Source organism: Hermetia illucens, chromosome 5, assembly GCF_905115235.1.
Source record: "Hermetia illucens chromosome 5, iHerIll2.2.curated.20191125, whole genome shotgun sequence".
NCBI lineage: Eukaryota > Metazoa > Arthropoda > Insecta > Diptera > Stratiomyidae > Hermetia > Hermetia illucens.
The window spans coordinates 97,603,939-97,676,027 of record NC_051853.1 but is presented as its reverse complement, the minus strand read 5'-3'; the positions used below and the strand labels follow the sequence as shown (position 1 = coordinate 97,676,027).

Sequence of the window (72,089 nt, the reverse complement as noted above, 5' to 3'; positions counted from 1 at the left end):
TTTATTGATAGATGAAATGAAATGGGGATGTCGCGGATGGGAAAAAGGAAATTTTGAGAAGTATATTGGAGAAGTAGAAGGTACTAAAAATTTAAGAAAAGCAGGAATATTGCATATTAACGGATGCATTATCTTTTTGATTGTCACTGAAAACGGCAAAGGAAGGACTGCACCTGTCGCACAAACAGGGACACTGCAAGTCCTTGGACCGGTCGAGCGCTTGAATTCCAAGCGAAGCTCTGCCGGTTCAACTCAAACGTGGAATAAAAATCAGCTAAGTTCGATTTACGCGCGATGATTTCAAGTCGTTTTCCTCCCAGACTTATAATCTCTAAACTCTCGTTTGATCTTTCCTCATTTCCATCAATTCGGCTGACTCTGCATTCGGAACATTGTCGCGGAATCTGGCAAACCTTCAACGACGGATACAGACTACTATATCCAAATCCCAAAAGACAGCACGCAAATTCTGCCGTGGAACGAATGAACCTGCTAGTGACATTGGAGACAGGTACGTGACTTTGCCGGCCAACATCATCAACAAGGTAACTGGCTGCTTATTTTTACAGCAAGACCAAGTGAGTCCCTTGCATGCTATTGTTTGTAGGGCCAATTACGGCCTGGCTCCAGTTAATTTGACGGAGCTCACTGAGTGGGGCGAAGGCAGACTAGGCCCGGATCGGGAAGCACTTTGCTGAGGCGCAGGGATTCATGTGCGCGATACAGGACGGCGTTGTCACTACCCGTCCTTTTAGAAAGCTTATAATGAAAGAACGGATGAAGAACGACCAGTGTAGCATATAAGATTTGTCGTAAGAAATGTTGGACCATCTGGTATCTGGTCTGGCCATAATCTGATGGAGCCGATGCAATATTTGGACGGGCGTAATGGTGTATGTAAGGCAAATCATTAGAAGCTGGCTGGAACTATACGTTGGTCACGGAAATATGTCTGATTTACCGATATGAACCGTAGGCAGTACTCGATAGTTCTACTTATGGCATATATTGATGCGGCTTTCTTCGAGAATATCATTGTTATTTCTGTCCGCCATAATAGCAACATTGAATGGAAATACATTCAGAAGGAAGTGAACCACCAGCTCGGGAAATCAAAGAAATTCGACATCTCGAGAGGGTGATGATTGTAGTTCTCATAATACTAGGTATAGGTATTGTACCTGGGTTCCTAACGCCTTCCTTAGATCTCTTAGAATTCTCGACGATGGAGAACTTCAAAACTCTACAAATGTGTTCACTGTTGCAGGGGGTGGTCGACGGATACTCCTAATAACCCACGATCGGCCACCAGCCAAGAATGTGACAACTCCAGAAAGTAAACTGAATAACCCAAAATATTGTGTTTGTCGAATCTAGCCCCACCACCCACGCCTGTCAAAGCTCTAAGGGTATGTCTCCCCATACTTACTACTACGTGTAGTAGTGCATGTTCCGTTCAATGGCGTAATGGAATAGACACTTTTTCCCAGAATAATTAGCAACTTTTATTTTTAAAAAATCCTTTTAATTCAAAGTGCAAAACAAAATTAAAGTTCATCGCTTTTGGTGTGGATTTTGAAGATATAAATGAGGAGGTGCAAAGACTGTAAGCACTTAAAACATTTGTGAAAGACCCGATTTCATTTCTTCCTGAACATCTTGCGAACACTAAAGTACAGATCGCCGTTGATGAGCGGCTGTTTCTTCGTTGAATTCTTACTCCTGAATGTTGCAATGAGTCTGTAGTTTCCGGGCGTTAGTACGAACGGCACAAAAGAGAAGTCCATTGGATATCTCATGAGTGTAACGTTTCCCTAAAAGCGATACAATATCCTGAAAATTATGAAAGTGTCATAGATGATAAAAAGATTACGATTAGTGGACATTTGCTCAAAATATTTCCGTGACCCTCTACACTAGGTATGAATCGAGTCAAAACAGACCCACGTCCTTCTTTCGAAATCATTTGACAGAAATCCTCAGTAGCGTCGATAATCTTTCTAGCTCCGCTACCAATTCTGTGAAGCTGCAAGCGAAACTACGGAAAATTTTGTTCAGATTTTGGCTTTTAACAACTCATGGGAATTGGTTTCCAGAAAATATGAATAATGAAGCTCAATTCCCATACGTATTCTGCCAGAGTGGCTTAATTTAAAATTCCAAAAACTAAATCAATGGAAAATGAAACTAGAGATTTCCATGACATGGACTTACCATCAAATCATCCTGTTTTTTCTCGAAGTAGCAGGCAAAATCTATAAGGTTGACCTTTTTGCGGACAAGGGTCAACTTGCAAATGTTATGAAGACAAATGTTTTCATCAAGAGAACAGTTCAGTCTTGTCATCATCACCAGGTTCGAGTTCTGAGAAAAAGAAATATTTCCAAGGAGAGAAAGGAAACGAAATTATAACAATTCTAAATTAAAATCTTACGACGACATTTGTGTTAAGAAAAACCTCCAAAACTACAGAAACAATTATTACAGTGACCATACCCATCCTGAAAGTGTGAATAGAAATTTCGGAATGCAAAGTTTTATTCACTGAAATTGCGTGCGAACTGTAAAATTATGGTCAGCACGCGAATTGTGATTGGAAATTGCTTTAGTAGCGAAAACAATAGATAATAAGTTATAATTGCTTTATTTTCAGCGGATCAATTGTCTTTTTCCAAACTCTGTTTCATAAAGTTGAGATCGCTAACGGATGATTTTTGTCAACTCTTTTGTCAGATCTAGACATTAGTAAAGATGATGCCGAAAAGTCACGGTGCAAATCGACCAGCCCCTAAGTGCAGTTTCAATGACGGGAAGATGGGTAGAGATTTTACTGCTTTTGTCCTTAACGTCATTGATAAAAAAGCAAGAGTCTCAAACGACTGCTTCTGGCAATATCACAAGATGTCCACGAGGAAACCAACAACTGCATCACGTACAAACCTGAGTGCATAACAATCTAGAATGGACGGGACTGGTGCAGTAAATGTGACCTCGACACAAACTTCTTTAGCTTACCTCTATCTCGGGTCAGACAAGGTTGCCTCCAGTCGGCAGTCTTTAGGTTATAGACTTTTGTGGCCAAGCTTTGCTTGAATACTCAAGCTTTTGGCTCGGTTTGCGTTAGCACCTTCGTTTTAGGTACAGTAGTGTCCGCAACTTCGCAGTATCCGCATAATTTAGTTCGCTTTCTCTTGTATGCAGCATATTTTCTTTTTTTCGTACTCAACCCTAAAATAAATTCAAATATTTTTAAGATTAATATAGACATTTTCTAATATTTAAAAACTGATCATTAACTTTTTTTTCTGTACTTTTCACATAGACCTGATCATGTTGCATGTTATTAAGTACATTTCTAACGCTTATTTCCGGCTAAGACGAAATGTTGTGTATGCAAGTACTTCATTCAAGCCTGTAACGGTACACTACAGTATACTGTAAGAGGCAATGTGGTCAGCATTGCGCCCGCCCGAGATTATTACCCTGATTTGACTCAGGTACTCATTGACAGCTGAGTCGACTGGTATCCGACGTCAAATCATGATACAAATTTCACTGCCACCAGTGAGATTCGAACCGCAACCTTCCGTAAGACAGCCTTGTGCTCTCACCATCCAGCTATCCAGACACAAAAGCATACATATGTAAATATATTGAGTACCGCTGCTTTAGTTTCATTATCATATACATACAAAAATATATACATATGTCTCCCTAGAGTAATTGATATTTATATACAAATGATTAAAAACCAAAACGAAATGTTTCCTTGCGACCCTCCATTCTGCTATTGACGAATTGATGAAGTCATACGCGTTCTAGAATGCACGAAATTCACATAAAATGTGTGCCAAAGTTATGCTCTATGTTATCCCTTGTCTTTATGCCAAATTTGGTACTTCTAGCATGAACCCAAGGGTTTTTCCGGCTAAATGTCTAAAATATGCTAATATACTCTTATTAATTTTATTTGTGCAGATTTCGGAACGGAATTTATTTTGAGGCTTAGATTTTGTTTAGATACACTACTGTGATTTTCTTAGAATTTCCGGTTGGATAGGTTCTGACAACGAGACCTTTTATCCTTTTTGAGAGTCATATTTTGAGCCCTCACTCCCCTACGTTTCACACGATATCAAATACGGGGTAAGTTTCGAAAAGTAATTGAGCCCTTTGATTTGATGAAAAAGAATTTTGCGTCCTCCTTTCGCATATATGGGGAGCTCCCCCTTAGTCTCAACATACCAAGTGCGCCACTTGCTATATGGAAAGGGATTCAAAGATCACACGTTCCCACCAAATTTCGTGACAATCGGTCCAGTCGTTTCCAAAAAAGTCGAATGTGACAGACAGAGAGACATCGAATCGATTCTAATAAGATTTAGTTTCAAATAAAACTTTAAAAAGAAAAAGAGAACACCTGTGCTCGGCGTTAGTCTCTACCTTCAATGGATATTTATGTTTCTCCTCATTTTCATGTTATGATTTATTTTGAAGCAGCTTTAGTTTCTCCGATTTGGTTTTTCTTTTATTTTTTTTAATTCATTTCATTTTTTTTATCGTAAAAACTTCTATTTATTTATTTTACTTTTATTCTTTTTAAGGTTCTGTGTTTACACAAAACCTTATTAAAATCGGTTTACTGTCTGTCTGTCTGTCCGTCACACGCATTTTTCTCGGAGACGGTTATAGTGATTAACACCAAATTTGGTAGAAAGGTGGGAACTGTGAACGCTCACGCATACAGCGAGTTACATCCTGTTACGTTGAATTTAAGGGGGGTGCTCATACATGCAAAAGGAGGGTGTACATTTTTTTTTCATCAAATATAGTCATGTGAGGTATCAAGTTAAAGGTCTCGGTTAATACTTTTCGAAGCCGCTTTAGTTTTGACATTTGTTTGAAAGGTGGGGAGTGCGGGCGGTTGAAAGTGATTCTCTCTTTAAGAGGGCCATTCTCAGAAACTACCAAACCGAAAAATCTGAAAAAAATGAAGACGCTGCCACTATATGGCTCCGAAATACCTTCATACCGATATCTCTTCAAATAAAGTTAATAATAGTATATTACTATAATTTTTTGTAATTGGCTGGAAACCCCCCCCCCCCCCTTAAGTTTATCCTAGCACCACGCTTGCTGTGAAGTAGGCTATAATGTGGAGCATGATCTTACCAGGTTTGGTGGAAATCGCACTATTACTAACAAAGTTATAATACGCCAAAGTTTACTTCTTTGAAAATTGAAGACTATGAATGTCAATAGCACCCGAAAGTGGATACTCTCACATAATATATGGATATATTACGTGCTAGGTACTAAGAAATACACAAAATCTTTCGTACCTGAAGCGTCCAGCGTCCGGTTTCCCGACTTGTTTTTATTTTGTTTGAATTATAGCGAAATGAGCTCGATATAAAATCTCTGATTTGAGAACTCACTCTTCCTCTCCTCTGATTACGATACGTCGATATATCACTCCAGACGTCTACAAATACCTAGGAATTTTGCAAGGAACCCATGCTCTAGTCGGTAATCTGAAAAATGTTCTGTTGTGCGAGTTCCTGCGACGTGTGAAGCTGTTAAAGAAATCGCATCTTCTGGGGAAGAATAAAATAAGTTTGCTATCCCTTCAATGGCTTATGCAGTCGAAATATTGCAGTGAACGAAGACCGATCTGGAAAACGTTCAGTGCTGGATACGGACTGCTGAGAGCCAATCGATGAATGGTATGTTATGGCATAATGACATAATACTGTGTGTAAAGTGACCCATGGAAACCTTGCATGCAAGCATGGGCTTATCACGGAACCGGTCCGTTTTACCGATATGAGCCGCAAGCAGGACTCAATAGATCTGCTTACAACATGTATTTGAATCGGCAAGTTTTAATTTCTCTGTGAAATGGGGCTTAAGGATACACTCAAAGTCTGCCTTGTTTGTCGTGAGAAGCGGTTAGCAACCTGCAAATTTTGAAACTTTATTACTATCGAAACGTCAACAGCGCCTCGAATTGGAATTGACTTCACAGCTACGACCTTTGGCTATCGAAAACGGACTATAATTGATTTCTGGAATGTCCGCACGCTCCTCGGCAATGGTAGCAAGGGTCCTATGAATGCTTTCTTTCTCCAACTTGAGCGGGAATTCCAGCGATATGAGCTGGAGATTCTGGGCCTAAGCGAAGTAAGATGGTGGAACTCTGGAGAGTACTCCTCTCCCTCTTGCGACAATGTATTTATAATAATTTTGTATTCTGGAAACCTAAGTGGTAGCAGACGCGAATCCGGTGTCGAATTGCTTCTGACGGCTACCGCATGGCGCGGTCTCTTGACCTGGAAGCCCATTTCTGACAGACTTCTAACTGCAATATGCAAGAGGAGACTTCCTAAAGGTGACATTCTGATATTGTTGGGTGATCTGAATACCAAGGTGGGATCTGACAACAACGGTAATGGTGGGAGGTTCGTGGATTTCCGCAAATTCTACCACCTCGTAATTGGTGGCACATTGTTCGAGCATAGAGACGGCAGGCTCAGTTTGGTTTAAACTGACCGACGTTGTATGAGCAATCAGATCGACCACTGGATGTGCGCAACAAGAGAGTGGCTGACATCGGCCTTGAAAGGGATCTTCATCTGATAGTCGCTAACATCCGCTCGTGTGTTGCGTCCACCACTTCTCAACCCTATGAGAGAGCTGCGATCTCCTAAGTTCAGCATCGACCGCTTTTAGGACCCAGTTGTCGCTTGACAGTGGTAAAGTTATTTTGCTCATTGGAGGGCACATATACTGAGTAGACCGCCTGAACTCTGGCCGCCTTTTCTGCTCTTTTCTCGGGTGCTACACAGATCGTGGGCCACGTCCAGAAGGGCGTTATAAGATCTGGAAGGGGTTGAAGGCTCTACTGACCGCTTCGAGTGATGGCGGGCATGACGAGCTTGAACTCCGATACCGAGTGAAATCCCGACAAGTTCAGCTTAATATACGCCGTGATAAAAGAGAATTTGCTTTTGTGCTGGTCTTACTTAGACGGAGGGAAGCCGCTGGGTTTGACCGTCTCTCCGCAGAGTTATTTATTGCTGCACCTGCGGCTGCTTCAAATCTGGTGGTTCCACTCGTACGGAAATATTAGGAGTTTGAGATCTTTCCCATAGATTGGAAGAAGGGGATGATCGTCAAGTTTCAAAAACAAGTCGGGAAACCGGAAGCTGGGCGCTTCAGGTATGAAAGTTTGTTTGTTTGTTTCTTCTGTGAGTATATTTAAGTGTAGAACTATCCCATTTGTACGTAGCCCGTTATGTATATGCATTTAGCATGTCTGACTACCCTCTTTAGTGTGATATTGATATTCAGTTGCAGTAAATTTTCACGGTAAAGTCAACTTTGAGCTACTGTAACTTTGTTACTAATAGTATGATTTTGATTTGGGGATAATATGCTTTATATTATACTTTATATTACTACCAACTTTTCTAACTCTGGGATACACTTAACGGGGGTTTTACTCAATTTCCCCAAAAATATGGTAATATACTATTATTAACTTAATTTGAACGGATTTCGGTATGGAGAGTCTTTTGAGACCTGGGCACCATATAGCGGGAGCTTCATGATTTTTTTCAAATTTTTCGGTTGGGTAATTTCTGAGAATGGGTCCGTTAAAGAAATCATCACTTTCACCCCTTCCTACTCCCCGCCTTTCTAATAAATCTCAAAACTAAGACTGGCTTCAAAAAGTACTACTCGAGACCTTTCGTTTGATACCCCACATGACTATATTCGTTAAAAAAAATGTTTACACCCCCCCTTTTACATGTATGGGGACCCCCCCTAAATCTCAACGTAGAAGGATATTACTCATTGCATGTCTGGGCGTCCACAGTTCCCACCTTCTCACGAAATTTCGTGCTAATCGGTATAGCCGTTTCTGAAAAAAGTGACTGATTTTGTTTGCAAAAGAAAACCTAAAAAGGAACCAGGAATTTGAGGGTGACAATTGGGGTGGGGGGTATCTGTTTGCTCTCTGCCTTCGCAATGATAATAGTTAAAATAATCCTCATCTCAAAATCCTGATCGACAGAGAGTAGGCTGGCCTTCATTGGGGATCCTCCCTCCCTCCCACCCTGTTCCCTGCACCTGCTCTTCATCGATTTTGAGAAAGCTTTCGATAGTGTGACCAGGAAGTATATCTGGAGTGCTCTACGCAGGAGGGGCGTTCCGGAGAAATTATTAGCTATTCTCAGAGCGACATATGATTCCGCCAAATGTCACGTGCTCGATGGTAAAATCTCAGACGACTTTGAGGCCAAAACGGAGTCTGCCAGCGTTGTATCCTGACACTGGTATTATTCCTTCTTTTTATCGGTGACGTTCTTCATGCTGCCTTGTCCGGAGGACGTGGAGAAACTCAATGGATGATGACGTCTTTCCTCAAACACCTCGACTACGCTGATGATATCAGTTTGCTCTCTCACCGAGTAATAGAGCTTGGCCAAATGGCTCTGGATTTGGGGAGAGAGGTAGCTAGGTTTAGACTGAAGATAGTTATCTCAACACCAAGATCAAGTTGAGAATGTTCTGCGCTAGTGTTCTTTCTGTGTTGCTATATGGGAGTAGGACATGAAAAGTGAACTTCACTTCGATCGATTGCTGCGGCTATTTTGAATATAAAATTGTTCACCCTCGAGAAGAGGTTTCACTTCCCCACCCCGGGAGAAGTGCACATGGGCGCTATATGACTTTTGTTGACCTTCTCCCACATCAAAATTTCATGTCAATCGTTCTTGGCCGAAAGAATTCGAAGGTTGAAAGTATGAATGACGGGACTATTATTGATGTTGCTATCATCCATTAAAGCAGCATTGAACGGAAATACGAGGAGAAGAAGGTGACCTATGAGCCACTGGCTCGCGAAATCAGAGAAATTTGGCGTCTCGAGAGGGTGGTTATAGTGTCCATAATATTGTCAGCTATAGGCATTACACCCAAATCCCTCGCCCTGGATATCCTAGGATTTTCACACAGTCTGGTTCAAACCAAGCAAAAGTACATCATTCAGTATGCGTGCTCGATATTCCGGGGTTTGTTGACAGATTCTCTCACTAACCTACCACAGGCCCCTATCACAACCCCTTTACCTTTTATGTAGGTAGGATGGTTCGAGGCTAAATGCTTGGCAACTGGTGCTAGTTTTGGGTAATATCCGGCATCTACAAGACACTACAATCCAATTGGGATCAGGGCCTTGAATTGCATTAGAGCAAGACTTTAACGGTACACTACAGTATACAGTAGGAGGCAATGTGGCCGCCCGAGATTATTACCCTGACTTTTCCCAAGTTGTCATTCAAAACTAAGTTGGCATCCGACATCCAGCTACGATACAAATTTTTATGCCACCAATGAGATTTGAACCGCGACCTTCCGCTACTACATCGTAGCGCTGTAATCGCTGAGCCACATGGACCCACTGTGATACATATTTCTAGTAGTCTGATATTCGGTACAATTTCGGTTCATTGTTGATCCTGGCTTTTATAAGTTTAAGTGGTGAAGGACTTCAATTTTTTACATGACTGCTAGCTTTTGTTCTGCCTCCATTCCAGAAGCCGATGTAGATGCAAGTGATACATGTGCTCATTATGGAAACGGTTAACCAAATTTTCAGAATTTATTGCAAGGGATAAAATTCAGCAAATTCTCAAAGGATTCGATTTTATGAGAAAACCAGGTTTTGTTTTTATTGATTTTTATATCGAAAATGCAGGTAATGTCATTATTTTGAAGATAGCTTTGTTATTATTTACCGCACTAACTTCTACCATACCTCATTTTAAAGGCTTCCTCAACCACTTTAAAAGGGTTTCAGATCATTTTTTACCAAAAGTTGCCGATTCTGCGTTATTCGACCTTGAAAGTATTAATTTTTTTTTTGACGTTAAGAATTTACGTTTCACGAACCATAACTCTGCCTATATTGTACCTCCAAAAAAATAAAAAGATTCATTCTTTTTGTTATTTAGTATGCTTTGTTTCTGCTTTATTAAACAGAAATGATATTTCATTTCTACATTAAATGCATAGTTTTCGAGTTACAGGCAATCCACGTACTTACGGCATGTTAGGTTCTCGAAATAAGCGGCGTAAATTGAAACGACGTAAGTCGATGCGTGTTTTTTCATATGTTTACATGTAAAACTCAAGGGTTAGGATACACACGGACTCAAAATTTAAAAAAAAACTGCATTTATAACAAAGGATATACATCCTTGATTATCAAAAGTAACTTCTTAAAATAATTATATATGTACTTACGAAATTGCTAGTTATTTTTGATATTTGTGTGTTATTAATTTTAATAATAATGATAAAACTTTAATAATCAAAATATGTAATGAGAAATTGTAAATTAAACTTTTGGCTTAAAGAAACTATCAATTCTAGATTGCTTCGCATCTTTCTTCTTGCTATCATACAGGTCTTGGTAACACTGATAGGCTGCACAAATTTTGTTATTAACATTAAAACTTCTCTCAAAATTAAGATCATTTCTTCTAAAATTTCCATGGCATTCTCCAAATTTGCAAAGGCTACGAAAAGTTTTTTTCGTGTAAGTTCTTTTTCAGAGTTACTAATAGAAGAAGCTATTTCTTGTGACTCGATTGCTTCCTCTTGTACTTGTGCCTCCAATTGAATAAGATCCTTATCAGTCAGTTCTTGCGAATGTGAGCATAACAGATCATCAATATCATCAGTTGTAAGTGCAATGTCAGGCAAACGGTTAGCCAAATGAGCAATGTCAGTTGTGATCTCATCGATATTTGGTTGATCTGTAGATAAAGAACTTTCAGATGGCTTAAAAAGTGTGGGCATAACTTTTTCCAAACTCCTTTTAAATTGTTGGGTGTCACCTCATTCCATGAAGCAGCAACATTTTTTACGCATTATAACTCCTTGATCCATCGGCTGTAACAACGAAGTGGTTTTTGGAGGCAGGAACAAAACTTTGATTTGAGGATCGATATCGGCAATACGCACAGGATAGTCGGGTGCATTGTCCAAAATACGTAAAGCTTTATAAGCCAAATTATCGTTTAAAGAGTACTGTTTCACTTTAGGTATAAAATGCTTAGTAAACCATTCTTCAAAAAGTATTGATGTAACCCATGCCATATAACTGGAAGAGTACTCTTGGCGCAAGAGCTCGAGGATTTTTAGACCTATAAACCAAAAGGGGTTCCAATTTAAAATCGCCTTCAACATTCGAACCCAATAACAACGTAAAATGATCTTTAGCTGCTCTAAACCCAGGCATAGACTTTTCTTCCTGCGATATGAAAGTACGAGAAAGTATTTTTTTCCAAAATAAACCATTCCACGTTAAAAAATTTTTTAGGCGAATAATCTCCATTTTCGATATTTTCCTTTAATATTCTAGGAAAACTCTGGGCAGCTACATGATGGGCACTAGCAGCTTCTCCTTGCACTCGAATGTTATGTAACGAGTATCTCGTTTTAAAGCTAATGAACCGTCCGCAATTGGCAGAAAAAGTTTTTTTTTTCATTTGATTTATTTCCAAATAGTGTCTTACATCTAATACATTTTGCTTACGAGTAGCTTAGAATTAGCTTAGCTGGCTTAGAATTATTACAATACATTGGCTATACATTGTTTGGCCTACCCGACCTTCTCTGTAGTTAACTTTATCGTGTAAAAACAAACTGTAATTTACAACGTTCCTTGGCTTTGTATTTTATTAGAACATTACTTAACCTATTTGCAAAACTGCGTCCGCACTAATGGCGCGAGAAGGTTTTATTTTACTTACTTACATCTACCTCGTTACTACTTATTTCTACTTACATAAATACTTAATTCTATTATATACAATAGCACTTAATATTCACATAGTGCTTAGCCTCCTTGCACTCCTACCAGGCAAGGTGTGTCGAAGAGGGACAGAATTATTGGTTTTAGGTCAGTAAGTCGCTAGTGGGATTGTTTTGCCCTGCTCATGCAGTCTTCTAATTTTTGGGTTTGGATGCTGTTCAAGTTTATTGAAAAACTGGTCCGTAATGTTGAGAATATATTCTCTAATGGGGTCTATATTTGCTCGCCGGGAGACTACAGCGTTCCTGCCGCACTTCTTAGTCTTCCAATTGTAAGACAATCCAGTGCAATGTCTTAATACACGGCGTTCGAAAGCCATGCATTTATCGATGGCTTTCGAAGAGCAAGAGACCCACGAAGGGGCTCCGTAGCATATGATGAGCCTGATGAGAGTCTTATATAGGATCAGCTTAGTTTTGGTGCTTAGACCCACTTTTTTAGGAAGAAAAACGTAGATCTTGCGCAATGCACCATTTGCTTTGCTAATGGCGAGTTTAACATGATTATTAAATCTTCGGAATTCGTTAAAATTGATTCCTAGATATTTGATCGATTTCGATTCTCTTACTATTGTATTCCCGATTTCCAGTTTCAGGCGTTTAGTCTTTCTGTGGATGGATCTAGATCCCAAGTATCTAGATTTCCTCCTGAAGATGCTGACTTGTGTCTTGGTTGAATTAATTTTAATACCTCAGCTCTGGTAGTAGTAGCAGAGGTCAACCAAGTAATCCTCTATATCGCTAACTACCTTGTCTGGTCGAAAATTGGAGGAGTAGACGAGTGTGTCGTCGGCATACTGCATAAGTTCTGTATCGAAATGAAAATGTTGTATAAAGTAGGACCAGAAATGGATCCCTGCATCACTCCAGAAGTAACCGGCAGGAGATCGGAAATCTCATTTCCAACACTGACGTAAAAATGTCTATCCTCGACAAAACTGATGGCAAGTCTGATCGTTGGGATTGGGAATTCGTACTTGATCAGTTTATAGATTAGCCTGTTTATCCAGACGGAATCAAAGGCCGTTTCTAAATCCAGAGCGCAAGCTACCGTAGGTTTATTATTGACGTTAAGTCTGCTGGCCACAGTATCGTGGAGGTAGCTCAGGGCGTGCTATGTTCCGTGTTTAGCACGGAAACTGAACTGGTGGTCTGGAGTAATATTGTTAAGATTGCAGTGTTGGACTAGTCCAACGGTCCATGCTCTCTCAAAAAGTTTACCCAGGTTAGATAGAAGTGAAACGGGTCTGAAATTACCAGGTTCGCAGGAGGCACTTCCTTTCCGAATGGCTATAGTTTTGGCTATTTTCTAGGTGGATGGGAAATAGCCATTATTAATGAAGTTATTAAAAACCGCAAGCAGAAACTTAATGAAGGCTACTGGAAGATTTTTTAAGACGAAATTCGTAAATCCTTCTGTACCTGCTGACTTTTTACCGTTAAGGTTATGGGTAATAGCAGTGAGTTGTGATAAACTCAGAAATTTGCTCGAATCAGTAGGCTTGTGGAAGGGGCAGAAAAAGACGTGATCCTGCAGCAGTTCCTGGAAGTGATCTCTGACTGTTGAATCAACAGTCTTAGTGAGAGCTGTTCTGTTGCACGGAGGTGTTGCATTGAGCTGCCGCTCAAAAAATTCCCCAAGTGTTTTTGCTTTTGTAGCATCACTGCAGACTCGCACTTTGTTCTGGGCTAGAACAAAGTTGCGGGCTTTGTATTTCCCCGTTAGCCTGTTGATATTTTGGAACATATCAGCTCCAGGCTTAATGTCTCCAAGTTTGCGGGTTAATTCCTTGCTACGGAAGGTCGCCACCATACCATGGATTAGCGTACTGAGACAGTTAATCCGGGAGAGTAATGCTTTCACATGTATTTTATTCCCCTGCTCGTGAAATTTGCGCCTCCAAATCTGCCTAACTTTCAAGTGGAGCATTATCTCATGTGGAAGAGAATTGAATTCGAACTCATCGACTTTTATCAGCTTAGAGTTTCTGCGTGTAGCAGTGTCAATAGCGTCAGACGCCAAGTTAATAACTTCGTTGATTTCTTTTTCCGACAGATTGCGATTATTTGGGAGCTTTTTCAAGTTGAGTTTTGGTGCTAACTCAGCCCTGAATTTATCCCAGTTAGTGTGGGCGAAAGACCTAATTGTGGTCATTACTCTCCTTTCCAGAGAAAGAGGTGAGGGCAGTTTGCGATTGACCGCGAAATGGTTGGACATGCCTGGTAAGGTATCACATGATATTACCTGAAAGCTTTGCTTCATTTCCATAGACAGAAGGAAGTAGTCTAATATAGATTGACTACTGGGCCTTGACGGAGAATTCGGTAAGACCATCACGAGATTGGTAGGCGAGAAAGGGTCGTAGATCCATTTGAGCAAGGTTTTCCCATTGCAGTTAATGGCCGGTCATTGAGCTCTTGAGAGGGCTCGAAGGTCACTATAAAAAGTCCCGATAGAGACTTCATTGGGAGAATAGGATTCTCCTTATTTTGAGCTCCGCCAGAATTTCTGCAGCATCGGTTTGTAGATGTAGTCCTCGAATAATGAGGGACTGCGTCCTCAGGGATTGAGGAGTGCTCGTTGTGGCGTTTAAGCCTTGTTCTTTGATAAGAGCGAAGATTTTGCCGTGATCCTCGATGGATTCGGTGAAAATGAGGGTCTTATCCGCCCTCGTATTTTTGAAAGTTGCCTTTATCCATTTTGCCTTAAGGGACCTTAGCAGAACAGGGACATTTAATGAATTTCCGGTAATTACCGCTATCTTTTGTTTCTTTGGTTTCTGAGCGGGGGTTAGGGTAATATTTGCCTGGGGAGTGCTTTCACTAATTTTTACACTTTTGGCAGTAACCTTACTCCTTTTTGGTCTTCGCCCTCCGATGTTGCGGCAGTGATGTTGCTGGTTGCAGTCTTGTTGGCTCCAACGTTGTTGGATTTTATGTTGTTCGGCTCTATCAAGACAGCTTCGGCGAAAGCAGACGTACATCCCACGATGTCGTCCACTTCAATCGGCTGTCCGGCTTGCAGGCCCCGCCGACCCCATGGACGTTGACCTCGCGACAAGTGAATTCTCCTATGCCGCAAATCGAAACAATTGACGTATGCTTGAGAAATAGTGTCAAAACATTGTTCTTGAAACAACGTCAGTCGAGGACTGCCTGAATTTGCAAAAAACCTTTGAAATACATGCATTTCTTCGATGAAAAACAACATGTTTGAACATGGAGAACTCGAAAACAACTACTTGTACGAAAAATGTTCACTAAGAATTTTTTGTTTGGAATTGACCATTTAATCGATTTCTGTGGTTATTTCCAAAAAAAAATCGAGTCGCACATCGGCGCTATGTAACTTTTGTTTCCTATGCCACCCTCTACCCCGACCTCAAATTTCATGCCAAACGGTTTTGACTGAAACAATTCGGAGGCCACACCCAATTACGCCTTGAATGGCTATAATATTCCATGTTTCTTGCTGTTTAAATATGACAAGCCAAAGACGAGATTGCATCCAACTGATCTAATTGCTAATCCAAATGGCTGTGCCTCCACTATTCAGAAATAACAACCTCACATTCCGTCAAGCTTTGTCAAATATTTCCGTTGAACTTTATCCAACTGCGCTATATTGTTGATAGATGGCAGCTGCCGTAAATCCTAGACACAATCCAAACTGCCGTGTTTTATAGGAACTTTAGCTCTAGCGTGATCACTAGAATGGAAAAACATTTCATTGACTTTATGGGCTGGAATACAATCTGCATCAGATTAAAATCCGCAAATCATTCAAATTTGGGTGGTACGACAATGATATCAAAAGTTGTAATTTGTACCCATGGTGATGTCAATTAACCAGAAGAAGCAAAATCCAACTATTCAATCTTAATTATTATTAATTTTGGGGCGCCCTGTGTTACCTTTTTCCATTTATTGCCAGAGATCAAAGCCTACATTAATAATTTTCGAGTGTTGCCAAAGAAAAATTGAGCTATTGCTGTCCCTGAACTGCTGCTGTTGTTTACTGCCAAGTATTTTTAATTATGCATATTTCCAAGCTGTAAATACCATAATTTGTAGAAATAGGACAGTCACGGTAAATGAACTGAGAGAAATATTTGTTCCGAGGAAGACAAAACATTTTTTCTTTTCATCAGAGGACTCAGTCCGAATCCTTAGTCATTCCACTAGTGGATTCGGAAAATAGGCATTTAGATTTTCATAACATAAATCCGCTTAGTTAAAGTTCCATCGACACCTTGCTCTCTGGCATTACAAACTTTTTTAAAAGGCGTATAGTCAAAAGCCCTTTCACTGCTACAGTTTACTTTGCAACCTGTTGAAAGATTTTTTAAAATCGCAGAAGCCGTTAATTCTCTCCTTTCCAAATCTGCCACATGTTCTCATCAGTTACATTATGGTGGAGAGATATTTTAAACCCACTTCAAATCTCTGGAAATGAGCACATTCCAGAGCATTCCAGAGGAGCTGAGATATGACGGCGTAAAATGTTGGATGTTGCGTCGAGGTAAAATCTTAGAAGAATTGGAGGACCACGAGGAGTCCATCAAAGTTATATCTTGTCACTGATATTATTTCTTCTTGTTATCGGTGATGCTCTTCATGCTAACTTGTCCGCGCGACGTGGAGGACTTCAAGGGATTCCGAAAAATTAAACTAATTTTCCGTTTCTCTGTTAATTGCGAAATTTTCTCTTGCAGCTGGATTATAATTCAACACGGATAATTTTCAAATATTCAAGGTGTTAAGGAGCATAGTCGTATCTGTGTTTAATAACGGCATCGCGTCTTCTCTCAAAATTTCTAAACTCCCCCAAGGGTCCAAGGTTGTCCTTCGGTTTGTATGATGCAATAGCTCAAGATCTTCCTGTTGCATAGTATGGGCTTCTTCGACCATGTGCGCTACCACTGATGATCTTATGCACGACTTGTGTTTCAAAGCGGTAAGTAGTGTTCGAAACTATCAATTATAGTTTCACATACCAGCAGCATCATTTTATTTATAATACTTTGAGGTAATAGTCTCATCAGCCAAAATGCATCAAAAAGCCGCATCCTTGTTGCTTCCGCTATTTGTTCACATTTCATGTTTTTGATAATTTGCATTGGCACTTTGATTCTTCTTTTTTCCCCAGAAACCTTTTACCATTATAGCTTTCCTTTTTCACGATTTGCAGCATTTTTTGAGCTGTTCCAAGCACTTCTGTCAACACAACATCGCTTTTGCCTCTTTGGTTTATTAATTACATTTTCCTCAATCGCATTTAAAGCAGAGACATTTTCGCATACTTCCTCTTCCTCTGAATCAATCAGCACCAATTGCACCTGTACGGGGTCAGTCGTCTGGTTAAGCATAGTTAATTCAATTTGATTCGTATCTTTGCTTGTAGGAATCTGTTCAGATAAACATGCAATTTAGTGGTAGAAATGAATCCATTCCACGAATATCATCGAAATATTCTCTAAATTTACTGCACTCGGTAGCTCGCTTGCGCGCTTCCTTGGAGACAGGTTCACCATTCACCTAGTCGAATTTGTAGAAGACATGTTTATCTAGAAAGAGTAAGAGGATTAACTCAACGTTTTCAAAATCAATCCGAAAGCAGCATCTAAACCTTTGCCTGTAATTAAAGAAAAAACCTTTTTTTATCGAGAACACTCACGGAACCTGAATTCGCCGAAACATTGTAAAAGTCTAAATAAAATCAAGTTAGGGAGTTAGCTCCCATGCGTATAGATAATTGTGTCGATGGAGTCAATCGAATTTTGTGAGGCCGTTTAAACGGTACTTTGACAGTCATTTTTCAGGTATTTGTGGTGACGACACGTCTTTGAATTTTCTTTTAAAATCATATAGTGTGTATAGTGTATAGTGTCCGGACTGAGTGGTTAGAGCACAAGGTTGTCGTACGGAAGGTCGCGGTTCAAATCTCACTGATGGCAGAGGGATTTGTATCGTGATTTGACATCGGATACCAGTCGATTCAGCTGTGAATGAGTACCTGAGTCAAATGAGGGTAATAATCTCGGGCAAGCGCAATGCTGACCACATTGCCTCTTACAGTGTACTGTAGTATATCGTTACAGTCTTGAATGAAGTGCTTTAACACATTTCAAGGCCCTGATCAAATATGGATTGTTGCGCCAAAGATTTTCGAGTTATCACAAAATCGGCAGATGCCGGAATTTACCTAATACTAGCACTAAGTGCCAAGTGCTTAGGCTTGGACAATCCTACCTACGTAAAAACTAAAGGGCCGCTGGTGGTAGTGGCCGGTGGTAGGTTAATGGGAGAATCCGTCGAGAACTCCCCGCAACATCGAGCACGTATGCCGAATGGTGTACTTCTGCATGGTTTGAACCAGACTGTGCGAAAGTCCTAGGGCATGAAGGGAAGCCGTGAGGGATCTAGGTACAATATCTGTAGCTGACAATATTATGGGAACTACAACCACCCACTCGAGATGCCGAATTTCTTTGATTTCCTGAGTCAGTTGCTCATAGTTTACCTTCTTATCCACGTATTTCCGTTCGATGTCTAACGCCGAACCACACATTCTGCACTAGTCGTTCTCCACCCGTTCGGCTTGGCGATGATGTTGTGCCGCCATGATAACCACGTCCCTATCTCCGATGTCACGAGGCAGGTTCATCAACTCCACGGCAGAGTTTGCATGATGCATTCGGGATTTGGACATGGTTGTCCGTATCCGTCGCTGGACGTTTTCCAGATCGGTTTTCATCCACGGTAATATTCCGAATGCATAAGCCAGTGAAGACATAGCGAATACACAATAAGCACGTTTATTTCATTCTTCCACGAGAGATGCGATTTCAATACCAGCTTTAGACGTCGCAGGAATTCGGACAGCAAAGCATCCTTCAGGTCACCAACTCGAGCATGGGTTCCTTGCAGAATTCCTAGGTACTTGTAGAAGTCTTTCTATGTGGAAGTCACCAATGTTATGTTCAGCATCCGGCTCGTGATGACCTTTGCGGATGGCCAGGATTCGATACTTGTCATATCCAAACTCCATCCGAATGTCAAGGCTGAACATGTCTATTATTCGCAACAGACTTCTAAGATGGTTGTCAGTACCAGCATATAGCTTGATGTCATCTAAGTACATCAAGTGTGTCAGTTCGCCCTTAGCAGGTAGGCTATACTTTATTGCAAAACCATGCCCTCTAGCATCATTCAGTAGCCATGAAAGGGGGTTCAGTGCCATACAAAACCAAAGGGGACTCAACGAATCCGCTGGAAGATGTCCCTCCGTATACGGATGGGCTCTGAGGTATTAGCATCATCAGATGTACGTACTGATAAGGTGGTATGCCACCCTCCCATGACTGTCGCCAAAAACTTTATTAGTTTCGGATCAATGCGATACAGATGTAGGACATCGATTAGCCTGGTATACGGGACGCTATCGAAAGCCTTGCCATATAGCAACTAAAGAGGTTTCTTTGGCCTCTAGTTGTTTGTCCTATAACTACCGAGTCTATAATGAGTTGCTCTTTGCAACCACTTAACCCGACTCAACAGCCTTTCTGCTCCTCGGTCAAAATGTTTTTGGTCTCGAGGTGCACATTGACCCTTCCACTAATAATGGACGTTATGAATTTGTGGAGGGTTGGTAAGCAAATAATCGGTCTTGTGTCTGCGCGGTCCCGCACCGTGTCCTTCTTAGGGATAAGGTACGTAATCCCTGCAATGAGGAAGGGTGGGAATTTCCCCGGCCGACTCATGACTTGATTTATACTGTGTGCCAACTGACTGTGTACGCTGGTAAATTTCTTACACCAGAAATTCTGCACTCGATCCAGACCTGGGCCCCTCCAGTTGTTTATGGCTCGTCGAACTTAATCTTCGGTAACATCCGCAAAATTCAGCGGTGATCCCCTCAGCATGCTGGGCGGGTAATAGCAAAGGTCCAAACTATACTGTCTGGATGCTCTCTTCGGATTGAGAGATCTGATCTGGATACGTCCGCAATGGCTTTCGCCATACTGTCGTTACCGATTGCATATGACAGAAAGTTTCTGCTTGAGTGTGTCCAGAATTTTAACTACGGGTGCATCACTGGGGATGGCATAGTTTCTGTAAACCCTCAGCACTTTATTTCTCACCTGTCTGTTGGCATTGCTAGTGCTGATCTGAATCAGTCTAGCAATGTCCATCCTTAGTGAGTCCCGCCGACGTTCCAGACGAATTTTCTACGGTGGACTTCTTTGGCCAATCAAACTAATAACACGAAAGCGAATCTTCTGACCGTGCAATCTGATAGCCGCAATTGCACCACAATACACAAGTGATTGTAGTCGCAGCACACAGCCGAGATCCGATCTCACCATTGATTTGAGATAGAATTCCCGGAGTTGCTGGAGATACATAGAGCCTGGGAATACCTGGTCTATGCAAATGATCCGTATCCAAGAATTCTATACACGCTCTTTGGAATTCGTCCCGAACCTCAGTCAACGAGACCTTAAATTCCTTCTTCTTCTCGTAGATGGATTTGCATTTTATGCCTAATTGCCAGGTGTGGGTATCTGTAAGACTGCAAAGTTACTGCACTTTCCTCACCTACCCCCTGAGACGCTGCGGTGGCGTACAGCCATTCAGATTGAAGTTATCCATCCCTCCTCCTTTCACAGCCGGGCTTGGGACCGGCTACGGCGGAGTTATAATCATATAAAAAACATATTTCGCCTAAAAATGTAGTTAGCCGGTTGCAAATTAGACCGACGATATGTCTATCTTTTCTGTATTAAAAAAGACTTTCAACTCTTGTAGGTGCTGCTGCAGTCCATTTGCATTCTACGTTATGATATTCAGGACATTTGTCATATGATTTTCTTATTATATTTTTGTCTCCTTACGTTAAGAGAGAAAAATATACTATAAAATGTGAACATAACCGGACAAAAATTCTGCTTCCAATCCCAATAGTCCGGGGACTAGTTGCCGGCTTGAGGGATTCAACTTGAAAACAAGTCGGCACCACAAAGGTTAATAGATTCCATGCTGGCCTTGGAGGCACCCTGGGTTATTTCTGGACGAAAAAGAAACATAAAGAACAAAACAGATTTCGTAACGGCCGATATTCGCCCGTTCATGCCCAACTGCTGCCCGGTCAGATCAGTTATTCATGTACCTGACCTCTTACAACAAAAACTTTTTCGAAATTCTTTTGGACATCCTTTCCATAAGGCGTATGCATAATAATAATCTTCATATTAGAAATAGCCTTCGGAAATACTCCAATCTGCATTTAAGATCAAATAGCTCTAATCGCCACTTCAATATTTTTTTCTGGATTTTCGCCAATAAGTTGTCGCATTCTGAGCAAATGCATTTAGTACTAAACAAAAATATTTCTATTGACTTCAATTTATTGTCCACACTCCGCGCACCATTCGTCTCGACCTCTAAAGACATTTTCATGGTCAAATGTTTCTATAAATGCTCCCCGACAAAATGCAAGAAGCCAAGCAAAAAATTTGTCTAAAGCAAAACAAAATTCCAATCGTTTGGCATTTGAAAAGTGAAACTCCAAAATAATAAAAAAAAAACTGAAAGAATTAGATCCAAAATAAACACTTCGGATCTAAAACTGGCGACGGCCTGGGAGCAGCCACGCCACCATCCAGTCGGAATCCCCTGCTGTCGCGGATCTTTAAATAGTGCCTTTGGCTTTCTTGAAATAGTCCGCCGACGTCATAGGAACAAAAGTCCAATGTGGAAGTTGGCTCGAGCGGGGAGGGAGACATGCGCTAGCGGCCGGCATTATCTGTTGCCGGACGAGTTCATCAACAACCTATTATCTCCCGGTTGGTGTTGGTGCGACCAAAGTCCACAACTTCCAACCGGCCGTATCTTATTATGTACCAGATACATAGTGCTCCATCACAAGACAAGACAAGTGGCTTGTCATCATGGATCAGTGGTTTGTAACTGATATTTTGAGCCAGTTCTTGAAAACAGCAAGGGGAGTTCTGGCATGTTTGCAATATGTTATAGTTAACAAACCAGATAGGAAATTATGATCATCGACCTCCTTTTCCAGTCAAAAACAAAAAAGAATTCTTTTTAATTGGCTGTGGTTAAACATACTCCACTACTGGAACGAATAATTCTGAGTGCCTCCAAAGGCCATTTAGTCGATTCTTAGTTTGTCTTTTTTTCCTGTGATTAAACAGGTGCTTATATGTTATCAGTAAAAGTAAGTTTTGCAAACTAGAAAGAACTATTACTGGATAGTCTCAGAAAAGTCCGGAAGCGGCGCTTCCATTCAGAAAGTTTCTTTCTTTTCTTAATAATTCTTATTACAATGTTTTGAAATATGTCACCTACAAAATACAATATCTGTAGCTGCGATATTATGGGAATTGCCAGCACCCTCTCCAGATGACAAATTACTTTGATTTCCAGAGCTAGTGTCATAGTTTACCTAGTTAAGGTTTTGTTTGCAAAACCAAAGATAACAAAACCTTATTAAAATCGGTTCACCGTCTGTCTGTCTGCCAGTTTGTCACACACACTTTTCTCAGAAACGGCTATACCGATTGTACGTTGAGATTTAAGCTGGTCCCCACACATGCAATTAATTATTACTCTGTTAAGGGAAAGCCGCATCGCGTCTTTAAAAAACTATTATGCCTCTTTTACTAATTATAGTGTATCTATTGATCATATCTCAAGGAAGCCTATTACTGTCAGGAACTTTAGTATTGTCCCTACTTCCAGATTTTTCAACTTTGCATCTGGTATTAAGTGTTCTCCCAGATGTCTCGACCTACTTTGCACAAGTGCCGGACACTGTCCCAGGACGTGTATAGAGGTTCGTCACACTCCTCACAAAACCTGCAGGCAGTGTCCGTAGATATCCCTAGGTGATAGTTCAGCCGACAGTGACCAATGAGAATTCCCACTATGATTCGGAGGTTCTTTTTGGTGAGGTTTAAGCAATCCTTTGTGCGCATGGGTTCGTATTCCCCAATAAGCACCCTGGATTGCTTTGTCCCTGGTAGGCCCGCTCGGTATAGTTCCCTCAACCGTTCCTCTTCATTCCTTAGAGTCATAGCCATGAAACTGTTTCCGATTCCACAGAAGGGTTCTGGCCCGTTTAAAGGGGACCCTGTTCCCGTCTTGGCTAGTTCGTCCGCTGCCTCGTTGCCTTCCAACCCAGCATGGCCTGGAACCCAAAATATTCAGACCTCGTTGGACGAGCAGAATGTATTCAGTCTCTCAAGGCGTTCCCACATCAGTTTAGAGTTCACCTGGTTGGACCTAAGTGCCTTGATCGCTGCTTGGCTGTCAGTGAGAATAGCAATGTTCTGCCCCCTGTAGTTTCTTTGGAGATTAAAGGAGGCACATCTGTCTATGGCGTATATTTCCGCCTGAAATATGCTAGTGTATTTGCCCATTGGATTAAAGTACATTTTCCTTGGAACAATGACACCGGCACCCGCTCCCTCTGCTGTGAGGGATCGGTCAGTGTACCAAGTAATCAGTTGCTGGTTTAAGTCGTATGTCGCAGCCATGCTCTCCCAGTTTGCCTTGTTATTCCAACGTGTTTCAAACTGCTTATCAAAGTGAAATCTCGTTGTCATGTTATTCCTTGGTATCAGTGATTCGGGATACCGCTTAAAAAAATATCAGTCTTGCTTCGGTTTAGGCAGCTTCTCGCGTTACTGATACTCTCGGCCATCCTGAATATTGATCTCCTTGCCTGCATTTGTATGTGTAGATTGAGAGGGGTTAATCCCCAGAAGGACCTCCAGGGATGCCGTTGGGCATGTCCTCATTGCCCCACTGATACACACGCAAGCCACTCTTTGGAGTTTGTGTAATTCCCTGGCTTGCGTGCTGAGTTCGGTTCTTTCCGCCCAGATTGCCGCTCCATAGGTAATCATTGGCCTTACTATTGCAGTATATATCCAAAGTAGTATCTTCGGGCTGCAACCCCATTTTTTCCTGCTATGGAACTACAAGTCATCAGAGCCCTCGTAGCTTTCCGACAAATGTTTCCAACATGTGTCTTCCAGAATAATTTTTAGTCTAGCATAATTCCCAAATATTTTACCTCTGTTTCTCGTTTCACCTCCATATTATGTAATCTTATGGCTCTCAGGTGATCAAGCTTACGTGGTGGTGGTTTTGGCTGGGTTGATTCGCAGTCCCACCTTCCTGCACCAGGCACTAGTAACTCTTAGTCCAGTTTGGATTCTATCGCATAGGGTATCATCATGTTTGCCCCTACAGATTAAAACAATGTCGCCCGCGTAACCGTGGACTTGTATTCCAGTATTTGTTAGCACGTCCAGGAGTACTACTATACTCCACATCAGCGGCGACAGTACCCCGCTCTGTGGACAGCTTTGAGTTGTGTTCATGACAATAGAATTTATACCTGTCGGTACTTCTATTTGCCTGCTTTCTAGCATTTTGCCCAACCAGAATGCCAGGGTGTTTCCCACTCCCTTGCGGCTCCGGGCATCTTGTGCTCCTTCGATATCAAAAAACGAACACAGTGCTATTTCTTTTGTTTCTACGGCATCCCGTAGTACCTCTGTCAGCTGATACAAGGTAGTTTCAGTTGACCGTCCTGCCCGGTAAGCGTATTGTTAAAGGAAATTCATGGGAAACCCCCTTTAAGTTTATCCCAGCATTGTAAAAGTTTGTAGTAGTATAGAATATAATATGAGGCATGTTATCCCCAAGTTTAATCAAAATCATACTATTACTAACAAAGTTACAGTAGCTCGAATTTGACTTTACCGTGAAAATTTACTAGAACTAAATATCAATAGCACACTAAAGTGAGTAGTTTGACATGCTAAATGCTACGTACACATGGGATAGTTCTACACTCAAATATACTCACAGAAGAAGCAAACAAAACCTTTCATACCTGAAGCTTCCGGTTTCCCGATTTGTTGTTCACGTATATCCGTTCAATGTTGCTAAGATGAGGGATGGCACCATTAATAATATACGCGGAGAAGCACGTCAGACTTGTTGTACGGTATATGGCAATCGGTTGGAAGTTGCCGGTCACCGTACATCTGCTAAGGAGAACAATCAAGTACTGCTTACGGCTCATACCGGTACACCGGATATATTCCCAGGATCAACTCATGTTTGTATGTATGTTATTTTTTTGATGAATCATCTTAAATATGGCATTATGCCTGTCCTTGTGTTGCACCTGCGCCATAAAGCCAACATGAAATCCTCGTCCACAGCCTAAACAAACATTTCTGGTCGGTTGGACACATCATTTTTCATTCGATCACCAGCCGCCAGAGCAGTCCCAATTGATAGGCCAACTGCATCCCATGCATGTTACGGCCACCGGTCAAATGCGCAATCTTCAGGCGTAACTGACAGGCCGAACTGAACAAGCATGGCGGGCTCAAGAGTGCAGCCAGAAATTAGATGGTCGAACCACACATTTTGCACTTGTTGTCCACCTCTTTCACTATGAGCTCAAGTGGAGATCACGTCTTGGATGGCACACATAAATCCTGCTGTCTCATCAAAGAGGTCCCCAGCACGCGGCCATCTGTTTGACACATTAAGAGCGAAAAATCGCTGCAGGAGGCAATTTCTATTCATTGATCCGCTCATGGTCTGATTTCACCTCACTCGTAGGATTGAAAAATTGATCCTCCAAATTAAGCCTAAAACACAACACCGAAATGAATGCGTGCGGGCGCAATGAAAGAGCTGTAAAATGAAGTTCATTACACGGACTTGTATGGATAGAGTAAGAACCAGCGGACCCCGGACCCACGAGTATAGGAAATGTGATAAAAGTTTGCTAACATCATTTTTTCCTAGGTGCTCAATTTGTGGTAGTCATAGTAGGAGGAAACCTATTCTATCAATAAGAGTAGTAAAATATATCAAATTCAACCCCGAAGTTCAATAAAATGTAAATGTAGTATCGTAGTATGTAGTATGTGTAGTATCGTAGGTACATTTACATTTTATTGAACTTTGGGGGTTTCTAGCGAGGTGTTACCACTATGATAAGTCTCTGGCAATATAAAATTTGATTTCTGACACTATCCCGAAGAAAATATAAAAAAAGTAGCTTTTATATTTTTTTCACCTGTTACCTGCCGAAGCCATTACCATTCAAACCTTATAATACCCAATCTGTCCTATACCTGTGGAAACTTCACACAAAGAAACTCTCTCCGTGCGGATACATCGCGGTAGATTTAAGTAATGATGTACAAGGTTGATATAAATTAAATAAATAAATAAAAAAAAATTTACCGAAATCACCACTTAGACCTTGTTGCTTGTAAATACCGTAATCATTTATCAATTCTCGTATGATAATTCTTCATTTTCAATATGGAATAAAGATATTCTACATTGCTGTAATCCTTCAACTTCCTGTGTAATATCATCTGTTAATGTTTTATTGTTGGTTTGTACAAATGGTCCTAATGAAACTAAAGGGTGTAACCTTTTGCAGCGGTTGAAATATTTTCCATCAGGAAATCCATTCACTGAGCCGCTTGCTACTATCAATCTTTATATTTGTTAAACCACAATCTCTTATTACTTTTCGAATTATTTTGAAATATGTAGTAGTATACACCCTTGCACTGAAGAAGGGAACAAGTTGTTCCCGAAATATCGATATTTGCTTAATAAAATAATCACTACTAGCGATGGAGACGGTGTTACGTTTTAATTTCTTTAAACCTGTTCACTAGAAACACCGCGAATCACACATTGATTACATTCAGTGGGCTCACTTTATTCTTCTCCGAGAGTGCGATTTAGCATCAGCTTTACACGTCGCAGGAATTTTGACAACAGAGCATCCCTCAGATCACCAAGTCGAGCATGGGTTCCTTGGGAAATTTCTAGGTATAGTATTTGTAGAAGTCTGCCTCATTCATAGCCATTTGGCTAACCCATATCACGGCTGAATATGTCAACTATTCGCAACAGGTTTCTAAGGTGGTCATCAGTGCCATCATACAACTTGATGATACCTAAGTACATCAAGTGTGTCAATTCTCACAACACGTAGACCATATTTCTTTGAAAAAATATGCCCTGTAACATCATTCAGTAGCTAGTTCGCTGCCTTACAGAATCAAAGAGGACTCAGTGATTCCCCCTGGAAAATGCCTCTCGGTATGCGGATCTGCTCTGAGGTATTGGTACCCGCAGATAAATGCACTGATAAGGTTGTATCCACACTTCTACCACTGTCGCTAAAACCTTTACTAATTCCGAATCAATTCGATACAGATGTAGGATATCGATTAGCCAGGTGTGCGGGAAGTTGTCAAAAGTGTTCGTCCCGAGTTACGTATTAACCCTTCCTCAGACAAAGGACGTTTCGAATTTATAGAGTGTTGCATGATCTTGCTCCGTGTCTTTTCTAAGGAGAAGGTAGGTAATCTCCGCAGTGAGCAATGGTGGAAATTCCTCCGATTGACTAATGACTTAATTTAATGTGCCAACGGATCGTGTATACTGGTAAACTTTTTATACCCGAAATTCTACACCAGGGTCCATCCAATTTCTTGAACTGTGTATGGCTTGTCGGATCTATTTCAAAACTGATGCACTCAGCATGCTGTACGGATAACTCTATAGAATACCCCATTATTATTTTGCTTCCGTTACTGAAAGTGGCACTGTTTGAACGCTCTATTGAGTAATCCGAAAACAAATTTGGAGTGACTTTCACTGTATCGTGGCAACCGACTGCATACTATAGAAAGTATCCACTTGATTGTCTCCATAGTTTCAACTTCGGCTGTCTTAGGGAGGATCTAAGCTCTATAATTTGAGGATTGGCTCTTCCCCTCCTCCTCTCTAATCCACAAAACTCACAATATAATAAAGGACATCCTTCAATATTATATGCTGAGGATTTCACGCAGAGGAAAAACTCCAAAGGCCGCACCTCATTGCAAATCTGAGGGAGATGAAGCATCGATTGAGCATATGGTTCGTCGTGGAACTCCCCTTCACGGGTACGGTCGAGTCATTATTTTTTCGTTTTAATATTCAGCTTTAGTTCGCGCGATGTTCCATATTTGTTCGATTTTCAGGTTCGGAGGCGGACCTACACATCAGTATAAGGACACGTGAAGTTTTATTAAATGACACGTGAAGGACTGTGACTGTGTTCATAGGAATATCACAATTGCACAGTGCTATACACCAACGGATATAGTGGAGGAGGATGCTTTCTACCAGCAATTATAGACAGTTCCGCTTAAGGTTTCTAAAGTGACATTTTGATCGTGATGCGTGATCTGAATGCCAAGGTGGGCTCTGCCAAAACCCTGCTTTCATACCGGAGGAGCTAATAGCTATTATCAGAACAGCATATGATGCCGCAAGAGTTGCATCTTATTGCCTTGTCCGGTGGACATGGAGGAATTCAATGAACTATGACATTATTCCTCAAACACCTCGACTACGCTGACAACATTTGTTTGCTCACTAACTGGGTAATGGCGTGGACTTATAAAGAGAAGCCATTAGAATTGGACTGCAGAAAAACCTCAACAAAATCAAGGGGTTGGGGGGGGTTGGACATGGAGGAATTCAATGAATTAATTAATATTGTTGTGTGTTAATTAATATTTTGAAAAGTAAGACATCCTGGCACCTTGTCACAAGTATCAAACTTCTTTGCCTTATTCTAGTGGTTTTAAAATATTTTTAAAACCAATAAGTGAAATCCGATGCCTTTAAAATTCTATGGCGATGTTACCACTCAAGGGTTTATATCTGCTTGGAGCGCTCCAAAAAAGGTTTTTTTCAAGATTATATTTCACGATATACCAACCGATTAAGCAACTCTTCAGAAGTAAGAAGAACATTTATTATTGCCCATTGCCGTTTTTAAGTGGCGGTTGTAGGATCGTACAAACAAAACAAGATTTTATGGAAGTCCTCCGCGGCGAGCAGTAAAACTCCCTTGGATCACCATCCAGAACCATAATAAATTTTCTACATGAACCACATAAGTGTAGTATACACCATCATAATTTTAGAATTTTTTTTCCAGAATGGCGGGCTTAAAAAAAATACTTTTTTGACAAAAAGAATTAATTAATCAATTACTAAAATCGTTGGTACTTCACTAGTTAATTAAATGAAGAAGTTAGTTTGAAAATTAACTAACTTTCACGTCGATCGGATGAAAATTTGCCGAGTTCTTCTGCTCGCCGATTTCAAAAACGTAGTTTCGCGGCAAATGCGTTTAAAGTTTAAAAATGCTATAACTTTATAGTTTACTATAAATCATGATAATGTGGTGCATACATTTTTTTTTTAACTTCACCCTCCTATCCCACTATCATACAATTGTCCTTCCACAACTATATTTTGCTTACACAGCTCTTTTCTGGGTGCTGTAATGTTGCGCCTAGTCTCCTCCGCATCAACAACACCTACGTGCCATAGCTCACTTCTTCTTTTTCTTCAGCTATAGCTCGCCATTACCCAAAATGCCTTCTGACTTCCCGAGGTGCCCGCTCTCGTCCTTTACTATTCTGCGCCAAGTGCCCTTTAGGCGACCTACTCGTCAGTCATCTGGGGAGAGTGGATACCATTGCATGCCCTAGCGCGCAATGCTATTATCGCCACTTCTTAATGTTTGACTTATCCATTGTCACTTCCGCCTTCCAATCACATTGCCTACGAGTGTGAAGCCTAACTCCGCAAACGTACTCCGATGATATGACAGAGTTTTTTTTTAAGATTCTTCATTTCATTTCATTTTTCACGTTCCATGTGCTATTCTCACCTAACAACACAAGCACAGAGCAGTATCAACTTGATCTTAGTTTTGAGATAACTGTATTTCCAGATTTTAGACAGGGCAGCGAAAGCGGATCTAGCGTCGGGCAACATCTAGAAACCACGCTCCCTAGGTATACAAATTGATTGACGCCTTCGATGTTCTAACCATTAATGCAGATAGTGAGGGTGCAGTGACCCGTCAGACTGCTTTTGTTTGGGGGTTTATCTTCAGTCTAACTTTAATTGTCTTTCTTTCCAAATCCAGAGACATTTGGCTAAGGTCCATGATCCGGTGAGGGGAAAAATAGATATCATTAGCGTAGTCGAGGGATTTGAGGAAAGATATCATCGTCCATTGGAATTCTCCACGTACTTCGGACAAGGCAGCATAAAAAATGTTAACGATAACAAAAAGAATTAATATCGGTGACAAGATGCAACCCTAGCGGACTTCGCTTTGAGATTTTACCTTGGTGCGGCATGTGATATTTGGCGCTATCATAATGTCACTTTGATAATAGCTGTTAGTTTCTCCGGAATGCCCCTCCCACGTAGAACACTCCAGAGAATTTGTCATTGCGCTGCTCAGGGAAGCAGAAGATGCATTATTTCATCCGGCGAGGTTCCTTCTTTTGTGAATGAAACGGCTAGTCACCGTAACATGCGCATACGGACTGTCCCTTAAGCAAAAGAGAAATTATTTGGGCTATCAATGCACTCAAATGGAGTAAAGCTCTGGTTGAGGGTCTCCCCGCAGAGTTATTTATCGCTGCACCTGCAGTTACTTCAGATTTGCTACTTCCACACGGACGAGAATTTTGGGAATCCGCGACCTTTCCCAGAGAATGGATGAAGGGAATTATCATTATAATTCCAAAAAAGGGTACACGTTTTGAGTGTAATAATTGGAGAGATATTCACTGCAGGTTTTTTTTTCTTAGGAGTTACTTCAGAGAAACAAATTTTAAAATATTTCTAAGTTGTTTTTATACAAAATCGCTATTGATTATAAATCTGGGAGTGTTTTAGGGTATTTTAAGTCAATAAAAAAGTGAAGAAAAAATATTGCAAGCAGATATAACCCTTTAAAGAGCCTAAACCCGTCCAGTGATGGAAGGGAAACCATACGATAGGAATTGCTAGCAACATTTAAATATATGTCTCTTTTTCACTCCTGGAGTGGATCCACATAATCTTTTTTCGAATTACTATTTTTTCCTTTTTGATTTCCAATGAGACTGTGCTGTAACACAGAGAAAAATACTAATTTCCAAGATTCGAACTCGAGGCAAAGGAGTCGAGAAACTAACGCTCAACTCACTTGGTCATTGCACCACCACTAATGACGGATATCTATTATTAAAATTTATACTCTCCACAATGGTTTCAAATACTTCAAAAGGTTTCATGGCACTGACAAAAAATCTGATTGTAGTTCTCTTTACTCATCTGTTCCATGCTCTAAGTATTATTTACGTCGCGTTAAAAAAATTCCATTGTCTTACTCATTTGCACTTGTTCGAAAGTCACGTCTCCTTATCTTTGTCGGATTTTTTTCTGAGCACCCCAATTCGCATTAAGTTGTTCGTGCCACTGATTCTCGAATGCAGTCTTCATAATATATAATTCCCGAAGAAGGCACACCAAGCCCATAACGACGCGATTAAATGGCGTTGGCGATCACGCCACTTTCTGACCTTTGAACGCAGATAAGCCAAATTGAACGTCAGCAATACTATAGTGCTATAAACGGTTACCCATACAACTGTTGCGCACATACACAGCTGCTGGTTCATAACAGTTTCTGGGATTCATAAAATAAGCGTTTAAAATAGGCATTTTTTTCAATAACCGATCGCGACCCTGATGTGGTTGAAGGGGCGCATTGATGGCGTCCCGAAAGGCTCGAGTATGGATGCCAGCACTTTAAGCATGATTGTAGATACAAATTAGTCGAAGATCGATGATCGCGAATGGCAAAAAAGATTAGGTTGATGGTGTACGTGCTCCATTATACAAAGATCATGTTTATATGGGGTCTTGGAGTCACCTTGAAACAAGTTTATATGGAAGCAGAACAATTTTATCTCGTGCGCCCCGAACTGGGTATGCCGCCCCAGACTGATCAAACAGCGTCGCCCAATTCGAACGGATGGAAAACATTCTCAATGCCATTTATAGGAAAATAATGGAGCTTGGATGAAAGAAAAGCATGTTTGGCTGAACTGTGGCATACACTAATCTGGCGGCTTTTTATGCAGCGTGCAGTTTTTATATGGATGCCTCCACCATTTAAGGTTGCAGAGATTGGTACTGTAGCCATAGTACGCAATTGTGGGTTTATTTTTAGATTGCGTCTTGTTTATGTTGCGTATAATATTCATGCACAATTTTAATCATCTTCCAAGCGACGGTTTACATTTTTGTGGAAGTCACAATTCGGAATTTCAATGTAAATTCTTCAAAAAAATATTTAAGTACGTGTATGCCCCTCACCTATGGAACAGCAGACTTTGTTCGGTTTATTGAAATTTAATCTTACTTTTGTATGTACTATCATCACATGATCAATTACGCCTCCTGCGACTGGTTGCTAGTTTTGGTTTAAAATTAGGCAGTGCTATCTATTAAGGGCAAAATATCCATCATCGCAATAACGCTGAGTGAAACTAGCTAGTACTACATTTTGTTTCACTTGATGAAATTAACAATTTTTCAAAACAAATTAACGGCCTTCCACACAAAATTCTCGTCTTTCAAATTAAATTCACGACTTTCCAAATAAAATTAACATTTTTCCAAATAAAATTTACAGAGTCAAATTATCATCTAATCTAAAAAGCCTATTACGTATGAAAACTGATTACATTTCCACCTTTCATACAAAGCTTATGCTAATGTTAACTTCATTTAGAAAACCGTGAATTTGACTTGGAAAGACGTGAATCTGGTGTGGAAAATCGTTATGTTTTGGAAAATTATTAATTTCATTTGAAATGCAGTTAATTTGAGGAAATGCTGTATATGACATCTAAATGCCCGTTTCTGGGAATTCTGCAATTGTTATCAAAACTAAGACTTCGAAAATTACTGATCCAGACCTTTCATTTGATACCCCACATGACTACATTTTTAACGTCCCACTCTTGACTCATCGTAAATGTAAAACTCTTAAATAAATAATAACATTGAAGTAAAAGACTGGATTCACTCTTTCTCAATTTTCTTTAATATCCTTTTTATATATCATTGTTTTCATATAATATCGAATCATATTCCAGGAACAAAAATATCAATATACATATCAGTGTAGAAAAAGGTTTACCTTAAGATACACATGGCTTAACGCTATCGATAATGGGAGTTACGCGCTACACTCGCCTAAACGTATTTACATCAAACAAACAGAAAAATCCTTTGATTCTCACTAACACTACGCAACTCAAAATATTTTTTTGGCAACATTTTCACTTAAATCTAGACACTGTTCATTAAACATGATTTTCACTCTTCTGACTTTTTAAACAATGAAAGCCATTCTAGGCCTAAATTATGTATTGGGGCTACATGCATATGGGCGCTGAGAATCCTTTATGGAAAACGAATAAGAATAATTGTAAGAGTTCGAAAGAATAGTAAGAGATAAGAACATATAAGAATTAACATAAATATTTACATAACGGTAGTTAGTAGAGTATGTATCTGGAAGGGAAGCTTCTAACCTCTCCCTTCTTATCTAGCATATCATATTGTACGGTGGCAATTTTTACCCTAACATAGTAAATTACGTTAAATTGATTTTTACTAATGATAACAATAAATTTGATCTTCCTCAATAATCGCTAAATGGAATGTCTTTCTTCTCCTCAATTTTTTCTACAGCATTATTTTCTACGGGGGCTGGAACTTGCTCAGTCTTATTTTCATTACTAACACTTTCGTTAACATTCTCGTTAGACTGGTTCACTGACTGAACTTTTTCATTGATGAAGTTTAGGTATTGTGTCAGCCGCAGGACGGCAATGAGGGATGCAACGTACTCGTGAACATCTTCCTTTTTCAATTGTTTAATTTGGCGGGAAACAGAACGATATACACGACGGGAAACTTTGTTGGAAAGACGCCCGACTGTTTGGACTGTATGAAGGACAGGATCATCGGCAGCAGAAATCGGTGCTGGAAATTCGAGAAGAGGCAATGTTAATAGAGTTTTAAAAAAGGTGATACTTAACAATATAAACATAGTGCTTAGCTTGCAATTGCCATTAGTAATGAGAATGAATGAATAGCAACGAAAAACTTAACAAACAATTGGCGAGCAGAATGAAGGATGACAGAGTTATGAAAAAACACTAGCCAGGCGGCTGAAAATGTCAACACTGTATGTGTAACAGTCAATCACGTGAAATTTTGGTTTCGTCAATTGTGGTCCGATAAATTCGAAGTGAACCTGGAAAACCAATTGTCAAAAATGTCGATAAAATCATGGAAATCATCCCAAGGACTAAATAGAAAAACCAATTTGAAATGAATTGAATAAGGCTGAGGGTGCCACAGGAGTTAACGCCATAAAATCTCGTATATCGAATTTCTATTTACGAATCGCTGTTGAAAATCCACCCATTGTGGATCATTTACCACAAGGTCAAGTATAAACGATCATGGTCGAATTGCGGTGAGGCGGCACAAACCGTGATCAAGCCAGGATTGACTACCAGGAGAGTTTTGCTTTGTCTTTGATGGGGTAGGAAGAAAATCATCTGCTATGAGCTGCTCCTCTACGGTGAAACTTTTAATTCGCACTTGTACTATCAGCAATTGGATTATATACAGGAACTAACTGCCCAGAACCGACTAGCTTTAGCCAATATGAGAGAAATTATGTTCTACCAGGGCAACTCAGGGTAACTCATGAGAAGCTTCGAGGGATTGGTTAGAAGATACTTATGCAAGTGAATGCAATGTTCGGACTCATATTCGAGGCCCTGTAAGACTACATCATCAGCTCTGCTCATTAAGCCGACGGAAGGCAAGACATTTGTGGAAGTCCTTAGTGAAATCCGCTACAGAATGAAACCCGAAGACAATAGAGCAAAAGTGTCTTCCATACTGAAAAGTAACGTGGCAGAGTCCTCATCAAACGAAGTCCGAAGACAACTAGCAAGAAGGCTTTCTTCAAAGCGGAGGAACCTCTCGTTTCTAGGTCTTAGGACTGTCTCACAGAAAAGATCGAATCAATGCCCGGATAAGTATCACTTCTGTGAATGCCCGAGGACAAAAACTCCTTAGCAGCGGGAAAATCAAAATTGGCTAGTATGCATGGTACAAATCCGGATAATCCCTAACAAGACTAAGGACACACGCCAGCAACTTGCAAGCGACCTGCAATGAAAGCGAAAATTGTGTTCTCTGCAGGGATCGTGGCGTGTCTGATGAGAGCGTTGCACACACTGCGGGTTGGAGGCGGTGTCCAATTTTTAGGGCGGAATTAGAAAGGGCTAGGGTGCAACTAGCATGATCCGCATCCTACAAATTAACATGCACCAGAGCGGAACTGCTCACCAGTTGCTAGTGCAGTTCGCTACAGAGGTAAAGGCTTATATAATGCTAATTAGCGAGCAATACCCGAACAGGGATCCGACCTATCGGGTATCGCTGCCATCTGGGTTCGGGACGGTGTTCGATTTCGTGTTCTTCTCCAAAGCCGAGGTAATGGGTTTGCCAAGATTCGGTGTTTAGGGGTAACCTTTTATAGCATTTACCTGACGCCGAATGAGACGATACCGGTCTTTCGGCGCCAGCTTGATGCTCTGGAAGACGACGTTTTGGGCACGGAGGGGCAGATCCTGGTAGACGGTGATTCCCTTCCCGTTGGTAAAAAGAGTTCCCTGACTTGAAGGCTCCCAAAGCCGGAAGAGCGGGAGGGCTAGCCCCAAGTAATGTGTTAAACGGTTCCAGGCTAGTTCTCTGATGACATGGAGATCTTTAGTTGGTAGTGCGACGGCGTACTGTTGCGGGAGTCCAATACTCTGTGCGTAAACGGATTCACCTACCCTACTACCCTGTTCGTACCTGGCATCAAGTGATTACCACCTTCTCCTGTCTACGGCGAACGATTTTGATGTTGAAAAATTTGTTTCAAGAGAGAATTTGACTGCCGCAGTTTTTGCCAATAAGGACGGGGGAGGCATAATGGTATTATATTCAAAATGGCAACAAGTAGTCGAACAAAACAGCGCATATTAGACTTAAATCGGATCAATTCCGGGCAAAAATGATGGATTTCTGTTTACTACACCTAATGTAAAGGAAGGGCTAAATTTTTTATTTCATCTGTCATGATAAAAGCGCCAGCAAGCAAAGTTTACTGTTAATACAATTTGAAAAAACAACTTTTGTTTAAAAAGCATATCTCTTTAGTTGTTTTAAAATATTTTCTGGAAATCCTTGATATAAGAAGAAAAAGGAAAAATTAAAGCTTACAATCACGAACATCTGTCCAACTGGGAAATTTCAAGATGATTGGAAAGATCTAAATGTGCCATTGTTGATTAAACAGGGAATTTTTGCACAAATTGGTAATTGGTAACGAACTCGAGGGTAAGACAACGGCGAGTTCAGCAAATAATGAAGAGGGATTTGAAACTTTCCTATCAAAGTAAATGTGACAAACCTTCGCTCTTGCCATCATCAACTAGCATCGCTCGCTTGGTTTTGAAATTAGGAATCAAAATTGGGTCTATTGACATCCAAAAAATGGAACGAAAAAGCAAAAACTTACAAAAAATGAATATGTTTATGTTTTTCCGAAAATTCGATGCCTTAATAAGTATTCCAATGCGTTTACATGTACAGTGCCGGAAAAAAACAGTGCTCAACGTTTTTAAAGGTGTTTTTGTACCAACTTTTACAAAAATGAAATAATTAGTCGCATATTGTTTCGCAGTAATAGCTGCACCACAGCGCTGGAGCATGGGGTCAAACAAGCCAAAAAGTTAGATCCATTGAAAGTCTGGCTGTCTCTTACTCATTGGTGGTGTATAGGTCAGGCGGTTTTTTGTAAAATTACGTTCCCTGATCTTTTTGTCAACAATTTCCCAAAGACGTTCGATGAGATTCAAGTCAGGGGTTTGTCCAGATCATGGTTGTCGGCCACCAGCCAAGCCTCTTCATAAAAAATCCATTCGTTGCTCAATTAGCCAGGAGAATGAGGTAGCCTAGATTCCGAGAATAAATAACAGTATTTTACTTTACCCCCACGACTTTAAACTTTGAGATGATTGCACTATGAGACAAACAAGATGGTATCACCATAGATTCGCTTCTACGTTTCACCCTTGGCACCTGGTTTTTGGCGTCCTAATGTTTTCCAGTGAGCAGTCTGAACATGATGAATCCCTTCTATTGAAAAGAGCATAAATTTTGATTAGTCGAACCATAAGATATGGTCTAGCCTTTAACAACACAATAAGTCAACGTGTCTGGATAGCTGAGTGATTAAAGCACAAGGCTGTCGTAGGGAAGGTTGCGGTTCAAATCTCACTGGTGGCATTGGAATTTGTATCGTGATTGGACGTCGGTTACCAATCGACTCAGCTGTGAATAAGTATCTGAGTCAAATCAGGGTAACAATCGCGCAATGCAGACCACATTGCCTCCTATAGGGTACTGCTATCCTGTAGTGCACCGTTACGGTCTTGAATGCAGTGCCCTGATCCAATAGGATTGTTGCGCCAACGATTATTGTTATTAATAAGACAACAATAAAATTACTTTAAGCACGTTTTTTTCCCCGATAAATCAACTATAAATTGGAAAAATTACTTTGGGCCGGTTTCTTCCGCCTAAAAATTGACGGAAACATGGAAAATGAAGGTGGTTACTTTTTGACAACTTTTTTTCTAAATTACACATCTAATTCTGAATAAAAATGCTACAAGATCATATATGAAAAATCATTAAGATTAAAAAAATACTTTTAACAGGAAACACATTTAAAAACGTTGAGCACGCTTTTTTTCCGGCACTGTATATCTCAGTAGCAACCTAGACTACTGGGATTTGATTGAAATACTTAGAAAATTATTTCTAAATTGAGGCAAAGGTATTTCTATTTTTCATTTTTGTATCCATCGTAAACATTTCATTGTTATTCAATGATAATTTCCTCGATTAGAAGCAAACCAATTTTCGTATTATTTAGGATCGCGTGATTGTATTCTGTTATCGGCAGCGCAATCAAAATCGAAAGTTCAACATTTTTGAAATTTAAATGGGTTCCTTTCATAAAAAGCAAGTCAGAATATCAAATCGTTATCTAATCAAGGATTAAATCTTTTGTTATCTGAAAACATCGATTAGAGTATAAATTTACCGTCTAAAAATAGTGTGTTTTGCAAAAGGGGGTTATTCAACTACGTAAACTGTGATCCCTCAGATTTTATCTTATCTATCTCTAGAAAATACGCAGTCAATGTGTCAACATATTTCGATATGAATTCAAAACTTTTTTTTTAGTTCAAAACAGGGGAAATACTTTGGTTGTGGATTCTTATTAAGCAGTTCCAAAGAGTAAACACAAAGCAGATATTGTTAGTGGATGGACTTCAGTCGCGAAAGTGCATCGCCACATTTATCTGCGTGAAATACATTTACGTGAGTTTTCGCACATAAGCAACTATGAAGGATGAACAAATGTGTGTCAAACGGAAATTAAATATGCTGTGTAAGAAAAGAGAGAAGCAAGAAGAACCGTAAAGCGTAACAATCTAATTACAAAGATAATTTTGAACGAAAGATTTAGATTTTTTAATTAAGATTGAATTTTCAAGACAGCCACCACCAATGCTACTGGACTCCTTTTAACTTACCGTCATCATTCTCAATGTCTGATTCAGTTTTTGGAAAGTAGTAGTCCAAGAGTCGTTCTGCCAATGCTGAAGTTTGGTCCACTCCGCTAACTGCGATGCTTCCATATTGTGTGGCCAGAACCTCGTTAGCCTTTTGCCAGGAAAGATCTTTCAGCGAGGATGCCTTTTGCTGGCCAGCCACCCGTAGTGCACAAACCTTGTTGATGTGCGGCTGTACGACATCAATGACCTTGTTTTTGGCCTGATTGTAAATCTCTTGCGGCTGCTCTTTGATAATGGGTGCCGTCACTTCCAATTTATCAATTCCCTTGACCAATGTTTGATCAACATAGTGAATTGGACGATCGAATTTTGAAACGATAGGGGCGGCTGTACTGATGGCCCGATGAACGGCATCTTCGGCTGTACTGAATGCCCAATTGAACATACGATTGTGGCCTGGAAATAGAATAATAGTTGCGATGTGAGAAAATTTAGCCTAGAAATGCTTGGATATAATTAAGTTCTATTAAAGGCAATTATTATGTTTTGAATTGTTCAAGTGGCTTTGAAATCGACCCCAGTTTCATTTCAGATCTTGGTCTATGAACGCCGTTGAATTCATTGTAGTAGAATCATTGCACCGATTTTCATATCCTCTTCGAAATTTCTCACCACTTACTGAATCCCCATCACTGTTATCGCACGAGTTTGAACCCTTATGGCTAAAAAAATGGGAACATTGCACTGCAACTCGTACACGTGTAAAAAATGAATCCGCAAGGTTTCAGTGCTGCAAAAGTAACATTAAGCGTTATCTGTTTATTTGCCAACTGCGATACGTTGCACTTGAATCAGAGAAAAAAATGCGTGATAAGCAATGATCGGGTCAAGCACATGCCAATCAACGCGATTTCTCAAATATATATAATAAGAACTTTCTCATTTATTTTTCGATGATAATATCGTTTTTTTATTATATTGCAAGATGCGCAAATAGAATTTTACTTTAAAGTTTTGAAAAATCTGTACTTTTGATGATAAGAGACGGCCTGAATTTACTTTATATGTAATGTTAGGACTCCATTTTGCGCATATTGCATATTTTCCTATTGACGTTTCCATCGATAATCAAATCTCATTTGAAATGGAGGAATTCACTCTTGTGAACCCTCCACCCAAACACGAGCTAAAAAGAAAGGTGACAGTGATTCTTCAGGGCAAGAAAAAACTGAATTCACTCATTCTCCCAAGGTTGCAAATATTAAGCCAATTAGCAATTTTGCTTTCCAGTAATTGGAAACGGAAATGACGTCTAAGTGTCGATTGTGCGACCCTGATATACGCTTCCCTTGAGGAAATGAGAAATAAAATGTGAATGTAGCGTGTTTATAGCACTCAGCGTTCTTCGTTAAAATAAAATATTTATTGACAGCATGCGGGAGGATTTTCAAAGCAAAAGACATGAACTGAGCACTGGAAAAGTAATCCCACATCAGGTATGAGGTAGTTAGGTTTTTCATTCTGCATAGGAACTCCGGGCCTTCATTGAGCCAAACAGCGATGCCGTTTTTCAAGACGTTTTTCTTTATTGACTCGTTATAATAAAGCAGGCAATCTAAAATAAGAGTCGAAAGCCGGAGTTAAAACCGGTTTGACGACCTTCCGGTGTAGCTACTTAACCGGAACTGCGAATAGAGAAACGCCCCCAGGTGGGTGATGTTAGTCACAAATTTCTCCTTCTATTATCAGCGAGATCATGAAAAAGTGTGTCTGTGGACTGCAATATGCCGATTCGGCAAAATTCCAATCAAAGCAGAACTGATGCTAACACCGAGGTAAGGATACCCGAGTTCCACCTGATGCGGTTAAATAGACAAAGATTGCCACTTTTCTTCAATATGAAGTTTTTGGGTGTAATGCTAAAGCCAAAATTTAATTCAAGTCTAATCATAGAACTGAGGGTTAAAAAGGCCGGTATAGCCTTCTACGACCGCAAAAGGACTTTTCATGAAGAAATGGAGCCTCCGATCAAGGATGTTTCTTTAAATGTACACAGCCTCTCCGATAGTGCTGAGTAGGAAATACAAGCTTAATAGGATTGAAAGAGCCGCTGCTGCAGGTGCTAGTAATGCCATGGACTTTTATATTAAGTACACTGTATCGTGCGGGCCTATCAGACTTCGAAGCTCTATGACCATAGTTATATCCTAGACGAAGTATCATTAAATGACTCCGCCTCTGCAGCGGAGTGGGAATAATTTCATATATGAACAGTGTAGTCGAGAGATTAGGTTTTTAGGATGCGTCAGATTGTTCCAAGCGAAGGTACTGATTATACTGAGGACCTGTCGGTGGCTGGGGAATGATCCGAGCTTTAAGCGTTACATCATTTATTCTGACCGATAGCTCAAGCCACTTTCAGGGTGGTGAGAAAACGTAGAAACGCGCTGAATAGTCTAGATGACACCTTCAAAGTGAAAGCAAAGTCGCTGTCCTACGATTACTCAGCTCTAGCTGGAGTCATCCTGTGAACGGTAGGCAAATAATTCTTTGGCAACCTCAAAGAGGTCTCTGGTTGTAGGGTGAAGGAGTCAATGTCCTTCGTGAACGACATAGGCGGGACCTGTAAATGTAGCCCGGTTAGATTCTATTAAGTTTTCTTTGTCCTCAGTTTCTTGCAAATTTATGTCATCAAAACTACACACCATAACGATCGCTTATGCCTGTCTACCTTGAGTGACTTTTCAGTCGAAATACCAAAGTTTGCATATGATATGGAAACTTTCGTAGTTTTACGCCAGTTTAGATACACTATGTTAGTTTCACAACGAAAAGAACATAGTTTCTGATTCATAGCAAAACAGAACCTCTAAAAGAACAGTAGGGACGGAGGTATGCATGGACCATAATCTAACCATCTGTTATTGAATCAATTTCTATGGTTGCTGCAAACAAACAGCGAAATTGAGCTGACGAGTTTGTGAAAAATCTGATTATGTATATAATCATTCGTTAACTCCTCACTGACGGACAACAATATCGGATTTGTTTACGTCGATAATATTTGGAAAAAAACGAAATTTGAGAGCAACAAAGCTTGAAGGGTGGCATTATAAATTCTGGTGTCGGAAAAGTCCGAAACACAGAGTAAAAATTTCAAACGATCTCAATAAACAAGACAAGTTCGAGGGAAAGTTCAGGAGCAAAATATGGTGAAGAGTAATATATAGATTATTGATTTGAACCAAACAAAATGAGATAAAAACTTTAAACCCGGATATCTCCATCTATATCGGCCGAAAAAAATACATTGTAGGATAGAAGATAGCAGAAATAATGGTGAAAATGAAAAATAAATTAAAATATAACTTTAAAGACCAATGTCTCCATAAATTTGCCGAATTCGGGGGAAAGAAACGAAATTTATGACTACGGTAGTGTAGAATAGCCGTAAATATTTGAATTTCAATTTAAACAAATTCAACTCTTAATTTATTTTCTTACTTATAGTTCTCGAACCACTAATTGTCAAAACAATCTGACCGGGAGATGCGTAAGCGTTGATGATCTAAGCATACTGGGTGCTGGACTTAATGGGGTGTTAATTGAAATCTTTTGATAGACGAAACTTGAATTCGTGGCCAAACAAATTAAGATGATGAATTTTAAAATGAACAAAAGAATTGGAACACTGCGAAGATATTCATTGTATCGCTTTCCACTTTTCATGCCTCATTCTCCTATCTAGGGTCGAAAATCACAACCGATAACAGCTACGATGATGAAATCCGCGCACGGTTGTTGTCAGCCAACAGAGCCCATTTCAGCTTACAAAAACTGTTCCGCTCGAAACGTCTCACGATAGGGTCAAAGCTCTTACTGTACAAGATTATGATCTTGCCAGTCCTCATGTATTCCTCGGAAACTTGGGTTCTTAGCAAGAAAAATTGCGAACTCTTGGCCGGGTTCGAGAGAAGAATCCTCTGAAGAATTTTTGGCCCCCTACATGGGGATGCACGATTCCGTAGCCTACACAATGACGAAATCTATGAGCGATGCCATAACCGTCCAGTTGTGGATAAAATCCGGCTCAATAGGTTACGGTGGACGGGTCACTTAATCCGTATGGATGAGGATGATCCCACCCGGAAAGTCTATAAGGGCAATATCTATGATAGAAAAAGAAGACGAGGCAGACCCTGCCTAAGATGGAGCGATGGCGTAGGTCAGGACGCCAGACAGCTTTTAGGGATATCGAATTGGTGGACCTCGGCGCAAAATCGGGATGTCTGGAGTTCCTTATTAAGGCCGGCCTAGACCGGATACCGGTTGTTGCGCCGTTGATGATGATGATGCCTCATTTTCGTCTTGTAGAGATTTTTCATGGTGAAAAGTTTCCCTAAGATCTTTCAAACGACATAGTCAAAGGATTTAGGTAGCAAAAGTGTACAAATATGTAGTTCTGCAACTCCTCTCACTTCGATGAGTTGGTACCGTAAATTTCAAAGGCGTTTTTTTCCCCGAAACTTCATCAGCTTTTTGAAAATAAGTCTGATTTATATAACAAAGATATTAATCATTAATCTAGGAACAGTTTCCATTGGACTGGAGTCTGATGAGTGAAATGGCCAGTAAGTAGAGCTCATTCTTCAAAAGCGCAGTTTGAATTGATTTGGCCATACAGCTATTCAGGATACTGCAGTAAGTCCTATAATTGCACGCCTTTATGATGCGTTTGATTTTACGATTGCGATTTTGACAGGATACTCCACCATTGTGAAAAACCGTCAAAACTAGCCATAATCGATATTCACTGTAGTTTTTTTTTCATGGACTTTTCTCACAGATTATCAAACGCATTATTTAATTATGAATCATATCAAAAGCGGGAAAAATTGTCGCTGATAGATTAGATTTTTGTGTGTTACTTATACTTGTCTATCAATTTTTGTCGCTGACTCATCAAGTCATTTAAAAATGTTTCAAAGCAATGAGGATGATTCAAAAGCAAAAAGAAATTAGGTGTCGTGCCATGAGGGCCAACCGGGCCAAGAGCAAATTCTCCACGTAGTACATGCTCTCAGAGGGTCAACTCGGTTCCCATGGAACTAGATGATCGCCGATATAATTTTCAAACGCGGACATAATAATTCTCAATTCGACATTTTCAATGCAGAGGAAGCAATCCTGCTTCATTTGCATTGAAATGTCTGTCGGATAAAACCCCCATTAAATTGTCATTTTTCCTACCAAGTATGACCTCCAAATTACAGTCGCTTAGTCGGGGGATAATTCAACATTTAAAGTGTCGCTATTCAAAACGGTTTTGGAACCAACTAAAGTGTTTAGAGGCACTTTGGTTCCTTTGTTTTAAAACCATATAATCAGTTGAGGCAAATGATTAAATTAATCAGCATATGATTAAATTAATCATTTAGAATTTTTTTTTTTCAAATTAAAAAATTGGATCAGTCGTTACTTGTCGGTAAAATTGCTGATCGTGGACAGTCAGTTGATAAATTTGATACTGAAATTGCATCAGAACAATAATATGTAAATGTAAGTGTGTACAATGGTGGAATAAGAGAAATTCAAACAAAATTTTTGTTGATGACATACGAAACAGGGAACACACAACTCTATTATCAGTAGTTGATGCTAAAATTATAAAAGGAGTAAAAATTACAGTTGACTACGCTTGTCATATTCTCGACTTGAAGAGTATGGGGTGATTCTTCAACCCTCCGCCTGACACTGAAGAAATTGTCAGAAATTGAGATTCTGAGTTCCAAAACATGGCTAGAAAACCGAAATTTGGGGGGTATATCATTGAATACGCGTATCTTTCAACGCATTCGGGTAATTGAAAGAAATGCGGGTTATGGAGGTTGAGAAAGGGGCGATAGGGGAAGAATATAGGGATATTAGGAATATGAGGAAATAGGCTATATGTAAGTAAGCAGGACAAATTACTAATTTATGCAGCCTAATGTAATCGCAAGTGATCTCTGATCTCTGCTACACTTTGGACTGAAATGCTACGCCAAAGTTGCATGTAGAATTATTTAAAGATTTTTTTCCACTTTGGTCGTTTGAGTAGGTAATTAAGGAATTAGGGATCGTTTCAAGCAAAGCAAAACAAGTCGAAAATGGTAGCTCGACGCTTCAGGTTTGAAAGGTTGTATTTCTTATGTAAATATATTTTGGTGCAGGACTATTCCATTTGTGCGTAGCTAGTAATGTATATGGATTTAGCATGTGAAACTATTCCCTATAGGGCAACATTCTCTTTGACTCTAGGATAAACTTAAGGGAGGTTTCTACTCAATTTCCCAAAAACAATAATACAATCGATATGGAGCATACTTTGAGGCCTGGACGATGAAAAAATAATCATTTTCTAGTCCCCGAACTCCTCGCCATTCCAATAAATGTCAAAACTAACACCGGCTTCGGAAAGCGCTAATTGAAACCTTTCATTTGATACCCCACATGACTATATTCAGTGAAAAAACCTTCGTGACAGCCAGACAGATAGACTGATTTGAATCAGGTTTTGTTTTACATTGCATTTCTGGAGAGAAAGTTGTGTGCCACACGTGCTCATCTGGCATGCTCTACGACAACACTTAGTGCCAGAAGAACTCGTGCGCTGGGTTCAATCGCTCTACCACGATCGGAAAAGTAAAGTTCAAAGTGTGGCGGATGTATCAAAACCGCTTTGTGTTTTTGTTGGAAGGAAGGAAGCACACGGCCGTCAATTGAGCTGAAAGCACCATCCACGCATCGGCAAGCCAAGCGCCATCATTAGTTGAACTCTGGACATGGAAGGCCTTGAAACGAAAATCAGAGATATTTTTTTGAGTGAGCATTTATAAAAAATGTTTGCCAGTGATGAAAATGCCCGAAAAATTCTTGTTCACACCTAATAAACATGAAATTCTCGCTTAGAGCCGGTTGGCCGAATCATTGGCTGTCAATGTCCAAACTGACAGGCCAGCGGCATCCCATTCACGTTCCGGACGCCGAGCAACTGTGAACTGTTCAAGCGTAACTTAGAGGCCGAACTGAATGTGGTCGATGACCTTAACACATCCTAACATCGAATATAGTAAAACCTCTCTAAGTCGAATTCTTATTTGACAGGCAAAATTGTTCGACTTAAAAAGTTAAATCTAACAAACACGTCCATGTACTTTCACTCTTAAGATAATTTGTTGTCAAGCAATATAATATACAATACATTCTTCATTGACAAATTGTTATATGCAAATTAGCGATTGATTTGGTAATTTCTTCTCTATCGGGTATTTTTATTGTAGTGTCATCATATTAATCACACCGTTGCTCTCGCCTTTGAAAAATGGCGCACGTTTTCTGGAATTCGAGGTTAACCAAGAATAACAGGGTATAAATTGTATTACGGTAGGCGTGACATCTTGATCAAGGGCTGATTTATTTTTTTATTTTTCAGAAGTTACAGAAGTTTTTCTAAACTACCTTTTTGGTAACACATTTTGAAGTTCTGATTGATTCCCATGTCCCTTGATGGAGCTTTAACCATCATCTTCTTGTCCGCGCCGATCAACCAACTTGCAAAAATATTCCGTTAATCATGACCGCCTTTTTGCAATATAATTGACGGGTAGGCCCGTATTACTTCGCTTTATTGAAAAACTCAACTTGTTTAATCGAGCTATATTGGTCCTAATTAGTGAAGTTGCACATTGTTTGCACTTAGGGATAATAATGATCGTTGGCGCGTTGGCGTGTTCAGACCAATCTTGGTAAGTGAATTCCCGTTAGCGCAAATTACATGATCATACCATGCAATCTCATACCGATCGTGCCGATCCTCATTTCAGATGTGATCACAATGTGTCACGCCACTAGTCCAACGCAAAATCTTAGTCTCCACTACCGCAAGACGACATTCATTGCCTTTTATAGTCGGCCGACACTCAGAACCATAGAGAGCGACAGGGCGAACGACATTGCGGTAAATTTTAGATTTGAGATGTTCGTTGATACGTCGGTCACAAAAAACACCAGTTGTGGAACGCCTCTTCGCCAGGTTGCACTAATGCGTGAAGAAACTTCACAACCCAGTTCTTTATTGGCTGATAGAAGTGATCCAAGATATTTCAATCGCTCAGTTCTGGACAGGCCAGTGAAGTTGACAATGATTGTGACTGTTTCATAGGAATCTGTCATTAAAATGTACTTCCCGCTCCTTTTAAAACTTCCACAAGAACACGCGCCGAGGCATCCAGGGCACAAAATCATGTACAGAAACTGGACTTGGAGTGGAAATTGTGCGGGTCCTACTATCACCCCTTTTTTTCATTGAATTTTCTATGTTCGACGTTGGTTTGTAAATGTACACTTGCACACATGAAACTAGAAGGATTTGTATTTGCACCGTGGAATTGACCCTTCGATTTCGACTGAAAGGAATTATAATGTATGAAATATTTCCCGAAAATTACAAAATATTTCTCGACTTAGAGGTTTCTCAGTTGTTGCAATAAAGACAGTTTAGGGAGGCTGGAAGTATTATTAGATCCGTGACTACCCTCCTAGCATAAGTTGGGAGCCGATGCAATTCCCAATAATGTTAGGATTAATGGCAGTGAAAATGTCACTGCAAAGACTTGCCTTAAGGCAAAGGGCAAAGAGGAACAGTTATAGACCGGCATGTTAGATCGCTTATTTACTGAAAAATACTATGAAAACTAGATACAAACTAAAAATTTTAAGGGCTCCTGAATTGGTGAAACTTCGGTGTACGAAACTCAGGATTACATCAACATTTTGTCACTTGCTTTAATTGTACTAACTCATCACGTTCAGGTTAGACAAACACAAATTTCGCTCCCCACCTAATTATTTTATAATCGTCATGTGCTTGCAGCTGCTTATTCACTGAAGGATTATTTATTTGATAGCCCCAATCAGGAGCTAAAATATTGCATCCCACCAAAAACGTTAAACTGCACCATCGGGCACTCTTTTGTTACCGTTAGTTACCATCATGGAATCGTTTGGAACCGCTGCTTATTCACAAACTGTCCACTGATAATTTATTTTTCCTCTAATCAGCTTTTTCGCGATAAGAATAATTGCGTTAACTTTTTTTCCTCTTTGTCGAGGCTAATTTGCTATTTTCGGTGCAACGTGGCCACTGTGACAAACCTTGCTTCTCCCGTTTTCCTTTACCGTTAAGGATTCCACTTTTGCACACTTCTGAGAACGTGACTGCCCTTTTTGAAAATACCGTAGTGGTTCGACTAATATCTCGAAAATCAAGAAAAATTTCCCAGAAACTTACTTTTAACTTTTTCATAGACGTCCTGGCTCTGTTGCCAAGCTGCGCCAACCACCGGTAACTGCATCATTCTCTCGAGCGATTCCAAATGTGGCAACAGGCCCAAGTTATCCTGTTGGATATCACCGACCAATGCGGGATCTACTTTATTTACCGCTACGTTGTTATCCATTTTTAGCTTATTTTTCAAAGTTTCTTCTCCCGAAATTCACACTCGGTATTTTATTCGAATCGAATTAGCAATAAGTCCCTTAGCACTGTTTTGCACACTATTTGTTACGATCCTTAAAGGACTCACAATTTTTTACAAACAATCTCTGATCAATTCTGCGGACTCTACGTAAAAACGACGCGATACGCACAACGAACGCACTTCAACTGAATGCAGGCTGCTAGGCCGGTTCTTTCACTACCTACTGTAAAGTCAATACGAGCGATGGGCGTTTGTCACTATCTGGATCTGTTGTATCTGGTTACAACCACAGTGAAATGAGTTTTCCGTTTCGCGGAGGTAAAGCAACAATTCAATGAGTTTAATATTTTCTCCCTAGGAAAAATTTACTTGGCGTGGTACGTGTTCGTGTTCTATAGTCAGACTAGCCTGGCTGCGGCTATTCTACCGTTTTATATGAGCAGATAGTCCCCAGCTCAGACGCTCGATAAGATAGCTACTGGACTTGCTGATAACGGATCCAGCAACACCAGGGTGTACAGTGGAATTATGAACTTCTGAGTGTAGTCTATTATTACATTCCGCAGATAAGGGAGGCTGGAAGTCTACCCTCCACTGGTGGAGCGGCTGGGGAACAAGTTTCGGAATCTCTGTTGAACTATCAACATGTATTTTTGATTTATGTACCCCACGAGAGTCACATGTTCATAGTCATACAATTCAGATACATCATGTGAAGGAAGGAGAACGTCAATTATGCCGGGGAGCGAACTATTCCAGTGGGCTCCCCATGTGTGCTTGTTTATACGAATACATGCGATTTCTACACGGCTCGGATCGCACTATCAGCGATGCAGCGATCAGCATTACTGAAATTAGGGTTCTGTAAAATACTTAATGCTTAGTGTCTGCATTTAATCCGTTTGTCTGCTTGTCTTACTCGGTTATAATTGAATCTGCACAGTTCGTTTAGCTTGATACCCCAAATCGGTTTTACAAGTGAAATTCAGAATTCTCCCAATCAAATTAAGAGCTTTTCATTCATCTTTATTTCAATCTTTTTGTCAATTTTGTACCAAGAGTGCACAGTTCTGAGAAAAGTAACGATTATGCACCTATGGGAAATCTAGGCCCCAAATCACATCCCATTCCGATATTAGGACAAATAAAGCAGTAATGGTATACGAGGTCTGACAATTAAATGACGACATTGCTTATGAAAAAGAGTTTTACTTGAGAAATCATCCTACAATCGAATGTTGACACAAGCCATGTGTGTGTGTTTGAGGTGGGGGGAGGCAAAGCCTCTGAGCACTCAGACGGAATATCCCGGATTCGTTAATGTATCGCAGGATTTCCGTTAGTGGATGTGAAGCTATCCGCTGCAGTTGGAGCACATCAGCATCAAAAATCTGATGTCTGATGCGTTCGTAGACGGGGCACTCACATAGAAAATGTTCCGTGGATTCCGTTTCCTCATTACAAGATTGACACGTATCATCTTGGCTAATTCTTATTCTGAGCATATGCCCAGCTAGTGAATTATGGCCAGTCAGAATGCCGACAATACTTCTGCAAGCCTTCCTGTTTTTTAACAGAATAAAATTTGCAGTATGTTTGTTTGGCTCTGACAGGATGAGTTTGGTCTGTCTAGCAGCAGTAAGGCTTCGCTACCTGTCATTATGGCAGCTTGTCCCCACTTTTTGATAGCAGCATCAGCCAATGCTACCGACACCCCAATTGTTAGTTCCGGTCCGGGCATGGGGAAAGTTAAAGCCTCTTTTGCTAAGGCATCCGAGATTTCATTTCCCTCTACACCACAATGACCAGGTACCCAGAGTAAATCCACTGTATTGAATTTACAAACCGAATTCAATCGGTTTCTACATTCCTGAACGATTTTTGAAGTGATCAAAGTACTACTCAATGCCCTCAATGCAGCTTGACTATCCCTACAGATTGCGATGCGCCTGCCCTTCAACCGCTCGTCAATCATCCAGGTTGCCCCCCTTAAGATCGCATACACTTCAGCCTCAAAGACCGTTGTGTATTGTTCCAAAGGAGAGCCCACTTCTCGTTTTTATTCGAGAGGTAGAATCCTGCTCCAGAACCATTTTTCCTGTCTTTGAGCCATCGGTGTAGGAGACGTCAGTATATCCTAACACGCATTCTTCTGGTTCGTCCCAGTTTTTTCTCCGTTTCAAGATAACATCATATTTTCTACCAAACAGATGTATGGGGATCTGAGAATCGGAAGGCATTGCGAAGACTAGATTCAGTTCTTCCAATGACTCTTCTATCGCTTTAGTCTATGAGCTGCTCTCACTGCAGTGGTTTGAATAAACAAATCCAAGGGCTGCAAATTGAGTAATGCATTCAGAGCTGAATCGGATCTGGTGCTCATGGCACCGGTGATACTCAGATACACAGTTCTTTGTAGTGTGGCTAGTTTACAGCGAAAACTCTTCTGTTTCACTTTAACCCACTACACTACGGATGAATAAGCCAACATGGGCCTAATGATAGCACCATATATCCACATTACTACTTGAGGCCTAAGTCCCCATGTCGAGGCAAAGGTCCGCTTACACAGCCCATAAGCTGTGAGAGCTCGTTTCATCTTTACCTCTACATGTTTGTTCCAAAGAAGCTTCTTGTCTAGGATAACTCCCAGATATTTCACTGCTTCGGAGAGTTGAAGGGTTGTACCCCTCATCTCTGGAAGGCAAAGATGTGTGTGGTTTTATTTGGATTTACTGAAAGTCCATGACTGAGACACCAACTGTTAATCAAATCAACGGCGGGTTGTGTATTTCTACAGATCATTCCGAGATCTTGACCAACAGCTAGCAGAGCCGCATAAGCTTCAATGTGTATTTTCAGATTTTGCAGTTCGCATAGTAGTGAGTTGATCAGCATACTCCACAGAAGTGGCGATAGCGCACCTCCTTGCGGGCAGCCTTTCGGCGCTTCGGTTGTTAAGTAGCGATCAACACTCACTTCAGCACACAACAATCTCTGCGTTAGCATATCGTAGATCCACTTTATTAGAGTTTCGTCAACATCATGCTCTCTGGTGGCATCACAGAGCTTTTGGAAGGGCGCACAGTCAAAAGCCCCTTCAATGTCCGCGAACGCCCCTATCGTGTACTCATCCTTCAGAGTTGCATCCTCTATCTTCGAAACCAAAGAATGAAGAGCGGACTCACAGGATTTTCCACGTTGGTTTTCATTTAGGGGGTGCGAATTTAGGACCTTCTCGCGAATGTGACGCTTAACTAGTCTCTCCAGACATTTTAGCCCAAAAGGATATTACGCTGATTTGCCTCAAGTTCTTTGGATTAGAATAGTCATCTTTCCCAGGCTTTGGTATGAAGACTACCATCACTTTCTGCCAAGAGGAAGGCACGTAGCCCAGAGCAAGACATCCTCGAAAAATATTTCTTAAAAGTGGCTCTAAGTGCTCTATACCTTCCTTTAGCATCGCTGGGTAGATGCCATCCATACCAGGTGCTTTGAAGTGTTCAAATCATAGTATAGCAGCTCTCGCTTTTTCACTGGTAACAACCACTCTCGCAATGTCTCAATTCGCCTTGCAATACCTTCGTGTTGAAGGGTTTGCAGTAACCGCCAATTTTCTTCTTCCCACTTCTGAGACCTGTTCTCGCGGGTGGTGTACTTTCAAGAAAGTCTGTATAGACTAAACCCTGGAGTTCGTGAAAGTATCATCCAGTTTTCTAAGAGAGTCCAACTTGGCCGACTCATTCTTAATAAGGGCTCTGCACAACCTGGAAGTCTCCCTTTCACCTTCCAGTTCCTCACAGTATGCTCTAAAAGAGCCTCGTTTTGAACGTTTTATTAGTCTCTTATATTCAGGCTGTGAGTTCCGGAAGTTTAGCCAGTCTTCATCTTTATTGCTTTTGCAAGCACGATTTAGAAGTCGTCTGGTTGATTTCCTGAGTCTCTGCAGTTCTCGGTTCCACCATGGAAGTGTTTTACCACGTTGGCCTTAGGAAATAGGACAAGCCTCTTCAAAGCACTCTAAAAGGGTACGATTTAGAGTTTTCAATTGATCTTCTATCGCCAAAGGAGTCCTTAGTCGCCTAGGGAGCTCAACTTTGTTGCCAAGAAATTCATTGAACTTCCGTTTCCCAAGGATTCCATCTTTGTATTACAGGCTGTTCGCATGTAATAGTTGGACTAAATACCAAGTAATAGTGATGTGCGAGTGAGACTTCATCTAGTACTCGCCAGTTTCTAATCAACTCTAACAACTTTGAAGTGCAGATTGTTAGGTCAATTACTTCACTTCTTCTTGGTCCCATGAACGTAGGGTGCGCGTCATCAGACCAGCTGAAGCGATAAAATCAAACAGCTTCTCTCCTCTAGGATTGCATTGGTTACTGTCCCAACAAATATGCTGAGCGTTCGCATCACAACCTATTGAAAGTTCAAGGTCACTTGATTCTGCATACACTACCAGATCTATTAGTTCTTGCGTCGGCGGAGGGCACAAAGAATTATAGAGTAAGTAGGGAGAGGCAACTATGACATTTCTCCTCTTACTATTGACCTGGTATTGTATCATCATCAGAACGCAGGCCCTCGTTCTCGAGGATCTTTCATCGAAGAAGATTCTAGCCCCCTTGACTGATCCATTCTGTTAAAACGAACCCATGGCTCTTGAACCAAAAATATATAAGGACAGTCCTGCAACTTTACCAGCTTTGCCGCCAGTAGATAGGAAGAAGCTTTAGCATCCTGCAGGTTGACTTGACTAATTCTTATGTTTGTAGCCATAAGTGCAGTCAAATATGAAAGCCGCCGCTAACTGCAAAGTTTGCTGCGTTCAGTATGGATCTCGCCGGGGGTACCCGCTTGTCCTCACCTTCCACCGAAAGTTCCGCTTTCTTGCGTCCGATTTCTCTGGATATCGCTACACTTGGTGGTGTAGCAACGTCCATGTCCTCACCCCTAAGAAACTTCATCTTCTTTCGCAGTGTCTTCCGTTGTCGTCGGCTAGAAGCTCTCCCAGATTCAGAGCTGCATGTATCTATTTTCACAAGTTGCGTCCACATTACCAGGTTCCCTTTCTTCCGTTTATTTCGGTACAGGCAAACTTGTAGTTCCTTCTCCTTTGCGGCTGAAGTTTCCTCTGCCGAGCCTTCCTCGTATTTTAGAAGAGTTAGATGACTGTCCCCGATAGGCCGGCCGTAGTCAGGCTTCCAGTTTCTCTCATTAGTACTAGCCTTTTTGACTGACCGCGCCGTAGACTCCGGGTTTTGGTTTTCCACTGAAGTGGAGAGCCTGTCTTCCACAGATTTCTCCGTGGCGGAGCATGAACTAGGTGAGGCCTTCAAAATCCGTGTCGTGGCCACGACTTGATTCCTCAGAGTCGCGGGTGGATTCGAAGTCTGTGACTTCTTATCACTTGGAGAGTTACAATCCTTTGTTTCCATCTTCATGTGTTTTTGGACACTCTTAATGTAGTAGTAAACTACCACAAACTCCCCCTCCACGGTAAGGCGGTGTCCGAGGGGGATAACGCCATATGTACATGGTTCCATTCATCTTCTTATGTAAGAACATTTTAGAACCGGCTGACTTTTAAGGCAGCCATGATTGATTGCTTAAGGGCTGGAGTTTTTTTATGATGATCTCAATGCTCAGGGAATGCCCTTTGATGCTATGAAGCTATAACACAGCTTTGGCGAGGAGGGTGGTAGTTAGGGATGGGAATGGGGAAGGGGTGGGGCGTGAGGGAAGTGGCGATGCACTCTTTGCCTAAACATCTGTATGCTGTAGTCAGACAGAAAGACAGAAGATGGTAGTCTGTTTCACAATCGTGTAGTTCGAGATAAGAAGGATTCGTGGTATTTCACGGTGTGACTCTTAGAGTGTGGGGGTGCTGCGTTTGGGAGAGGCTCTATAAGGGATAAGACCTGATATTTCCTAGGAGCAGTCACCGTTATAATAACGATAGAGGAGGGAAAGACATCCAACGTTTCGTCTGTGCTCAAGGGGTTCAGTTTGTGATGTAATGCTCATATTACGGATGAATTTAAAAGCTTTTCGTTGAACTTCATCAAGAGCAGATAGTGCAGTTATACTTAGTCTAGGTCTAACATGAGTCTTGTACATCTGTGTTAGGTCGAATGGTGAAAATTATTTTTTGCAACGATTCAGAAACCCCAGACATTTCATCGCATTTTCCGCAATGCCGAAGGTGTGGTCGGTCCAACTGAGCTTACTAGAGATATCAATACAGTATGTTGAGTGAGGGTGAGTCGGGAATATTCCCACCATTGACAAGAATAAATTACGAAAAAGGGTACATAGATTCTTCGAAATGAGACAGCATTGGGTTTTAGATGTATTGAACTCGACAAGATTTGCTTTGCCCCAACCGATAATAGACGATATATCTTCATTTAGTGACTCAAACATGCGCTCCCGGTTGACACGCAATGTACTACGACGAGAGTCAACCAGCGAATCAAATGAATACGCGATGTCAAGGGGGCAGTTAACAGCAAAGTTGTGGACTGGGTAGAAAGTGCTATTTACGAGGTCATTAATGAAGATGAAAAAGAGGGTGGGTGATAGAACAGTACCTTGAGGTACCCGAGCATTTCGGGTATAAGGTTCTGATTCAACACCGTTCAATACAACTCCAATGGAACGGCCATTGAGGAAGCTTTCAATCCATTTGACGAGCTTGTCATCAAAACCAAATGCGCAAAGTTTGGCTAGGAGGGCAGGTTGTCATACTCAGTCAAAAGCCTTCGAAATATCAAGGGCAACAACTTTGGCCTTGCCGTGATTATGAAGACAATGATTCCATTTTTCTGTGAGAAGCGTTGTGAGTGTGAAACAAAATCTTATTAGAATCGAGGCGATGTCCGTCTGTCTGTCTTTTTTATGGATGGAGAGAGATACTGCCGCGCCAGGTTGCAGCCCACTAAAACCACTCCCACTTTTTCCTTGTTCCTTCCCCGCGGAATCGCCGCAAAGCATTGCTTCGCAGAGTGGACTGCGCTTTAAGTGACCAAACCTTCCGTTCTTCGCGTCCTCCTTGCGGGCTCCGCTTTTCCAAGTTCCTGCTGTATACTTTTGATTGGGGGGTTTACCGCACACTAGTTTCCCTCGGCTTTATCATTTCACAGGCGATGTTCTGCGAGCTTAGGTTGATTTTCAGGGAGTCTTCCAGGCTCCTCCTCTCTGAGTAAAATCGTGGACAGTGGAACATAACATGCTCCGGGTCCTCAGGTGTGCAACCACATTCAGGACAATGGAAGGGAGAATCATTCAGCCTGAACTGGTGCAGATACTTCCTGTAACCATGACCTGACAGGAATTACGTCAGATGGTAGTTAATTTCGCCGTGTCGTCACTAAATTCACTCCTCAATACAGGAAATCTGCGAGTCATCCCACCGTTGCTGCCACTTTTCCAGCCTTTCAGTATACGGCATCCTTTTCAGCTGGATTCATTTTCCTTTTTTCGTACACGAAGCGTGTCCCACTTGCCAGAATGTCCATCGGGATCATTCTTGCAATAACACACGCTGCGTCGCCTGATATTGTTCTGAAGGTGCTCCATTCCCTTAGCACCACTAAACGGTAAGTCATATTTACCTTCCTCCAATGTTAGGCATCATCCGTGCTAATGATATGCTGGTGTTTGCCGCTTTCTCACTGGTATAGTCCCGGTGTCCTTGAAATTGATTTTAGCCAGCTTCAAAATACCGTCTACGGCATTGATCGTTAAGTGGAATTGTCTAAACCCAAATTGTGGCTCCGATAGTTCATCCTTATATTCAATGATAGGAAGCAGTCTATTGTAGATGGCCCTTTCGTGCGTCTTTCCTACCGTGTCGATGAGGCAAATCGGGCAAAACTAGTTTTTGCCTCTTTTACCGGTGGGGGAAAACTCTTTCTACCATGCATGTTTCAAATACGTTGCTAAACCAGTCGGGTCTGGTCTTAACAGCGAGTTTAAGAGCTCTATTGGGAACAGCATCCAGATCGGATGCTTTGTTATCACCAATTCTCCGGCAAATTTGCGCAAGTGCCTCCTTAGTCACCGCAGGTATGGTATAGACGTCCAATGGTTGCTTGTGCCCGTATAGCCTGCTTAAGCCGACCTCTAAGGTTCAATATATTTGGTGTTTCTCGTCGAAGTCCGGTCTTTCTCTAGATCGTTGGCAGATCGTTCTAGCTCGAAAACATGCAGCCCGCATCTCCGCGATCTCTTCATTCCACCAATAATTTGTCCGCCTTTTTGCGAGGACACGCCGCCCCGGCATAGCACCGTCGCATGCTCTCTTTATGCGTCTCATCATTTGCTCTACTTTTATTGAAGCCACACCACCGGGATCGAGACCTCCCGATAGCATCTCTATGAATGCATCCTCTTCAAACCCTTTCACGGACCAGCTCCGGTTTCCAGCTCCACGGTAGCGCACATCGCCGCATGGCCCATATTCATCCTGGAGGAAAATTGCTTGGTGGTCGCTATGAGTATAATGCTCACTGACAAACCATACCATTCTCCTCGCCAATGTGGTACTCACATATGTCAGATCGACTATTGATCCCGACCCTGTCCCACGAAAAGTCGAAACGATTCCCGAATTTGCAAACGCAAGCGAAACCTCGAGCAGGATACGGCCCCTGGTGTTCGTAGTGCGACTACCACAATTCACGCCCACGCGTTGAAATCGCCCGCTATGACCTTGGGGTTTCGACTTTTTGCATCCGAGACCAGCATACTATCTGCATTGGTGGACCAGACTATACTATCGCATTTGGTGGACCAGAAGTTTGGCGTGGAGGGTAGGGTGCCATACTCTGCCAAAAGCCTTGGAAATATCAAGGGCAACAACTTTAGCCTCGCCGTTGTTATGAAGACACTGATTCCATTTTTCCGAGAGAAGTATCATCAAGTCACCATTCGAGCCGTGTGAGTGTGAAACAAAACCTTATTAGAATCGAGTCGATGTCTGCCTGTCCGTCTGTCTGTCTGTTTCTCACACCCAATTTATTCGGAAACGGCTAGACCGATTATCACAAAAGTTGGTGAGAGCGTGTGTCTGTTGTGCTTTTTACATATAGCAAGTGGCGCCATTTTGTATTAAGTTTGAGGGGGGCTCTCCATACATGTGAATGGGGGGTGCAACATTTTTTTCATAGAATGTGGCCATGTGGGGATGAAGGTTCAAAATATGACCCCCAAAAAATGCAACAGGTCTCGTTCTCGAACCAATCCAACCTAAAAATCTGAAAAAATCACAGTGGTGTTTCTAAACTAAATCTAGGCCTGAAAATGTTATACATCCCATTCCGATATCTGTACAAATAAAGTTAATAATACTATATTAGCATATTTCAGAAATTCAGCCGGAAACCATAAGCTTAAGGCATAATTCAACTATTATTAACAAAGTTATAGAAGATGAAACTTTTACATTTTGTGTGAATTTCGTGCATTTAAACGTGTATGACGTTATCACAACATATCAATTCGTCAATAGATATATTTGTACATTAAACAAGCGGTACTTAATATACGTACTTTATTTGTTCATGGACGAAGTAAATCGAAGGGTTAATCCCTCAATTTTGCTCGAATTTCGACGTACACAATGTACTAATTTTCTTCCAGAAAATTGAATCTTTTAAATACTTGGACCTAAAGATATAAAATAGGTAAACGCTTTTCATAATCCATAGATAATGGGCGTTGATTCATTGGAAGACAGAATTAACCCTTCAAAGAACGAACAACATCGAATCGCACTTGTCAAACGAAAACAATGAAGATAAAAGACTACAACTTTGAGACCGTTGAAAATTTCTCCTATCTAGGGCTGCAAATCACAACCGATAACAGCTATCGCGATGAAATCCGCGAGCCTATTTTAGCTTACAAAAACTGTTTCGCTCGAAACGTCTCACCATAAAAAGCTCTTACTGTACAAGACTATGACCTTGCCAGTCCTTATGTAATCCTCGGAAACCTGAATTCGTAGCAAGAAAAATTGCGAACTCTTCGCCGCGTTTGAGAGAAAAATCCTTCGCCGAATTTTGTGATCCCCTATATGAGGATGGATTATTCCGTAACCTACATAACGACTAATCTATGAGCGATACCATGACCGTTAGGTTGTGCGGGTCAGTTAATCCGTATGGATGAGGATGATACCGGAAAGTTTATAAGGGCAATATCGATGGTCGAAAGAGGAGACGAGGCAGACCCTGTTTGAGATGGAATGATGGGGTAGGTCAGGACGCCAGATAGCTTTTAAGGATATCGAATTGGTTCACCTCGGCGAAAAGTCGGGGTGTCTGGAGTTCCTTATTAAGGCAGGCCTAGACCAGATACCGGTTGTTGCGCCGTTGGTGATGATGCTGATGATGATTAACTCTTCAGTGTAATTGGTTTTCAATTACTAGGGATTCGTAAAAACAGTTTGAAAAGTGTTAGTTGGAAAAAAATTACCAATACATTCTGCGATTGGATGGAAGAGCAAATTATGATATGTTTGATCCTGCAAAACTCAGTCTTCACAATGGTAAATTTCAATTTACAGCCAGAAGTCAAAGTTGGGCTTATCTGTTGGAGCGATTTTATGGCAGCCCCATCAGGGCATTCCCATTGTTCCTATGGAAGGTACTAGTTTCGTTCAGATAATTTCATCACTCTCAGAACACCGGTCTCAGTCCCGCGAGAAAGGTGGATGTAGGCCGTAGTGCCGCTAGTTACCTTCTGTCGCTTAGGCAGAAGAAGCACGTAGTTGACATATTGTGGACTATTTAAGGATTTAAAACAACTAAATTGCATTCAGGAATATTTTTAAATTGTATTGAAGTCAGATCACTGTAATAATACGACGAGTTACCGCCTGGGTTAGGCTAGCTGCAAAATTGTATATATTTGTAGAGTCCTCAATGTATTTATGTAGTTGTGTATTTTTGGATTATTGGCCGTAGGGGAGCAACAAAACCCTGTGCTCCCAATTCTCGATATTTATTCGTTGTTGCAATTATTTTTGATGTTGTTTTAATCAAAACAATTTAATCGTAGCATGTTTTGTTATGACACTTCTTCACCTTGGTTTACCTACTGACACTAGGAGAGGGAGACTAAGTTGACTCATTGAAGATCCTTCCCTAATTCTCAAAAAGTGGGACTGTTCTGCATAGTTTTAATACTAAGGAAATGGAGCTTTTCACGCTAACGCCAATCTGGCTCGATATGTCGAAATCATTCCCAGATTATTTGTCAATAGTGAATCTCTTGAACCTTTGTCCTACGTGACGAGACACACTTAAACTCTTTGAAGCTACCCGTACTCACGGCGTGCATACTCGTATTTATTCTTAGATCAGAGTCCATCCAATGTCTGATAAATCGCCTGATATGAATGGAGCTTGAGGAGTGCGCTGAGCAGGCTGAGCATAGTCTGTTGTATGACATGGTCGCCATTGCTATCGCTCATTGCTTTCGTTGTATGCGACAAAATTTATTCAATCTAGAGCGGCAAAAGTGGCATGACGACGAAAGGGTACAAAGTTTTCTTATGGGAATGGGAATGTTGATTACGTTGAATGCTATTGCGTTGCCAACCAGTCGGAGTGTGTCTGAACTTTAGACTGTCCATTCGTCATCGTGGAATTGAAAATTTTTAAACAATTTTTACGTAAACTTGGTTTGATATGAAATAACGACATTGGAATTTAAGGGCAAGGAAATAGAAAATAATAGATGCAAACTACTGTCCGTTGCGTCACCAGCATATGTTGTTGATGTTGGCAAAAATTATGGAGTTAAACTCATTTGATTGTTCGGAAGAGCGGATTTGGTTTCCTATATTATCGTCTGACTGATTAGGGGAATGGAATTCTATCTCCACGTGACATAGACACGCAATTTGACATCCCAACATATATTCAACATCTTATTTCTTCGCCAGATATATTTTTTTTTAACCATGAGTAAAGCTGGAATTCGGAGACGATGATCCGATTTGATTATTATCAACCATGGAAGCAGAGTTATACCTACTTTAAAAAATGTGAATTTTGACTCTGCATCTTGATCTGCATCCAGTACAGCTTTACCGGAAAAGTTAGGTCAGGTGCTTAGTATTTCGGTTCCTCAGGCGCCGTTCTAAAACTACGTGTCTTAAGCTCAGCACATCGGGGATTGCAACAGAATGTACCCTAAATAAATCGATATCGAGGACCGGGGACAACCACGATTGATTGCATCCTCATTTCATATTATCTTCAAGCCTCAGCTATGGGATTCACGTTCTTTCTTGGCACCTCGCGGCCCACATAATTTGAGATATCTCTTAATCAAGATGTTTTAGGAGTTATGAAGAAGAAGAGTAATATTATTGCGGGGGAACTTAATGTTGATGTGGGTGAAAAGGCAGAAGGTAACATGTGCACAGAGAAAAAAGGTTTGGACCGGCAATGAGGGCAGCGAGCGTATAGTGGATTTTGCGGGCATTCACAACTTCGCATTGGTTTATCACGCGATTGTCTCATCTGCTTACATTTTATTGTGAGAAAAATGAAACGCAAATTGACTATATCCTCATGATACGCAGCCACTTTATCACCTTTACTGTTTACAAAAGCATTCGCTATGAGAGAACTTCAATATCGGCTTTTGATTCTTGTCTTGCGAATCAAGCCACCGGTAAAATAACAAGACGGACGTACTTGCCAACTGGCAAATTTATAAGAATATCAGCTGGAAAGCAACGAAAGCGATCTGTGCTTCCCGAGTGATCCATTATAAAGAGCTTTTCGATAAACTGGACATTTATAATGGAGTCCATTTTGACTTGTCAAAAACTGAAACCAACGCACATAGGATATCGAATACTTCAATGTGGCTCGGTGAACTATTTAATTGTGTTAGTGAAGATGGTAGAGCACCGTCCCCATCGATTGGAAAAGTGCTCACATAGTTCCCATCCCAAAAAAGAACCTTAATCTACTTAATCCTAATAGCTATAGGCCTATCTCCATCCTATCTTCCTCCACCAAAATTTTCGGGGGGGTCCTCAAATCCCTCATAAACGAGCACTGTACTTCCAATAACACTCTACCAGAGTTCCAATTCGCCACCCGAGCTAAACATTCGGTTGAGCACGCACTGCTTGTCCTCAAGACTGATATTCTCCTAGGCATCAATCGGAGGACACCCACCATAGCCTGTCTCCCTGACCTAAGGAAAGCTTTCGACTCCGTATGGCAATACGGACTCACGTACAAGCTTTCTGAAATCCTCAATTTCCATCCGCATCTTTGTAAGCTAATTCTTAGCTTTCTAGATGGGCGGAAATCTTTAGTCACCATCCAGCAGCACCTTTCCTCGTCCTATACTTGCCCCGCCGGCATTCCTTAGGGTACAGTCCTGTCTGCAACCCTTTTCTCCCTGTTCACTGCGGACATCCCCAAGCCAACTCCACACCCGTGTCCCATCCGGATCCTCCAATACGCGGAAGACCTAATCCTATATACGGCCACCAAAGACATCTCCCGTGGTGAAGCGCGTCTGAATGCTTATTTAGACGAACTTTACCATTATTTCACCCGTTGGAAACTCTCCTTAAATCCCGACAAATGCGAGACCATTAAATACAATATTCCTACGTCAAAACGGATTAAGCTGTTTTGTTATAAGCAGTTTATCCGCCCTCTCCTCATTTTCGGTCTGATTGCTCCCCATCCCAAATGTTATGGACACTGCAACCAATCAAAACGAGTCGACCCCGTTTTCCAACGAAACATAGGCTGCAGAAGAAAAGAAGACAAATAATTTAAAAACAAGTCAGGAAACTGGAAGTTAGATGCTTCGGGTATAAAAGGTTTTGTAATTTCCTATGTGAGGAATGATGAGTACATGACAGTTCCTTGTGTACATAGTTGAAAATTTAATTTCCCTCTACTTTTTAAAAGCCCTGTACACAAATAATTTGATCTGGAAAGCATTGTATTGATAGCAGTCAACCTAGTAGGCTTTTTCAAAACAAAACAACAAAAGTTTAAAGGGGGCTCCCTATATAATCGAAAGGGGGTTGTAATGTTTTTTCACATAGGATATGGTCATGGGTATCAAATGAAAGAGCTCGAATAGTACTTCCCGACGGTGATTTTGTTTCTGATATTTAATGATATATCATATTAGGGGAGATAGGGCTGAATCTAAGTGCACCAAAAAGTGAAACAGGTCTCGTTCTCAGAATTTATTATTATCATCGCGCAACAACCGGTATCCGGTCTAGGCCTGCTTTAATAAGGAACTCCAGACATCCCGGTTTCCCGCCGAGGTCCACCAATTCGATATCCCTAAAAGCTCTCTGGTGTCCTAATCTACGCCATCGCTCCATCTTAGGCAGGGTCTGGGTCGTCTTCTTTTTCTACCATAGATATTGCCCTTATAGGCTTTACGGGCTGGATCATCCTCATCCATACGGATTAAGTAACTCGCCCACCGTAACCTATTGAAGCGGATTTTATCTACAACCTGACGGTCATGGTATCGCTCATAGATTTCGTCGTTATGTAGGCTACGGAATCGTCCATCCTCATGTAGGGGGCAAAAAATTCTTCTGGGGATTCTTCTCTCGAACGCTGCCAAGAGTTCGCTATTCTTCTTGCTAAGAACCCAAGTCTCCGAAGAATACATGAGGATTGACAAGATCATTGTCTTGTACAGTAACAGCTTTGACCCTATGGTGAGACGTTTCGAGTGGAACAGTTTTTGTAAGCTGAAATAGGCTCTGTTGGCAGCCAACAACCGTGCGCGAATTTCAACGTCATAGTTGTTATCGGTTGTGATTTTCGAACCCAGATAGGAGAAATTATCAACGGTCTCAAAGTTGTATTCTCTTATTTTTACTGTTCCCTTTTGACCAGTGCGGTTTGATGTTGTTGACTGGGTGGTTTTTGGTACTGACGTTGCAACCATATACTTTGTCTTGCAATCCAAGATCTCACGCTAATCGCCGCCTGCTCGATGTGGATGAAGGCAGTTTGTATGTCTCGGGTGGCTTTTCCCATGATGTCGATATCGTCAGCATAGACCAGTAGTTGGGTGGACTTAAAGAGGATCGTACCTCTTGCATTTACCTCAGCATCGCGGATAACTTTCTCGAGGGCCATTTTAAAGAGGACGCATGATAGGGCATCCCCTTGTCGTAATTTCGTTGGGATACCGAATTCTCTCATGGTCGTGTACAGTTTTACCCTGGCTACGCTATCATAGGCGGTTTTAAAGTCGAATAATAGACGGTGCAACTGTTGTCCATATTCCAACAGTTTTTCCATCGCTTGCCGCAGAGAGAAAATCTGATCTGTTGCTGATTTGCCTGGAGTGAAGCCTCTTTGGTATGGGCCAATGATTTTCTGAGCGTATGGGGCTATGCGGCCTAGCAAGATAGTAGAGAATATCTTGTAGATGGTACTCAGCAACGTGATACCTCTAAAATTGCTGCACTGTGTGATGTCTCCCTTTTTATGCATGAGACAGATAATGCCTCTTTGCCAATCGTCAGGCATTGATTCACTGTCCCATACCTTGAGCATCAGTTGATGAATCACTTGGTGTAACTGGTCGCCTCCATATTTAACCAATTCAGCTGTAATTCCATCGGTTCCTGGCGACTTATGATTTTTTAGCCGATGAATTGCACGGACTGTTTCTCCTAAACTTGGTGGTGGCATTATTTGTCCGTCGTCTTCAGTTGGCGGAACCTCCAACTCGCCGATGTTCTGGTTGTTCAGTAGCTCACCAAACTACTCAACGCTCCTATATGCCCATTCTGTCGGAAATTAGATTTCCGTCTTTGTCTCGGCAGGATGAACATTGAGGTGTATAAGACTTCATCCTGCTGAGTTGTTGGTAAAACTTCCGCGCCTGGTGCGGTTGCTCCCTGTACTTTTCTAGTTCGCCGACCTGTTGGTTCTCCCAGGCTTCCTTTTTCCGTATGTGAAGTCGCTTCTCCGCTCGCCGGAGTTCGTGATAAGTCTCTGCGCGTGCCCGCGTTCTTTGAGAATGCAACATTACATTATGCAGCATTCCTCCGTTCCGTTACTAGCTTACATTCATCGTCAAATCAGCCGTTCCGACTCTTTTTGCGTCTGGGGCCAAGTATGTTTGTGACCTTATCAATGATAACGTTCTTTAGGTGGTTGTGAAGATCATTTGTTGATGCTTCATCTCCAGGTCCTCTGTTGACTGCGGTTATTGCGGCATCCATTTCCCTCTTATAGGTGTTGTGGATGGCTTCAGTGTTAACTCTCACCTGATTGTCAGAGGGGATTCTGGATGTTGTTGTTATTCGAGCTCGGAGCACCATGCCAACGAGATAGTGATCCGAGTCTATATTGGCCTCCCTATATGTTCTGACATTCATCAAACTGAGAGGTGGCGGCGTTGTCCCGTCTGCGCATACCAGGTACTTCCAACAACCATTTCGTGTGATACTGCTAATTGACTAATCCGTAGTCCGTTATCATTTGCATTTTGGTGTAAGCTATGGGAGCCAGTGTATCGCCTGAATACGGGCTCCTTCCCTACTTGGCTATTAAAATCCCCAAGTATGATTTTGATTTCATATCTGGGACAGGCTTTGAGGGTTCGTTCTACTGCCTCGTAGACGGTATCCTTCTCCGACTCTGCATGCTCCTCTCTAGGGGCGTGAACTTTATGAGGCTTATATTTCTAAACTTGCCTTGCAAACGCAGAGTGCATAACCGTTCGCTTATACTCTCAAAGCCGATAATAGCAGGTTTGATTTTTTGGCTGATTAAGAAACCTACTCCGAGCACATAGTTTACTGGAGGCCACTATAATATATGATGTAGCGGCTCTTCACAACTTATCCAACCAAAAAATCTGAAAAAAACCACGGTGATGCATCTAAGTATATGAAATCAGGGCATCAAAATACATCTCGTTCCGATATCTGTACAAATAAAATTAATAATAGTATATTATCATGTTTTAGAAGTTTACTGGAAAACCTCCTACAACTATTATTAACAAACTTATAGAAGGTCAAAGTGTGTCATTTCAATATATTGTACTCTAAGCTGTGTATTGTGTTATCATTATAAAGTGAATTTATATGAACGACGGGGTCTTTTTTGTATATCAGTGTCAATTGCTCGAGGTAGGCATCTGTATGCATATGTAATGTACTAATACAGCTTGCGGGTAGTAACCAACATAATAGGCATTTGCGTATCTATAATAGCTACCAAATTGGAAATGCGTGATGATGCGTTTGACCAATTTATCAATGCGGTAATAGACAATGTTTGTTTATTTAGGATGAACACAGTATTTATATCATTGATATGTATATACATATGTGTATCTTGGAAAATATTAGGCGATAACGGCTTTACGGTTTTTTAACAGGGCAGAGGCTAATCGTCAGATGCTGTTTGGGGGCTGAGCCCTAAACGAGGGGTCCGTGGACCAAAAGTGATAAGTTGCTCCCCATTTGGCCCGGCCCAGCATTAAGTTGATGCGGACTAAGGAGTCCGCAATTCTCTGGAAAATATGTATCTTGGAGTTTGGCAAAACATGACGGAATGTTTTGTATTCTTAGCTATGTACGAATGGAAAATTGTGCATAGGAAGTTTATCACATAAGATGAATAAAAAACCTTTATACTCGAACCGTCCAGCTTCCAGATGCGCCGATTTGTTTGTTTTTTTAGTTATTTGTATATCAGTATCAATTACTCGAGGCATATATATAATATATTATATTAATATATGTGTGCAGCGATATACAGTTAGAGGCAATGTTCGTTTGTTTAGGATTAGCACAATATTTACGTCTTTAATATGTATATACATATATCTTGAAGTTTAGCAATCTATGAGAGAATATTTTGCGTTTTTAGCCATGTGTGTATTGTAAAAATATGCATGGGAAGTTCCTTATATAAGATGAACAAAAACCTTTTTACTCGAAGCGCCCAGCTTCCAGTATTCCGAATTGATTCCTCTATTAGTGCCATAGTTTTGTCAGACCAGGCTCTCTCGTTACAACAAAAAATGTCTTAATATCTTAATTTAAAACTTAACTAGCCAACCAGATGATGCTTTAAAGTCGATTTCGCACAACGATTTGACAATTTCTGAAGCTTTCTATTGAATTAATGGTACGGAAATATAGCCAATACGTCAATATTCAATATTCTCTGGCTGTCTGTGCGTGACAAAACCACTCGTAAGTTCCAGTGCCTATCGTAGAACCCTCCGATTTGAAAAACGCACTTTTCGAATTTTAATTCCTATTGTTCGCCCATATATCCAACAATATCTGTTTTTAAAAAAATATTAGTGATTTGCATCTTAATGACACTAGGAAGCAAGTACCTGTACTCCTAATTTTATTGTTTCACTTGCTCAACTACCAAGGCATTTTTTCTTCCATTCATTTTGTACTGTGTTTTGAGGGGGCAAATTTCGCACCAGGGATATCAATATTTTCTGGTGGGTTGTTTAGAGTCTATTTGTTTTTGGTAGGCAACCATCAGATGACGGATTTTTTCGAAGTCGATGTCAAAATTATCTTTCTTTCGCACATTTACGGTTATGGTTCATCAGATTAGATGTTCTTTGCAGATCAGTCGCCCTGATCTTGTGGTAGATTCTATGTTCGAACAGTGCTCTGCTTATGAAGGGCCAATGAAAGTTACAGACCATGCCTCTGCATCACATAATCTAGCAAGGTTTGTCAGGGGTCACCTTAACCCCTGCATATTGCAACTGGATCGGTACCTCGCAGATAAAATCCTCTCAGGAACCTATTCTCACGTTAAATGGGCACCTTGTGTAACCGTCAGGACGAGTCAAGCATCGGATTTGCTTCTACTAAAACTAGAATTTCCATAGTCCAAAAGTATAGCGCCATAAGTGTGTCAAATGGAGAAAAATCTTCTCCAGAATTGTGCCACCTCACTTCGTTTAGGCTCAGAATGCCTAGTATATATGGCTAGAATTCACGCTCAAGTTGACAAAGGGAGGAATTAAGTAACTCTCAATACTGTTGCTATCCGAGGCGTTGTTAATGTTTCGGTAGGCATCACGATAACTTCGACATCTGTTGTAAAATCAAAATGGATTATAAATGGAATTCCGACAATTGCATTAGGATGCTTGATTATGCCAGATATAACGACCCTAGTTGGGAATCATCGCAATGTGTAGTAACTAGGATTACGAAATCCAAAACGCACATAGAACACAGAATTGTCCGTTGAGAGTCACGTTTCGAGAGCAATAGTCAATAAACTCGTAGTATGATAGAATTGAACTTGTCTACTGGGTTATCTGTACTGTAAGGTCACCTTTGATAGATAAGCTGTAACTACGATTAGAGAAACAGAAGGAGAAGTCGCGCCGTATTAACAGGTTTTCACTGCTGCCTGTGCTGAACCTACTTTCATACCTTAATGGGCCAACGAATAATTGGTTCTAGAGGAACTAAACGGAAGGTGACTAAAAATTTTCTCATTTTACTTGAGCCCCTGCAAAGTTCATTCAATAGATCTAATGACAATAATATATACATAAGTCAATTATGAAAAACCGAATGTTCCAAGGTGTAACCAAAACATGGAGCCAAGAAATATAAATGAACCATCAGTCAATTTCGAGTGCATTCCGAACGGACCAACGCATTACGTATTTGAATGAATTGATTTTTACTTTTTCGACTCAGGTCATGGTTCCAAATCCGCAATTTAAAGACATCTATTTGATTTGATTTATTATTTTACTAATGAATTATACGATTTTTGTGAAACTCAAAATACGAGTACGTTTTCAAGGTTATCTCCAAAAACAAAGTCCATATTTATTCGAGTTTAAACTGTGAAAAAACTTCCTATGAATAATAGCAGAATAAATCTCGTAGTTACAGAATATTCAAACATTCCAGCCAGTTACATTCAAAAAACAGCAACGGTTACTTCATCGCAGAGTACACTTTGAACCCTTTTGCTGATAAAATATATAATTAAAGATGCTCGAACAAAAACAAAGAGATAAGAGTCGAAGCGGGATCATAATAACATTAAGATACTGCCACTCGCTTCTCAGATTGTAATGTTTTTGAAAAAGTATTTAAAATAGAATTAATGTTGCGTTAAAAAATAATGCTCCATGATATTAGTTGGAACGTTTTTTGCACATAGGCCAAAGTTTATCTCTTTGGAACGTGAAAAAAGCATGGAAAATGTATTAATTCCTTATCATAGTGGATACTCGTCAGTTAATTTTTTTCTATGGGGAAAGTTTGACTTGCTTTGCATTTATCAAAATTTAATTGCAACAGACGTGGGCTTGATATATAATACTTAATTTATGTCTCCATGTCTGCCTAGCTTCTATTTCTTATCAATAAAGTATTTATGATTGCAGACGCAAGATTATGAAAAGAAATCTGTCGAGAGTTACTCTCGAAATGTAAAAGCAAAAATGATTTGTTATTTTGTCTTCGGCGATAGTTCTATTCTGCCCGTTCTTGATTTCTAGCAAATTATCTGCTCATAATTACTTCCTTGCAAAAGAATCAGAGAGGGGGTGAGTTAGGGGGAAGCTTTTGGAAAAGGGAGGGAAAAAACTAGATTGGCCTATTTGACTCTATACTTTTTAGTTTCTGAAAAACACTTTACTTAAGGGGGTCATCCCGTGTGTCGGATCCGCGGAATCGATTTTTTTTTGGCATCAATTTTATCTAGATATATTGTAGAATATATGGGCAAAGCGCTTTTTTGATATTTGGAGTCGTTATTGTTGTTATTACTGTGTTAAACACGTGATAAGTCACATGCCAGATTTATCTCGATCGCTGTAATAAAGCTCGTATTTATCGGTCCGAATAACGTTCGAATGACTTCGTTAAAAGGATAAGAATTGAAGCCAAGGCCGTACATGTGTTTCTTCAAGAAACCTGAGGTTTATGGACTAGGTATAGCAGATTAATGGTCAGTTAAGGTTTTATGGCTAAAAATCACATTATACTTTTTAAATGCGTTTTTCTCAAAACTGCATGTGGAAAATCGCCACCATAGCGCAAAATCTATCCAACGAAATTCTTTGAAATTTTCACGACTTATTCAGAACATATTTCTACGGTCCGCAAACTAGGATAATTGCAATTCATTCAGTAGTTTTTTTTTAATCTTTGAAGAAGCCATAAAAAAACACCAAAATTCAAAAAAAAAGTTTAACAAGGCACCAAAAATTTAAGTTTTAATATTTTTTAATAATCTTAGTTTGCGGACTGTAGTTAAGTCTGTACGTTAAAATGCCGTTTACTTGTTTTCTTTAAGATGATTGTAGTGCCTTCTAGCGTGACAGCAGAAAAACACCTTTTTTGGAGATGGATGTATAAATTCCTCTGTATTTCAATAACAACTTTGGGATCGGGCAGGAAAAATTACTGTGCACGCTCAAGATATTAATAAATCCGTGGTGAAAAATTCGTATTTGTATCTTTCTCCAGTTCTTCACAAAGAATTTCTAAAAAGAGCCAAAAAAAAACCGCCTTCACTCGGGATGACCCCCTTAAACTACATCAGATAGTAGCATAGTAGCATGTTGGACTTAGCAAAGTAAATGTTAAAAATGAGAGAGCAGAGCGGAGCGCTTGCTTTACCCATTGTAGTTCATGTACGAGTACTTTTAAGCATTACATGCTATCGCTGGGAAGGGCTTCCTTTATGCTACTTCCGAAGGGCCTCTGAAATTCTTCTTTGAGCAATGAGCAGTAAGTGTTTCATGGTTTTCGTCTTTAGTTCAAAGTCGGGAGCAAAATTACTATATGAAATAATAGAAAACTTGTTGTTTCTTTTTCGTTGGTCTGGATATTTATTCTTGCAAATACCGATATTTCGGGAACCACTTGTTCCCTTCACTAGCACTTAATTAATTAATCGTTAGAAACCCTGCATAATTACACTGAGACAAAATTACAAATCACCTTTCCTCCTTTTTAAGGTTTTAAGGTTTTGTGTAAAACAAAACGGCTAAATCAATCCGAACGAAATATGGTGGACAGATGGGAACAATGAAATCCCACGCATGCAGCGAGTGGCATAAATTTAGGTGGAGTTGAAAGGGGGCGCCCCATACATGCAAAGGGGGATTCAAAAATTTTGTTCACCGGATATAGTCGCGTAGGGTATCAAATGAAAGGTCTCGATTAGTACTTTCCGAAATTCATATCAGTTTTGTCGTGAATTGCAAAGTGCGCGAGTGAGGAGTAAAAATGTACGCACTTAAAGTGAGACAGGACACATTTTCGGAAACTACTCAACTTAAAAATCCGAAAAAAATCAATGTGGGGCGCTTAGATGAAATCTAGGTCTCGGAAGCGGAATCTCATTCGGCTCTTTCTTAATTAATTTGCTTAAATAATGCATTTAATAATGTGCAATTGCCCTAATGTTCGCCGCAGATTGCACATTATTGAATGCATTTGGACGAATGATTTGCCGCATCCGCAGGCGCATGCGCATGTTGCCGCAACATTGCCTAGAGAGAGTTGAAGGCTATGTAGCGGCAAATGAAGCGGTGCGGGAAGAACAAAGAGGAGGCGAAGCGGTGGAAAAACGGAAGGCAGAAGAAACGGGGGTGCTTTGTTTTTGGGGGACTGGAATGGCTGGAAGTTTCGAACGTTGGGGAGAGGTTCCGGAAGGGTTGTGGTTCGTAGGAAACGACAGATTTTGAACAGTTAAGAAACGTGCGGATTCTAGCATAATATATTAATCGTTTCTCTAAGAATTTAAGCAATACGCCTGCTTGGTGCCAAGTGTTTCATATTTTGTTCGAGAAGGAATCGTCAAGTTATAATAAAATAAATAAATAGTAATAAGAGAAGAATTTTTTTAGAATTTTCATAGGATAATGATAACAACTTTCTTTGTACCATAATCATCCTTCGAGCTCGGAGTGACGACCTGCGTAAGTTTTTTCTTTTAATTTTCTTTTGGTTTTCGGTAATTTTTTTTTCCTTTTAGGTTTTTTTTTCTTCCTTAAATTTAATTTAATTATTTTTTTTTTACTTTGTTATTATTTGACCACCTGCGTAAGTTTTTTCTTTTAATTTTCTTTGGTTTTCGGTAATTTTTTTTTTCCTTTTAGTTTTTCTTTTCTTCCTTGAATTTAATTTAATTTTTTTTTTACTTTGTTATATGTTGTTATATTTATATATTTGTTTTTATTTTTTTATTTTTTTTGAATGATAATACAAAATTATTTTTGAGTAACTCTGGCGTAATTTCAGGACTTCCTCCCTTTCTTTTCCTTCGTCCACCCGCAGAACCTCTATCATAAGGGACATCCTCAAAAATGATAAATTGGCCTGAGGATGTGGAGGAAGGGTGGGAACCTCAGGGGCTGCGCCTCATTTAAAATCTGAGGCAGAAGAGGCAATAATTGGGACTGTGATCCGTCGTGGATTTTCCCATCCTTGATCGCGGCACTCGGGTCCAGAGACTTACGGCTCCACGCGCGCGGTCGAGCCGTTTTTTTTTATTTTCCAATCTTAGTTCGCGTTCGGGTTGCTATTCGATAGGCCGTCGCGAAGTCCCTATTAATGTCTATTTTGGAATCCGGTGCGGACCCACGCATCGGAATAGACATGTTGATTTGTACTAATGAAGCGTGAGGGATCAAAGCACTCAAAGGACCCCCCCACATTCCCGAGCCTGGCTAGCACAGAGATCGGGCAAGAACGTGTCTAGCGAGCACTTTGATGGAGCTTCAATCTTTGCGGGCGGACCTTCACGGTCAACTTAGCCAATTTTTTTTAGGTTTCTGGGATAGCTCTGCCCTCTAGGTTGGCCACTTAGGATGATCGACCTGATCTTCCTATCCACTTTTACCATTACAAAACATTTAGAAATTTACTGAAAAACCCCCCTTAAATTCATCCTGGGACTTCTAAATTTTGTACCAGCATAGAGAACAA

At 40.7% G+C, this 72,089-nt stretch overlaps 2 protein-coding genes across 2 annotated transcripts; both read right to left on the bottom strand.

Moving 5' to 3' along the window:
* Positions 1–1,574: 1,574 nt before the first annotated feature.
* LOC119658266 lies at positions 1,575–2,486 on the bottom strand. The gene is made up of 4 exons (XM_038065558.1): positions 2,435–2,486; positions 2,215–2,364; positions 1,874–2,038; positions 1,575–1,814 (listed from the first exon to the last, which is right to left on the bottom strand). The coding sequence occupies exons 2-4, from the start codon at positions 2,347–2,349 to the stop codon at positions 1,641–1,643; spliced, it is 474 nt and encodes a 157-aa protein (XP_037921486.1). The 5' UTR covers positions 2,350–2,364; positions 2,435–2,486; the 3' UTR covers positions 1,575–1,640.
* Positions 2,487–32,915: 30,429 nt separating this feature from the next.
* Positions 32,916–48,510, bottom strand: LOC119656595 (lipid storage droplets surface-binding protein 2). Its single transcript, XM_038063021.1, has 3 exons — positions 47,893–48,510; positions 38,580–39,017; positions 32,916–33,885 (listed from the first exon to the last, which is right to left on the bottom strand). The coding sequence occupies exons 1-3, from the start codon at positions 48,059–48,061 to the stop codon at positions 33,542–33,544; spliced, it is 951 nt and encodes a 316-aa protein (XP_037918949.1). The 5' UTR covers positions 48,062–48,510; the 3' UTR covers positions 32,916–33,541.
* Positions 48,511–72,089: the final 23,579 nt, after the last annotated feature.

Excerpts from the sequence above, each read along its gene's own strand:
- LOC119656595 (XM_038063021.1), bottom strand. The coding sequence starts at position 48,061 with ATGGATAACAACGTAGCGGTAAATAAAGTAGATCCCGCATTGGTCGGT. Across the intron at positions 39,018-47,892 it reads CGTCTATGAAAAAGTTAAAA|GCCACAATCGTATGTTCAAT; the intron begins GTAAGTTTCTGG and ends TTCTATTTCCAG. Across the intron at positions 33,886-38,579 it reads AGACATTGAGAATGATGACG|CACCGATTTCTGCTGCCGAT; the intron begins GTAAGTTAAAAG and ends TCGAATTTCCAG.
- LOC119658266 (XM_038065558.1), bottom strand. The coding sequence starts at position 2,349 with ATGATGACAAGACTGAACTGTTCTCTTGATGAAAACATTTGTCTTCAT. Across the intron at positions 2,039-2,214 it reads AAAAACAGGATGATTTGATG|TTTCGCTTGCAGCTTCACAG; the intron begins GTAAGTCCATGT and ends AATTTTCCGTAG. Across the intron at positions 1,815-1,873 it reads TGAGCAAATGTCCACTAATC|GGAAACGTTACACTCATGAG; the intron begins GTAATCTTTTTA and ends TATCGCTTTTAG.